This window comes from Numenius arquata, chromosome 2 (assembly GCF_964106895.1).
Source record: "Numenius arquata chromosome 2, bNumArq3.hap1.1, whole genome shotgun sequence".
Lineage (NCBI taxonomy): Eukaryota > Metazoa > Chordata > Aves > Charadriiformes > Scolopacidae > Numenius > Numenius arquata.
The window spans coordinates 53,094,347-53,164,424 of record NC_133577.1 but is presented as its reverse complement, the minus strand read 5'-3'; the positions used below and the strand labels follow the sequence as shown (position 1 = coordinate 53,164,424).

The window sequence follows — 70,078 nt, the reverse complement described above, 5'->3', positions numbered from 1 at the left end:
CAATTGAGGCGGTGAGCCCACAGGAGAGTAGTGGGCTAGCTAATAAGCTATGAAGTGATATGGCAATCCTTCTGAAAAGGAGGGCAAGGAACAGCATGAAGGGATCCCAGCACTAAAGATAAAGATGAAAGAGGGATTTGGCTCTTCTTGGATCTCTCTGATCACTCCTGCTTTGGAAAACAACGAGCACCAAGTGCTTCCTTCGGGGGAGAGCTCCATGCTGCCTGTTGCAGTGCAGAGATACACTTGATTTCACCTACAAACATTGGGGTTGGGATGGAGAGGGAAAGGGAAGGAAATCCACATGGGCCACAAGCACCACTTCATTAGCATCAGCCCTGGGAGCTGGTGAAATAGATTTCCTAACACCAGAGACACTCCTTTCTGGAGGACCAAGAGCATTGATGGGGACCTGACCTCCCTCTTGCTAACTATTCCAAGAAAAAGAGGTTAGGCAGGTATCCCCAAGACTGATCCCGATAAAATTGTCCTACAGGGGAATGATAATTCCAGTGTTTTTCTTTGACAGTCAGAGAAGAGGAACTTTGCCCATTCCTGAAGGAATGAGATTATCACGAAGCATGCAAAAGCACATAGAACACAAAAGATACAGCAGTGGACACCACACACACCATTCATGAGCATCGTATCTCAGCAGTTTCTGATCCCACATATGTTGGCTACGAGCTAGATGAACACAGTCACCCAAAGGAAAAATAAACAAAACATTAACACATAATTCCTACCCTGCCCCTCTTATACTGAGAGATAGTCTCAAAAGAAGCCCATACACTGAAATGTGGTGAATAACTACTAGTACTGATGCGCACTGCCTTTTAGTCATAGCACCCGTATAGGCACAGCACCTATAAGCGTTAGCGTTGAGGGAGCATTAGCACACCCTATCTCACACACAACATGAGGTTAAATTCCACTCACACAAAGAAAAAGTTCTCAGGCTGAAAATCTCTACTGTGACTCACTGAGAAGTCTTTTCTTGCTAAAAGATAGCATTTCCAGTGACAGTACAAGGAATATGAATAAATTCCTGCGCAATGGTAACATTAGGAAACCTTTCCTTCTATCAATCAAATTGTCTATACTTCCTCCTTGCAAGCCTAAGGAAATTCAAAAATATACAAGAAAGATTTTAAAAGACAGCTGGCTTGGACTGCTCAGAAACAAGATATCAACAGGTATTAAAATCCACCACCCCCCCTGCCACCACCCCCCAAACACAGGGGGTCTTGAACTTGGCACGCAAGTAGTTCGGCAACACTGATGGAGTGGCAGCATCACTCCGGCGCTTCAATATAGCGTACTGGTTCCTCGTTAAGTACAAGATGCACTTCAAGGTCACGGTGTTCATCCTGAAAGTTCTCAGTGGGTCAGACCCAGCTTACTGGATACCTCCTGTCTGGGTTACGCAGGGGAAGCACAACGACCACAGTCACGTCCACAAAACGCAAACTTGGACACCACAAGCAGTCAGGACACAATGGCAGGAGACTTCAAGCTACGAAGCTGCAGAAGACACGGCGACGCACACAGGAGTACGGCCTCCCACCCCACGGAAGGCACCGAGGGGAAAGTCTTTGGCCTCCCGCCTCAGAGCCAAGCGCCAAAGCGTTACCCCAAAACAACACCACGAAAACGCCTCCCTCCCCCAAAAAAGCCCTTACAAAACCGGTCGGCATGCCAGCATTGGGTTAAACGGGTGCCTAGTGATGGCCGGGAGGACGCTGGTCCCCTCGCCCCTGGGAGGAACCCACACCCCCCTGACAGGGCCCCGGCCCGGCCGCCCGTCACAAGGCCGCTGCCTGCCTTCGCACCTCAGCCCCCGCCCCGACGACACCGGGGACCGGGCGGGCGACGGAGCCACCTGGCAGCACCCGGCGGGGCCGTTCTCGCCTCGGCGGAGCCTGTCATGGCCCGGCGGGGCCGGGGCACACACCCCCCCTCCCACACCCCGCCCCAACCCCGCTCAGGCCGCCCGCCGCGCCCCGCACGACGCTGCCGTCGCCCGCTCCCCTGCGAGGCCACCGCCCGTCCCTCCCCCGGCGGGTACCCCCCCCCCCCCGCCCCGGGCCGAGCCCCGAGCCCCGGCACACGCCGGCCCGGGCAGGAGGCGGCAGGGAGGGGAAGCCGCCACTGCCGCCGCCGCCCCGGTTCCCCCCCGGTTCTGCCCCTCACCTCGGGCGGCCCCGCCTCCCCCCGCCGAGGAGGTGGCCGCGTCCGCCCCTGCACTGCAGCTGCCGGCACGCCGGCTCCCCCCCCACCTCGGCAGATGGTTCGCCCCACCCCGGCCCGCCTCCTCATTGGCCGCGCCCGCCCGTCACTCCGCTCCGAGCCCGCCCACCCCCGCGGGCGATGCTGGGAAACCGAGTCCTCCGCTCGGGACCCTTCCCCTTTTCCGGGCAGCACCGGGTGGAGCTGCGAACTACAGTTTCCACAGCGCCCCGCGAGCAGCCCCGGAGCGGAGCGGAGCGGCCCGGCTCGGCCCGGCCCGGCCCGCTGCGGCCCGCGGCCCCACACCTCCCCCGCCGCCAGCGGGCCGCCCCCCTCCCCCGCCAACGACGGCAACGGCCGGCGCGGCCCGGCCCGGCCCGACTCACCTGGCCCCGCCGGCGCCGGCGCCTCCCGCTGCGGCCGGCGTGGGCAGCGCATGCCCCGCGCCCCTCAGTGCTGTTCGCCGGGCTCGGTGCCGCCGGCCCGGCGCGCTGCGGCTGCGGCTGTGGGGCGGGCCGGTCCCCGGCGCATCCTCCCCCTCGGAGCCGCGGCGGGCGGCCGGGATTCGCCCACAATGCACCGCGCGCCGCACCGACAGCATCAGCCTGACATCACCCGCGGGCCGCCCCCGCCCGCCCGGACCCGCCCCGGGCCCGCCCTGCCGCCAGCGGCAACCGGCGTGGGGCTGGGCACCGCACCGGCACCGGGCACCGCACCTGCACCGGGCACCGCCGGCACGGTCAGGGACAGAGCCGGGACGGGGACCGGGGCAAGGCTCGTCTCTGCGCCGCTGGGATCAGCACTGGCATCACCAGTATGTGGCTGGGCTCTGCACTGCCTAGGGACTGGGACCAGCATCACCAGTATCACTGCCCAGGGACTGGGACCAGCACCACCAGTATGTGGCTGGGCACTGCACCGCCCAGGAACTGGGACCAGCATCACCAGTAACACTGCCCAGGGACTGGGACCAGCACCACCAGTATGTGGCTGGGCACTGCACCGCCCAGGAACTGGGACCAGCATCACCAGTATCACTGCCCAGGGACTGGGACCAGCACCACCAGTATGTGGCTGGGCTCTGCACCGCCCAGGGACTGGGACCAGCACCACCAGTATCACTGCCCAGGGACTGGGACCAGCACCACCAGTATGAGGCTGGGCACTGCACAGCCCAGGGACTGGGACCAGCACCGCCAGTATGCGGCTGGGCACTGCACTGCCCAGGAACTGGGACCAGCATCACCAGTATGTGGCTGGGCACTGCGCTGCCCAGGAACTGGGACCAGCATCACCAGTAACACTGCCCAGGGACTGGGACCAGCACCACCAGTATGTGGCTGGGCACTGCACCGCCCAGGAACTGGGACCGGCATCACCAGTATCACTGCCCAGGGATTGGGACCAGCACCACCAGTATGTGGCTGGGCTCTGCACTGCCCAGGGACTGGGACCAGCACCACCAGTATCACTGCCCAGGGACTGGGACCAGCACCACCAGTATGTGGCTGGGCACTGCACCGCCCAGGAACTGGGACCAGCATCACCAGTATCACTGCCCAGGGACTGGGACCAGCACCACCAGTATGAGGCTGGGCACTGCACAGCCCAGGAACTGGGACCAGCATCACCAGTATGTGGCTGGGCACTGCGCTGCCCAGGAACTGGGACCAGCACCACCAGTATGTGGCTGGACTCTGTGCTGCCCAGGAACTGGGACCAGCACCACCAGTATCACTGCCCAGGGACTGGGACCAGCACCACCAGTATGTGGCTGGGCACTGCACTGCCTAGGGACTGGGACCAGCACCACCAGTATGTGGCTGGGCTCTGCGCTGCCCAGGAACTGGGACCAGCACCACCAGTGTGTGGCTGGGCTCTGCACTGCCTAGGGACTGGGACCAGCACCACCAGTATGTGGCTGGACACTGCACTGCCTAGGGACTGGGACCAGCACCACCAGTATGTGGCTGGACACTGCACTGCCTAGGGACTGGGACCAGCACCACCAGTATGTGGCTGGGCTCTGCACTGCCTAGGGACTGGGACCAGCACTGGCATTGTCTGCACGGGGCCAGGTGCTGTGCTTTGACCAGGTCCAGCACACTGGTCCTGGGACGTTCTCACCAGGACTGTCCCACTGGGCCTGGGACTGTCACCAGCACCTTCAGCACGGGGCTGGGCACTGCACTGTGGGGACAAAGCACATCTGTGTCAGCACATCTGCCTGGGGCTGGGCGTTGCGTTGCACTGGGACTGGCAGTGTCACCAGCATGGGGCTGGCAGTGTCACCAGCATGGGGCTGGCACTGCCCTGAGCTGGCAGGGGTGTCATCCCCAGCAGTGCTGGCCCAGTTTCTTTTCACTCCAGTGCTCTGGGGTCAGGACCAGCAAGGGACTGGTGCATTACAGCGTGGCTGGACACCGCACTGGGACCAGGAGCAGCACCACCAGCACTGGCCAGACGCTGCACCGCCAGGACCAGTGTCATCCCCATTCGCGCTGGGCTGGGTCGTGCCCTGCCAGGGCTGGGAACAGACCCAGTAGCCCACAGCTGGGCACAGCACCAGGGCTACCAAAACTGCACCACAGACGGAAATGGCTCAGACAAGTGAGCTTCCCCCTGCACGCAGCTGAGCAGTGAGCCTGTCCCCAGGCGGTCCCCTGTTCCCTCACCCTGAGGTACACAGCTGTGACCCTGCCCCAGGGACATGCCGTTCTCTGCTCTCCAGCTCACCATAACTCATCCTGCACTTGGGGCACACAGAAACATGTGGCCTCTACAGATATGCTGCGCAGTACTGGTGCTCCGGGCTTGGTGTCCACGTGTGGCAGAGGCCCACTCATGGGCAGACAGTTGCCTGGTGGAAATAGCTGAGGAAGTTAGGAAGCCTTCAGCTCTCACTTGACTTCCACTTCAGCTCATCAAGTGGTACAGCCTTCTCCTTTCAGTTAAGGTCAAAGAGACAGAAGTTGTGACATAAATGTGATTGCATGAGAAACTGCTTTCCCAGGAGCAGGGGTGGAGGGACCCAGAGAGGCTGTGGTCTCTCTATCCCCGGAGATCTTCCAAACTGGCCCGGAGAGCAATTGGGAAACATAACTCATGTCAAATACCTGCTTTGATAAAAAAGAGAGAAAGGCAAAGCAAAGCGGTCAGAGGGCATTGGTGAGTGTGCTTGGGAGAGGGGTGGCACAGGACCGGTGGTCTCCAGGCTGTCACAGCAGAGAGATCAAGAGGTGGTTGGGGGGGGGGGGGCTAAATGCAAAATGAGCCCATGGAGAGTTACTGTGGCGTGGAGGCTGTGGCTGGGATTAGCCTGACTGGTGGAGTCCCAGCTCTAACCAGGACAGCTTCAGCTGAAGGCTGAGGCTTCAAACTGTCTCCAGCGATGTCTCCAGGCTTCAAACTGGCCAGAGGTGGATACGGAAAAGCCAGCCAGGCTTTCTAGGATGCCAGACGATCTTTAACACGGCAGGGATGAAAATCCTGTGCCTGGGTGCTTCCAGTTGAAGGTCCCCGTCCTGCAAACACCTCTGCCTGTGCTCAGCTTCATGCTGGCAGTTTCAGGGCTCGCACACCACATCGAGTAAATCTTGTCTATGTTGGCAGGAATCAAAGATGAGGCCAATAAATAGCTGCTGGCAGCAGTAAGAACAGTAGAAAAGAGTGGGAGGTTGGGTCTTTTGGTTTTGTTTTTGATTTTGTTGTGCTACAGCTCTGATCAACAGATATCCCCAGCCAAAGTCATCCCCTACTCAAGCCACTGCTGGCTTGGTTCATCAGTGCCTGCCATGGTATCAGCAGAGAAGACCCTTAACATATGCCAAGGGCTGCAGCTATTCAGCAGGTGAGCCTGTTGGCTGCTAAAATCTCTTGCAGGGCAGGGAGGTTGCCTGGCCAGGCCAGGAGGCCGTGGCAGGAGACTTGGCTGCAGCAAGGAATGTCTTCTTCTGCCCTGGCAGCCACAAGCCTTAGGGAGCTGCCATAGGAGAGGTGGAATTGTAGATCACAGTAACTGGACTTCGCCAGAGCTGGTAACGCCAGCATCACTGCTTGGACTCCGTGAAGCTGGGAGGATCTTCTGAGTGGAGACAGAGCAAATGCAGGAAGCAATTCCATAACCTGTATTTTATCCAGCACCAGCCTTTCCTGGCATTCTCAAGTGCTGAATTTAATAATTAGAATTGCTGTAACACCCCTTGGTTCTCAAAATTCAACAGCCTGATGCTAGCCTTCACCATCTGAAAGCCATAGCTAGGACAAGTAGGCATCGCGAAATCTCAGGGGCTCATCTCCTTTCTCCTCAGCTCTCTTGGAGGCAAGAAAGGAGGTTTGAGGTTGTGCTGGTCCTGCCCAGCAGCTCAGCTGAATGGGGCGATTGGGTGGCCTCCAGGCTGGATTACATCTGAGTTGTGTTGACGATGGTCACAGCTTTCATGGAGGAAAAAGACAGTCAAAACTTTGTGGGGTGGTCTGGTGAAGCACGAGAAAAATAAAACTCGGTGGTGGAAAAGAAAAATCAGCCTTATGTGGAAGGAAGCCAGAGAAGGGGCACCATTCCCAGAAGATTTCAAGGTCTGCAAATGGAGCAGCTAGCTTTTCAAGCCAAGGAATTTAAATTGTAGAATTTAAATTCATGCTTAGTTTGGGGGTTTTTGTTGTTTTTTTTTTTTTTTTTGACAACCCGTTTGCTTGTTTTGTGACAAGCACTCCTCTGAAATCCTGGGGGAGGGGATGGTGGTGGTGGTGGTGGTGGTGGTTGTGGGGTTCGCTTAGAAGTAATCTCTGACAGAAAACTTTTTGAGCTCTCCTTAAGGAAACCCAGCGAGAGCCGAAGAGCTCTGCATGCTCCCGCCTGGCACCAGGTGGCACAAGTGCTGCTGCTGGTAACTTAAAGCGCTTCACGAAGGCATAGGCATTCAAAAAACCACAAGGAATACTGAACTATGTCAGCACTGCGGCGATGCCAACCTTACAAGGCAGTTAAGGGTATATTTATTCTTGTACGTTACCTATAGAACACAGCTGAAAACACCAGAAGTGGCAGAAATCCTAAATCCTGGTAAAATCTGTATTATTTATGGAGATAAAGCATCTGGTGGTATTTCTAGGATGGGAAAAAATTTATGGAAAACACCACTTGTCTCTACCGCTGCCAGAACAGTCCTCAGCTCAGCATAAAGAGCTTCAAGCTCAAGCTTTTTGATCTTGAACATGAAATGTGCTTTCTGTACCCAGACCCTGGGAGTGAGCTGAGTTGGCGCGCAGGTAGTTTGGCACTTCTTAAGGATGCCCAGACCTTGCTGCTCTGATATGAGTTTTCAAACTGAACCACCTGAGAGAATTAGTTTCTTCTCGCCAGCAAAGAGGTCCCTGCTGCGCACAGGGAAGGGGCTCTGCGTTACCTGCTCTGAAATCTCGCTGCTCTTGGGACAACACTCGTTGTCGAGGGTTGGCGCTACAAAGTCAGGCTTAGATGTGGTCCAGAGGTTAAGATGGAGGAAGAAGTGCAGTGACACCAAAGCTGGGAGCTCCACGTTGTGGTAATCACAGAATCACAGAATGATATGGGGTTGGAAGGGACCTCTGGAGATCATCTAGTCCAACCCCCCTGCCAAAGCAGGTCCACCCAGAGCAGGTTGCACAGGAACGTGTCCAGGTGGGTTCTGAATGTCTCCAGAGAAGGAGGCTCCACCACCTCCCTGGGCAGCCCATTCCAGGGCTCTGCCACCCTCAAAGTGAAGAAGTTCCTCCTCATGTTTAGGTGGAACTTCTTATGTACAAATTTGTGCCCATTTCCTCTTGTCCTATCCCTGGGCACCACTGAAAAAAGACCTGCCCCATCCTCTTGATGCCCTCCCTTTAAGTATTTATAGGCATTGATCAGATCCCCCCTCAGCCTTCTCTTCTCCAGACTAAAAAGACCGAAGTCCCTCAGCCTCTCCTCCTCAGAGAGATGCTCCAGGCCCCAAATCGGAGAGAAGCACCATCTTCCCCCAATGACATGCCTGCTCACAGTGCAGGTGACACACTGACAGGCTTTAAATTCCATGCACAAGAGCTCTGCGGAGAGAGCCAGCTCTCCCCCCGTGCCAGCAGGAAAGGCGAGCAGGTAGAGCCTGGGTTGCACATAAATCCCCCCCCACCCCTCCCCTCCACCTTCGTAACAGCGAGCCCTTCACGTCGCTGCTTCGTGTCGTGACCTGCTGGAAAACCATCTCTCTTGTCAGCAGGCTGCTCCCGTTGTGTCCCTGCAGCCCCGGAGTGTGGTGCTGCTGCGGCGAGCAGCGTGTCACGAGCTTCGCAGAGACTCTGCAGGGTCTCAGCAGCGCCGCCTGCGATGCTCGCCCCGCCTGGGGTCTCCTTCACCTCCCTGAAGGGTTGTTTCGCTTGGTTTAGCTGCAACAGCAATTCTTTTATTTGACCAGGTAACCCTGGCGCTTTTTTTTTTTTCTTTTCTTTTTTTTTATGCTTCTTTATCTTTTTACGCTACAATCGTGGGTTTACAACCCTAGCGTAATGAGGTAGTATAAAGAAATACAGGCTCGGTGTGATAAGAGGCCTCGAGAAGGGGAGGCAGGGGACGTGGCGTGAAGGAGGACAGGCGTGGGACAGCAAGAGGTGGAGCACAGGCTGGCACTGGCGGCTGCGAACGACCAGTAAAAGGAATGGGGACCTGACGCTGGACAAAGCGGTAACCAAGAGGACCTCTTTCTTTCCTTTCCTATGATAATTACATCCTGACTAATAAGATGAGAATGTTGAGGGCTTCATTATACTAAGAATAAACTCTTGGCTCTCTCTGTATAAGCCGTGCTTCCTTCTTGCCCACAAACGAGACTTTGAGCATCAACACGGTTCTCTGCTACCGACCCATCAGCCTTGATGCAGGCATCTCCTCAGCTATCACAGCATCACTTCCAGGCACAAGACCTGCAAGGCTGTCCCCTCAGCAGAGCCAACAGATGGCCGTTCAGGCCAGCGCTTCTGTTTAATCGAACGGACTCGGTGCTTCTCCCCCTACCCCTTCACATCTCTGCTCAGAACCCACCAGACCCTAGCTCTCCCAGATAGAGCGGCGCGTGTGTTTCCAAAGCCCATCGCTCAACGTCTGGAGCAACGACTCCCGTAAAACCCATCACCGACACACGGCATTTCTCTGACGCATTTTAGGGATGCCGGGCAGAAATATTTTCCCAAGAAGTCTGATGCTGTCTTTCCCCGCGGTGAGACGGCCTGCAGCTTGCTAAACAAAGGCAGGCAGGTCTTTTTACATCCAAAAAAATAGCATCAAGACCTTCTCTGGGAAGCAGCCTCTCGCAAAGCATTTCTAGACATTTCCTTAATATATTCCTAAAATGATTAAGGGATTGGAGCATCTCCCTTACGAGGAAAGGCTGAGAGAGCTGGGGCTCTTTAGCCTGGAGAAGAGAAGGCTGAGGGGAGACCTTATCAATGGTTATAAGTATCTAAAGGGTGGGTTGAAGGATGATGGAGACTGACTCTTTTCAGTGGTTCCCAGTGACAGGACGAGGGGCAACGGGCACAAGCTGGAACATGGGAAGTTCCATTCAAATATGAGGAGAAACTTCTTTCCGGTGAGGGTGCCAGAGCCCTGGAACAGGCTGCCCAGGGAGGTGGTGGAGTCCCCTTCTCTGGAGATCTTCAAGCCCCACCTGGATGCAGCCCTGAGTGATGTGCTCTGGGAAATCCTGCTTTAGCAGGGGAGTTGGACTAGATGATCTCCAGAAGGTCCCTTCCAACTCTGACAATTCCGTGATTCCGTGATATTCAGTGCCGTATACGGGCTTTGACAGGGCCTGGTTAGGAGGTTCAGCACAAGCCATGTTCTCTGCTGTCTCAGCACTAGAGCTGGGTTGAGCATTTATGCAGCAACCAGTTTGTTGCCTGGAACCATAGCTTGGGTCAGGCTGAAACTATTTGACAATTCAGGTCAAATGCCCCCAGTGGTCAGGTCACAGGGACACCCCTGGGACTGGGTGTCAGAACTGGACACAGTGCTCCAGACTGGGCCTCACCAGGGCGGAGCAGAGGGGGAGAATGATGATGCTCACAGGGCGGCCAAGCAAAATGTGGGTAAGTAAGTGAGACTAACCCCCATTTCCAGCAAAGAGGGGACGGGGTATGACACGTGGCGGTGGGTGAGGGCGCAGCGTGTTTACCACCTCCCCACCTTCACAAGACCTGCCGGTGCGTGAGGGCTGGCTGCGCCGTTTGAGGACCCTGCCACTGCTGGAGTCGGCTTTTGGGTCGGTGTCCAGGTGTGTGGCCGATGGGCAGCTGCTGCTGGTGGGACACTGAGTGCTGCTGTGTGTGTCACAGTGCGTGCTGGCTGGGCCTGGGAACCTGTGGGTGCACCTCTGCCTCCACCTCGGTGCTGCTGATGTTCCCAGGGCGGTGGTACGTGCAGGGGGTATCTCTGCAGGTGACTCCGGGGGTTGCTCCCGGGGCTGTGTGGACACAGGGGGTGCAGCTGGGTAGGTGTCTTCTCTGGGGGGAGTGTACCTGCAGGCATGCTGTGGGTGTTCCCAAGGTTGTGAGGCTTGGCTGAGGCATCCCTCTGGGTGCGGGACAATCCCGGGGTGCCCTGTGGGGTGTCTCTGGGTGTGGGATGCTCCCAGGGGTGTCCCTGGCCATGGGGCGATCCCGGGGGCGCCCTGGGGGATGACTGGGTGTGGGATGCTTCCAGGGGTGTTCCTGGCTGAGGGGAAACCCTGGGGTGCCCTGTGGGGGTGTCTCTGGGTGTGGGATGCTCCCAGGGGTGTCCCTGGACATGGGGCTATCCCGGGGGCACCCTGTGGGGTGTCTCTGGGTGTGGGATGCTCCCAGGGGTGTCCCTGGACATGGGGCGATCCACGGGGCGCCCTGTGGGGTATCTCTGGGTGTGGGATGCTCCCAGGGGTGTCCCTGGCTGAGGGGCAACACTTGGATACCCTGTGGGGTTGTCTCTGGGTGTGGGATCCTCCTGGGGGTGTCACTGGCTGCGGGGAATCCCCGGGGTGCCCTGTGGGGGTGACTCTGGGTGTGGGATGCTCCCAGGGGTGTCCCTGGCTGAGGGGAAACCCTGGGGTGCCCTGTGGGGTGTCTCTGGGTGTGGGATGCTCCCAGGGGTGTCCCTGGACATGGGGCGATCCACGGGGCGCCCTGTGGGGTGTCTCTGGGTGTGGGATGCTCCCAGGGGTGTCCCCGGCCGCGGGGCGATCCCGGGGCGGTCGGAGTGCGTGGGACAACCGCTGCCGGGTGCCCGTGGGGGCGGCGGGGCGCTCCCGGTGCCGCCCCGCTGGGGGCAGCTCCTCCCCGCAGGCGGTCCCTCTCCCGGCGGGCGGGGGCGGCGCCGGGGCCGGGCGCGGCGCCGGGGCCCCGACGGCGGGCAGTTGCCCCATGGCGCTGGCGGCGGCCCGAGCGCGGGTGCTGCGGGCCCTCAGCCGCCCGCTGCCGGCGGGACGGCTACCGGTCGCCCCCAGGCTTTGCTGCGGCCGGGCGGGGGGTCCGGTTGAGCTTCCCCCCGGGGGTTACCGGGTCTGGAGGGAGAGGGCGGCCCGCGACCCCGCCGGTTTCTGGGCGGAGGTGGCGCGGGGGGCCCTGCGCTGGGACAGCCCCTTCCACACGGCCTGCCGGGCCGGGCCGGCCGCCGCCGACACCCGCTGGTTCCTGGGCGGCCGCCTCAACGTCTCCGGTAAGGCGTCCCCCGGGCCCCCGCATCCCCCGCCGCACCCCCCGGGGGTCGCCCCGCCGGTGCTGCCGGGCTCCTGCCGTCGGGCCGGTCGGGAGGTTTCCCGCCGGGGTCGTTTTCGCCCTTCTTTTTGGTGGGGGGTGTGGGGAAAAAAAACCCGAGGATTTGGGTCGGGTGGCGCTCGGAGAAAATCTGCCGGGCGTTGCTGGGAAGCGGGGAGAAGAATCCCAAGCCAGGGATGGCCCTGGCTGAGCCTCTCTCCCTGGTGCTGCTTCCCCGACAGCCACCCATCCCTTCGGATGAGAGCCGGCCCCAGCCCCAGCCCCGACGTGGTTCTCGGATCCGAGCGGGGTTGATAAGGACATAGAGCGTTACCATCAGTAAGTTTGCAGATGACACCAAGTTAAGCGGGAGTGTTGGTCTGCCTGAGGACAGGGAGGCTCTACAGAGAGACTTGGATAGATGGGATCGATGGGCCAACGATAACGGGATGAGTTTCAACAAGACCAAGTGCCAGGTTCTGCACTTGGGCCACAGCAACCCCACGCATCGGTACAGGCTTGAGGAAGTGTGGCTGGAAAGCTGCCTGGAAGAAAGAGACCTGGGGATTCTAATTAACAAGCAGCTGATTATGAGCCAGCAGTGTGCCCAGGTGGCCAAGAAAGCCAACGGCATCCTGGCTTGTATTAGAAATAGCGTGACCAGCAGAAGTAGGGAGGTGATTGTGCCCCTGTACTCAGCACTGGTGAGGCCACACCTGGAGTATTGTGTCCAGTTTTGGGCACCTCAATCCAAGAGAGATATCGAGGTGCTGGAGCGGGTGCAGAGGAGGGCAACGAAGCTGGTGAAGGGCCTGGAAAACAAATCCTATGAAGAGCAGTTGAAGGAGCTGGGACTGTTTAGTATGAGGAAGAGGAGGCTGAGGGGAGACCTCATCACTCTCTACAACTACTTGAAAGGACATTGTAGAGAGGTTGGTGCTGGTCTCTTCTCTCAGCTAATTAGGGATAGAACAAGAGGGAATGGGTTCAAGCTGCAACAGGGTAGGTTTAGACTGGACATTAGGAAGAAACTCTTCACAGTAAGAGTGATCAGACACTGGAACAGGCTGCCCAGGGAGGTGCTTGAGTCACCATCCTTGGATGAGTTTAAGAGTCACGTAGCTGTGGTGTTGGGGGATATGGTGTAGGGGAGAACTTTGTAGAGTAGGGTAGATGGTTGGACTCAATGATCCCAAGGGCCTTTTCCAACCTAGATGATTCTATGATCCCTGGTGCCGTGCCGGCAGGGATGCCTTGAACTCGGCTGTGGCACCCTCAACCCCGGCAGCCGGGTGCTGGTTTGTCCCGTGGTGGGCTCCGCAGCAATGACGAGAAGGTGAACCAAAGGTGGGGGATGTTGTGAATCCCAGTCTTTTATGGTGGAAGCCGCATCCTCTTTTCTGTCTTAAACGGTGAGCTGGGTCTTTTCCTCCAACGTCCCCACTTATGTGAAGGGAGAGAAAAATCTGCCCTGACAGTCCTGACTACCTCTGAGTTTCTCCCTGGACATATCTTGCCTCTTCTGTGCTGTGACCCTGCTTCATCCAGTGGGAGTAAGCCCCAGCCCCAGCTGCGGTACAACTCGGTGGTGAAGTCTTTTAACAGGGATGTACTTTTCTTACCTTCATTTCTGATCCCTGGGAGGGTGCTCGAATCACTGGTTCGGTAGTACAGGAACCGCAACATCTCTTGCCACCTTTTCGCACAGCAAAAGTGCACACCATCCCCAGGTCTGTGTTCAGAGAACACAGGGGAGCATCTCCTCCCCGGAGATGATTCCCAGCAGTGGATCCCAAGATGATGGAGGTGTGTGTACAGCCCTGCTTCCAGCACCCAGCAATCGGAAGGATTTTAGCCAGGCTTCTTTTTTCACTGATTCCTGTTGAAAGGAAGACCTTGTCTGAGCACAGAGACTTTTGGGGAGCTGTTTCTTTCCGCTGTAGAGTGGGATCAGCACCTTCTTCTGGATCCCATGGGGGTCAGGTGTCTGAAATCTAGATGTTGCTGGGCCTGAGTTTAGATCGTGTCTTGGGTCTGGTTCTTCAGCAGGCACTAAATGCCACTTGGTTATCTTTGCATAGGTAAAAAGAAATCATAGACCTTTGAAACACGGATGCACAGGATTAAACAGTTTTGCTATTGCTGGTTTTCATCTTTTAAAGCACGATGAAGATGGTACTCGGCCACAGCTGAGTGGCTTGTTTTCTGCTAGGAGGCTTTGATTTTGTCCCTTGATCTCTTGATTCGCACACTGGTTACAGAAACACGGCAACGGGTCAGGTCCCTCATCCAGAGCATCCTGTGTGCCCGTCTCCCAGCACATCTGGACCACAGGCAACTGAGTCATCTGCTGCTTTTTGCTCGGGGAGACCTTGCGGTAGGGTTTGGGGAAACTCTGAGCTTCAGTGCTTTGGGGTTTATTGCATCGTAGGAGAATAACCCAACAAACCGCTGCACTTCCAACCAGGGCATTGGGTTCTCAGGAAAATGTCCGACCAAAATGAATTGTTTCAAAGTGTGGAGGAGGAGGCAAGAAAACGTCTGGAGAAACCACTAAGGTGGAATAGTAAGGGGAAGGTCACTAAATTCTATTCTGTAAAATGAGCGAAAGGCTCTTGTAAAGAATAAGGTCAGGAAGGAAATAACAGCGTTTGGCCCTGGTTCACCTGCCCCTTCTTCAGCTCTGTGCAAAGAGCTAAAGCTACGGCTTGGCTCAGCTGGGGCTTGCTGCAGCAGAAATTCCCTCTGAAGGCCAGTATGGCTGCTCACGAGTAAGAAATGTGATTTACTGTAGTGTGGCACAATACCTGAGGGTGTTCCTGCAATGAGCTGGGAGTTGCTAAGGGTCACGGACCAAACCGCAGCAGATCCAGTTACCTATGGACGGACGGTGGAGGAAACCAGTGTTTAACTGCTTAAAGCATTCCCTGTTAGACCTTTTGTCTTTCCCTATCCTATTAGGATGGCCTAAGAAATGGCTCTTTATCTCCTTTAGTTTTATAGTATCGCTGCAGGAAGTTACATTAAAAAATAAAAGGCTTCAAACAGCTGAAGAGCGCTTTTTCATGTTTTTGAGATGGACAGTTGTTCTTATCATGAAATGCACCAAATTTTGAGGGATTTCTCTCTCTGTGCACCTTTAGGGGCTTGTTCCACCCTCCGTGTGGTGGCGGAAATCAGCTGTGATCACAGAATTCATCACAGAACACCCGGAGCTTACTCCTGGGCTGCCGTTCCCTTAAACCTCACAAATTGTGACAGCAATCGGCAGCTTTCGTTCCACTTCAAATTATCTGCAGAAATGAAATCCTTCCCCGCCAGTATTCATGTTTCCAGGAAATATGATCGGAAGCTCAGCAATTATTTTAAGGGCTTCCTCTGAGTTGTACAGCAGTCCGCCTGACTGGTTTTTAATGGTTGTCTGTTGGAATAAAGTGAGTGCCTTTGGAAGATTACAATGAAATAAGTAGGTGTAGTTTGGGCTTGGAATGAATACTTTACAAGGTTAATCTCTGCCCTTCAGGCAGGCTCCTGCCGAGCATGCAGGCAGGTTTCTTGGGTGGATTCTTCAGGGTGGGTGCTCTCCCTAAGTCCACTTGAGCAGCTCATGTAGGTGTTCAGGTTTCCTCCACCTCAGGTTACTGGGGGGAGAGATGCACCTTCAGGAGGTAATCTTATACCTTTTAAGTTTTAGGAGGTGTAGTACACAGCTTGAGACGTGTTCCTCTTTCCCCGATGTCTGTGCTCTGTGAGTTTGCCCTCGACCCTAAAGTTTTGGATGTTTTCAGTTAGCTGAGGCTCAGCTCTTCTGCTATACCCTGGGATAAAGATGTTTCACATGAGCTTTAATTAGAAAATTCCAACAATGCAGCGCTAAAAAAGCGAGCTGGGGAAGGCAGTCTTTCAGATTGATGTAGTGAAGTGCTCTGGGGAGCAAAAACATCAAAAGAGCGTCTTGTCTTTGTGTTGCTGGGAGCAGGGGAGAGATTTGGGCTGGTTTAAGCTTTGTCGGGGGAGCTAAGCTGAGCTGAATCAGCTGAGGCCTCTCATGGGGACGCCACCTCTAGGGCAGCTGGACCAATTAACTCTAGTATTTGTAGTATTTGCATCCTACAGAGATGGCAAAGGACAGCTTTACCAGTGCTACAAATGCTGTCGCTCCCCATGTTATAAATGAGTGTGTGGCTAGCTAGGTGACAAATTCATCTTACTCTAGCTTGCTCTTACACTCGACCATGCTAAGTTTACAGAGCACCTTGAATGTAGAATCACAGAATCGTCTAGGTTGGAAGGGACCTTTAAGATCATCTAGTCCAACCATCAACCTAACTCTGATAAAAAAAAAAACCCAAAAGAAAACCATACAAAAAAACCCCCACATCACTAAACTATGTCTCTAAGCGCTATGTCAACCCATCTTTTGAAAACCTCCAGGGACGCTGATATGATCAGGCTTCGTTTAAACCTCTGTTTTCTTACAGTAAATTGCTTGGATCGACACGTCGAAAAGTCTCCGAACAGAGTGGCTTTGATTTGGGAGAGAGATGAGCCCGGCACTGCAGTGTATGTCACCTACAGGTACGGTACCTTCTCACGAGGCTTTACGAGGCCGGGCAATGTGGTGGGGTGGGGAGAAAAGCTGCTGCTCTGAAATTGGTCCTCTGCGAAACTCCGCTTTCTTCCAAACTCTGCTTTTTTCTCCAGCTCATAGGACATGCAACCGCAGAGCTGCGGCTGGGTTGTGGTGTCTTGATGAGAGAGGTCCTGAAAAATGGAGGCATGTTGCCACCGGGGAATGATATACTTCCTTTGGGCTCTGCGTGGAGAGGGCTCCCTGATTTTAGGCACCTGTATAATAAACATACTACAGGGTGAGAGGTACCCTGGATGTAAATTAGTGACAGTTTTCAATCTGAAAACTTTAGATGGAGGTCTGGCATCATCTTCTGGTTATGGAGTTAACCAGGCCTGCCTGTAAATTCCCTCTTTCTAAGTGGGGGCTTTCAGAAGAGGAATGCTTGTTTTTTCTCCCTGGCTTATGTTCTCACCTGCCAGTTTGGTTTTTGCTCGTTAGAAGTGTTCATGGGAAAATATCTGTGTGCAGCGTTCAGTTTTAGCACAGCAGCAAGTGTCTTAGTGCACACGTCTTGTGTTGATGGTCAATGGCGTGATACCGAGTCCTGGCTGGAGGGGATTTGAAGTTCCCTGTGTTCCTCTTCCCTGTCCTCAGTGCAGTTCATGGAATCATGGAGTTGTCAGAGTTGGAAGGGACCTCTAGAGATCATCTAGTCCAACTCCCCTGCTAAAGCATGTTACAGAGCACGTTACTCAGGACTGCATCCAGGTGGGTCTTGAAGATCTCCAGAGAAGGGGACTCCACCACCTCCCTGGGCAGCCTGTTCCAGGGCTCTGGCACCCTCACCGGAAAGAAGTTTTTCCTCATGTTTGAATGGAACTTCCCATGTTCCATCTTGTGCCCGTTGCCCCTCGTCCTATCACTGGGAACCACTGAAAAGAGTCCGGCTCCATCATCATTCAACTTTGCGGCTGCTCTGAGTTTAGATTGTAGGGTTTGTTAGAATATGGCAGTTTTCAAGCATATTTCTCTTCTCCCCTTCTTTCTCTTCTCTTATCTGCTTGAGGGTCGGCAGGCTCTACAGAGGGACCTGGACAGGTTGGACCAATGGGCCAAGGCCAATGGGATGAGGTTTAATAAGGCCAAGTGCCGGGTTCTGCATTTCGGCCACAACAACCCCAGGCAATGCTACAGGCTTGGGGAAGAGTGGCTGGAAAGCTGCCTGGCAGAAAAGGACCTGGGAGTGTTAGTGGACAGCCGGCTTAACATGAGCCAGCAGTGTGCCCAGGCAGCCAAGAAGGCCAACGGCATCCTGGCCTGTATCAGGAATAGCGTGGCCAGCAGGAGCAGGGAAGTCATCGTGCCTCTGTACTCGGCACTGGTGAGGCCTCACCTCGAGTACTGTGTTCAGTTTTGGGCCCCTCACTACAGGAAAGACATTGAAGTGCTGGAGCGTGTCCAGAGGAGAGCCACCAAGCTGGTGAGGGGTCTGGAGAACAAGTCCTATGAGGAGAGGCTGAGGGAACTGGGCATGTTTAGTTTGGAGAAGAGGAGGCTGAGGGGAGACCTCATTGCCCTCTACAACTACCTGAAAGGAAACTGTAGAGAGGTGGGTGTTGGCCTCTTCTCCCAAGGGAATAACGACAGGACCAGAGGAAATGGTCTGAAGTTGCGGCAGGGGAGGTTTAGATTAGATATTAGGAAGAATTACTTTACTGAGAGAGTGGTCAAGCACTGGAACAGCCTGCCCAGGGAGGTGGTGGAGTCACCATCCCTGGAGGTATTTAAGAAACGTGTAGACGTGGCTCTTCAGGGCATGCTCTAGTGCCCGGGATTGTTGGTTTGTGGTGGGGTGTTGTGTGTGGGGTTTAGTTGATGGATGCTGCTTGCTTTTTTTTTTTTTTTTTTTTTTTTTTTTGGGGGGGTGTTGTTGTTTGTTTGGTTTTGTGTTGTGTTTTTTTGTTTGTTTGTGTGTTTTTGTGTTTTGTTTTTTTTTTTTTTTTTTTTTAATGTGGTTGGACTCGATGATCTCAAAGGTCCCTTCCAACCACTAAGATTCTGTGATTCTGTGATTCTGTAAAGAGTTAAAGGTTTCCCAGACTTTTGCTTTCCTCAGCGTGTGTTTTAGGGAGGCAGGCATTTGATCTGCTGGATCTCAGGGAGCCACAGGTTTTATCTGCTGGATCAGAAAGCAAAGGAGACTTAGGAAATCCTGGCATCTGACTCTTTTATAAAAGGTATTCTGTAGCTTGTTGATCCAGCTTGGGATGTCCTGGAGATCCTTGAGTCTAAATATGTTCTGGTGCTCTGGTTCACCTCCAGAATTTATTAAAGATCCTGAAGACATTATTCACTGGAGCGAGGAAGCTGTTCAGCGGGGAGGAGGGGATGTACAAATAGCTTTGAGAGCTTAGTGCCATGCAACAGAAATAAACACTGTCTGATATAAAATTGTGGAAGGAGCGGATTGGTTTTGATCTTGGTATTGTTATTTGACAGGCTGTGTAGGCACGTGATGACATAAATGTGGTGTAACCAACTGGGTAGCTTGGCTGAATGCTTCTGAGTTTTGCTTTTGCCATCCTGGTGGTAGAACAGGAGGTGGAATCAAAGGTTCCTGCCCGAGTTTGGGGTTGATGTGTTTACTTTTACCGCTCTCTTCATCTCCCAGGAATAAAACTGGGGTTAGGTCAGAGGTGGGAATTGTGCTGTGGTTTGCCTGAGAAGGAGGGCAGCCCATCAGAGAGCACAGCTTCATTCAAGGCATCTCTAGCCTCCCCCTTAGACTCTGCTACTTGAAATGTACCGAGCTGCTCCAGACCCTCAAACCATCGTCTCAGGATCTCTTGTTTCTTTAAAAAGAAACTTGTTTATTTTTCCTGGCCTTGCCAAAATGTATTTGGAAGGAAGGCATATTTTCAGCCTGTGGATCTGTGATTACTGTGGCTTGAAGACAAGTAACCCACATCTGAAAACCGCATCCCTCTTTGTGCAGCCTTACAAAGATACAGGAACCAGCAACCAGAGAGAAGAAAACCCAAATGAAAGAAAAGTTGGCAACCTCTTATGGTCGAACTTCTGCTTGTATTTGAGAGCCATGTTCCTCTTTCTGCCGGATACTCTTGGAGAGATGTGACTGCATTTGAGTGACACAGGTTCTCTAAAGACTTTGGTCCTACGACGTGATAAAACAGGTCACTTGATTCTCTGCTTATCTCATTAAGTCAAGGATAGCTTTGTTGAAAACGGTGATATTGTATGGGTGTGTATGCAAGGAGAGAATCAAAAGTTTTGCCTTTTCCGTGATCTTTGGGCTGCATTTTGAAAGGTTTTAAATGGGTTTTCCAAGGTGTTTTGGCACTGACCTCCCTGTGAGACTGAGCTTTGTTGAAATCTTTTTGCAGTTGCGCCGTGTTTTAGCTCGAAGTTTTGTGAGGGAAAGCATATCAGAAAAAGAGTTGGGCCAGATGCTGTGATGCTGGTTGAATAGTCCTCCGAGAGCCTTCTGTAGCCGGGTGGTCTCTGCACCCCAGCCTCAGTGCGGGGACAGCCCTGGCGTAAAGAGGGAATGAGAGGGATGCTGGATATCAGGAGGACCCAAACTCTGGTGTCTGTGCCGGAGGAGACGTGCCCCTTTCCTTAGGTTCTGGATGTGCTGTTAAGGGGGTAGCAGCCTCCAAGTCGTGTGCTAGGAAGGTAAAGACTTTAATTTGGCCGGTGCCTTACGGACCAGCCTTGAGGACGGTCCTGGAATCTCAGCTGAGAGGTGTGTCCAGGGCTTACGTGCAGAGAAGTACAAGGCACCAGTTTATTATATCATCTTCTGTGCGAAGCTTGCTGCTGTGAGCGTCTTCTCCTTGTAGATAAGCCCTGGGTGGCACAAGGAAAGACGTGACTGCTGGCATGGGTGCTCTCCCTTCTCCTCTGGGGAGCTGTCAGGGGCAAGAAACCAGCTGAGCGCTGGCCCCGTGCCCATCACAGCCTACCAAGGAAGCAGGTGGCCCTGCAGGAAAAGGGCTGGAACAGGCGTCCTGCTCCCTGAGAAAGGGGAAGGTCTCCATCAGTGGGACCTCCTTCATGCAGTGGCAAGAAATGCAGCTGCATTGGAAAGTGCTGTCCCAGCTCGCTCATCCTTGGGCGACCTAAGAGCCTCCGTGGGCTTCTGCTGCCCCACTCACCACAGCGGGCAAAGATCCGGGGGGGCCATACCATGGGTCAGCCCACATCCATCCCTCTGCATCCCTCTGCACGCCGGCCGGCAAGGTGGGTTCTGCTTGGGCAGCCGAGTTCACGTGCTCCGTGCTAGGAGAGGAATCCAAACGTCTCCTTACTGACGAAGATGTACAAAGCCATGGGTGGAACGTTGCAGTTTTGCTTGAACAATGGCTGCTGCCCTTAGGGAGCTCAGTTGTGATGGTCTTTTTCCCTGCTGAGTTTTGTCCTGTCCCTTCAGCTGATGCAACTCAGCCTTTCAGAAAAAAAAAAAAGTTCCCTCTTGTGCTTTTTCCCCTTCTGGGTTTCATTTTTATCAAGTAGAAATTCAGCTAAGTTTCAAATTATCTCCAGTTTTGAATGGGAAAGAAGGAAGGCAGGAGACTTCTTTTTTTTTTTTTTTTTTTTTTTTTTTGTTTGTTTTCTTTAACTGCTTCGTGACAACAGGGCATGCCACCCTTGTGGCTGCAGTCAGCAAAGCGGGGAGGACAGACCATGCCAATCTGTTATCAAGAGGTCTGGCTCGTCTGGAGGCTCTAAACCACCATAAACTCCTTGGTAGGGCAGTGGCAAGGTAGCAGTTAACCCACAGGAGTGTGCTGCTGTGAGCAGGCAGCTGAATTTATTGGCAGAAGGGTCCAACCCCAGCTGGGAGGGTTTTTGTCCTGCTCTGGGGAGGTTGTCAGGGCCCAGGAGCTTTGAAACCTCGCAGAGGGATTCCCCAATGCCTTGCTGAGCCTGGGTTTTAAAGGGCAAGAGAAAATACCAGTGCCTGGTATAAGCAGGCAGAGTTGGTGGCTGGAGATGTTGGGTTGCAGCCTCTGTAAGCTCAGCAGCAGAGAACGGTAAAGAGGGCAACTAAAGTTATGCCAGACCTTCCCCTGTCTGACAGGGGGTTATTGATGCTCTCTCTGGTGTTCCCTCGTTTAGGCACCTGTGAGCCAGCGTTTCCTAGCACTGCAGAATCCTATGGCTACTGCCAAAGGGAGCTAAGCAGAGCAGCGGGCAGCAGTACGTGTCAGCTAACCTGTTTTTTTTTTTTTTTTGGCAAAGGGTGGAAAGGGCCGGGTCTCAGCAGAAGGCTTTTAGTTTACGAAGGACCTCGCTCCGGTGCAGAAAATGTTGCAGGCAGCGGGAACGCCCAAAATGTGAAAAATACAAAGCAGGAAGAGAAAAGCAGAAGCTGAGGGGCCAGAAATTACGTAGCTTTGCGTAGGGTCCTAGCTGGGTGGGAGAGAAGTGGTTGGACATCTTTGTTAGCCACATCATAGCTATGCCTTCAACAGGCCAACGGATGGTGGTTCCTCAGCCCAAGCTGAAATAGTTGAAGTTGTGTTAGAGATCACAGTGACAACTGCAGCTAGAAGCCACGTGGGTTCTTACTGGGCTGTGCAGTGCAGAAAGTGCTTCTCCTTGACAGCAAACTCTTTTCCTTCTTTTCCAGCCTTGGCTTCCTAAGTTGAAGTTGCACGTAAATCTTGCCCAGGCTTTCGGCTTTCCCTATCCAAGGACTTTTCCCTTTCTTTGCTGTAAAAGGTCACAAGGGGTTTTCCTTGCCTTGGGTTCAGGATGTTTTCAGGAAGGCTGGACAATTGTCCTCGGCTTAGCAATTGAACCTACAGCCAAAAAGCCTCTTGTCAAGCTTTATATTCTTCAGTTATTCTCACTAAAATGGAAAAAGATGTTACGTTTTCCTTTTTGGTGAAAAAAAAAAGGAAACACATTTTCTCTATTTAGCAAAAAGTGAGGGTTAAGCTGAGGCACTGTCACAGAAGCTGCAGCGAGGGGTGAATAGGTTTGTGCATTATCCTCGGGGCCGGATCACAGACCCGGGAGGGAGGGATGGGTGTGAGGACCCACCGTGTCCCAGGGGACGTGAACCCACCCGAGGGGCTGTGAGCGTTAGGTGTGGAGGCAGGCTTTGAACTCGGCTGCTCCACAGTAGCTCACGTGGAGCAACAGACGGGAGGTGAGATAAGAGGGTGTTGGGCTGAAAGATCCGGGGTTTGGGTGATTTTTTTTTTTTTTTTTTGTTTACACTAACCAGTTTGGGGGCATTTGACCTGAATTGTCAAATAGTTTCAGCCTGAACCAAGCTATGGTTCCAGGCAATAAACTGGTTGCTGCAAGAAATGCTCAACCCAGCTCTAGTGCTGAGACAGCAGAGAACATGGCTTGTGCTGAACCTCCTAACCAGGCCCTGTCAAAGCCCGTATACGGCACTGAATATCACGGAATCACGGAATTGTCAGAGTTGGAAGGGACCTTCTGGAGATCATCTAGTCCAACTCCCCTGCTAAAGCAGGATTTCCCAGAGCACATCACTCAGGACTGCATCCAGGCGGGTCTTGAAGATCTCCAGAGAAGGGGACTCCACCACCTCCCTGGGCAGCCTGTTCCAGGGCTCTGGCACCCTCACCGGAAAGAAGTTCTTCCTCATATTTGAATGGAACTTCCCATGTTCCAGCTTGTGCCCGTTGCCCCTCGTCCTGTCACTGGGAACCACTGAAAAGAGTCCGGCTCCATCCTCCTTCAACCCACCCTTTAGATACTTATAAGCATTGATAAGGTCTCCCTTCAGCCTTCTCTTCTCCAGGCTAAAGAGCCCCAGCTCTCTCAGCCTTTCCTTGTAAGGGAGATGCTCCAATCCCTTAATCATTTTAGGAATATATTAAGGAAATGTCTAGAAATGCTTTGCGAGAGGCTGCTTCCCAGAGAAGGTCTTGATGCTATTTTTTTGGATGTAAAAAGACCTGCCTGCCTTTGTTTAGCAAGCTGCAGGCCGTCTCGCTGCGGGGAAAGACAGCATCAGACTTCTTGGGAAAATATTTCTGCCCGGCATCCCTAAAATGCGTCAGAGAAATGCTGTGTGTCGGTGATGGGTCTTACGGGAGTCGTTGCTCCAGACGTTGAGCGATGGGCTTTGGAAACACACGCGCCGCTGTATCTGGGAGAGCTAGGGTCTGGTGGGTTCTGAGCAGAGATGTGAAGGGGTAGGGGGAGAAGCACCGAGTCCGTTCAATTAAACAGAAGCGCTGGCCTGAACGGCGATCTGCTGGCTCTGCTGAGGGGACAGCCTTGCAGGTCTTGTGCCTGGAAGTGATGCTGTGATAGCTGAGGAGATGCCTGCATCAAGGCTGATGGGTCGGTAGCAGAGAACCGTGTTGATGCTCAAAGTCTCGTTTGTGGGCAAGAAGGAAGCACGGCTTATACAGAGAGAGCCAAGAGTTTATTCTTAGTATAATGAAGCCCTCAACATTCTCATCTTATTAGTCAGGATGTAATTATCATAGGAAAGGAAAGAAAGAGGTCCTCTTGGTTACCGCTTTGTCCAGCGTCAGGTCCCCATTCCTTTTACTGGTCGTTCGCAGCCGCCAGTGCCAGCCTGTGCTCCACCTCTTGCTGTCCCACGCCTGTCCTCCTTCACGCCACGTCCCCTGCCTCCCCTTCTCGAGGCCTCTTATCACACCGAGCCTGTATTTCTTTATACTACCTCATTACGCTAGGGTTGTAAACCCACGATTGTAGCGTAAAAAGATAAAGAAGCATAAAAAAAAGAAAAGAAAAAAAAAAAAGCGCCAGGGTTACCTGGTCAAATAAAAGAATTGCTGTTGCAGCTAAACCAAGCGAAACAACCCTTCAGGGAGGTGAAGGAGACCCCAGGCGGGGCGAGCATCGCAGGCGGCGCTGCTGAGACCCTGCAGAGTCTCTGCGAAGCTCGTGACACGCTGCTCGCCGCAGCAGCACCACGCTCCGGGGCTGCAGGGACACAACGGGAGCAGCCTGCTGACAAGAGAGATGGTTTTCCAGCAGGTCGCGACACGAAGCAGCGACGTGAAGGGCTCGCTGTTACGAAGGTGGAGGGGAGGGGTGGGGGGGGATTTATGTGCAACCCAGGCTCTACCTGCTCGCCTTTCCTGCCGGCACGGGGAGAGAGCCAGCTCTCTCCGCAGAGCTCTTGTGCATGGAATTTAAAGCCTGTCAGTGTGTCACCTGCACTGTGAGCAGGCATGTCATTGGGGGAAGATGGTGCTTCTCTCCAATTTGGGGCCTGGAGCATCTCTCTTATGAGGAGAGGCTGAGGGACTTGGACTTAGGTCTTTTTAGCCTGGAGAAGAGAAGGCTGAGGGGGGATCTGATCGATGCTTATAAATACTTAAAGGGAGGGTGTCAAGAGGATGGGACCAGTCTTTTTTCAGTGGTGCCCAGGGATATGGAGGAAATGGGCACAAACTTGAACATAAGAAGTTCCACCTAAACATGAGGAGGAACTTCTTTCCTGTGAGGGTGGCAGAGCCCTGGAAGAGGCTGCCCAGGGAGGTGGTGGAGTCTCCTTCTCTGGAGACATTCAGAACCCACCCGGACACGTTCCTGTGCAACCTGCTCTAGGTGGAATTGCTTTGGCAGGGGGGTTGGACTAGATGATCTCCAGAGGTCCCTTCCAGCCCCATGTGATTCTGCAATTTTGGAGGTGCAGGGTTGGGATGGGTAAATTCAGGGTAAATCCGTCTTCAGCAGCTGTCGACCCTCACACCTGCAGTACCGTATAACGTTTTCTGAAAGCAAGTCCAGAATCTCCTCCATGTGTCATAGTTTTTCACCTTCCCCGCTCGCGCTCGTTAATGCGCCTGCCGTCTCCCTGCCTTGCTTTATTTTAAAAGCACAGATACTGCTGTAGATACTGTTCTTTCTCCTGTGCCAACAGCCTCACCGCCTGGCTCCAAGTGGTTGCTGCTTCCCCGTTTCTCAGCCTGGTACTTTACCCACTGGAGTGGTGTCTTGCTGCCTGGTTTGCTCTCTTACTTGCCCTCAGCTCTCAGGATCTGCTCTTAGAATCATAGAATCATCTGGGCCAGAAGGGACCTTCAAAGGTCATCTAGTCCGACCTTCCCGCAGTCAGCAGGGACACCCCCAACTAGACCAGGTTGCCCAGGGCCTTGTCGAGCTTCACCTTGAATATCTCAAGGGAAGGGGCCTCAACCACCTCCCTGCGCAACCTATTCCAGTGTTCCACCACCCTCATGGTAAAGAACTTATTCCTAATGTCTAATCTAAATCTGCTTTTTTTCCAGTTTAAAGCCATTACCCCTTGTTCTGTTTTTGCCGGCCTTTGTAAACAGACCCTCCCCAGCCTTCCTGTAGGTCCCCCTCAGGTACTGGAAGGCCGCTATGAGGTCTCCCCGGAGCCTCCTCTTCTCCAGGCTGAACAACCCCAGCTCCCTCAGCCTGTCCTCGTAGCAGAGGTGCTCCAGCCCCCTGATCATTTTCGTGGCCCTCCTCTGGAACCGCTCCATCAGGTCCATGTCCTTTCTATATTGAGGGCTCCAGACCCGCACACAGTACTCCAGGTGAGGTCTACACCAGAGCAAAGTGGCAGAATCACCTCTCTGGATCTGCTTTTTCACTGCTCAGGATCTGCTCTTGTGGAGGTGCTGCAGACTGTTGCTCCATGGGCTGGCTTTGCAATTTCTGGGCTGTCTCTGTCCAGAGGGGCTGGGCACTTCCTTTCGTTGCAGCAATTTCCTTCTCCTCCAGCAGCTCTGCCGAGATCCTCCTGTTGTCTGCCCGGCTTAGGTGCGGGGGACCGGAGAAGCTAAATGAGGGTGCCTTCTTTTGCACTGTCTCATCAGCTCCAGGGTGACAGCGGCAGGCTGTGATGCTCAAGTTGCACCAGGGGAGGTTTAGGTTGAGTATTAGGAAAAATTTCTTCACCAAAAGGGTTATCAAGCATTGGAAGGGGCTGCCCAGGGAAGTGGTGGAGTCACCATTGCTGGAGGTATTTAAAAGACGGGTAGATGTGGCGCTGAGGGACATGGTTTAGTGGTGGTTTTTGGCAGTGTTAGGTTGATGGTTGGACCCGATGATCTGAAAGGTCCCTTCCAACCTAGACGATTCTGTGATTGATTCGATGATGAGTGTTGATCTGCTTGAGGGTAGGAAGGCTCTACAGAGGGACCTGGACAGGTTGGATCAATGGGCCAAGGCCAATGGGATGAGGTTCAACAAGGCCAAGTGCCGGGTCCTGCATTTCGGTCACAACAACCCCAGGCAACGCTACAGGCTTGGGGAAGAGTGGCTGGAAAACTGCCCGGCAGAAAAGGACCTGGGGGTGTTGGTGGACAGCCGGCTTAACATGAGCCAGTAGTGTGCCCAGGTGGCCAAGAAGGCCAACGGCATCCTGGCTTGTATCAGGAACAGCATGGCCAGCAGGAATAGGGCAGTGATGGTGCCTCTGGACTGGGCACTGGTGAGGCCTCACCTCAAGTGCTGTGTTCAGTTCTGGGCCCCTCACTACAGGAAGGACATGGAGCTGCTGGAGCGTGTCCAGAGGAGAGCCACCAAGCTGGTGAGGGGTCTGGAGAACAAGTCATATGAGGAGAGGCTGAGGGAACGTGGCACGTTTAGTTTGGAGAAGAGGAGGCTGAGGGGAGACCTCATTGCCCTCTACAACTCCCTGAAAGGAGGGTGTAGAGAGGTGGGTGTTGGCCTCTTCTCCCAAGGGAATAATGACAGGAGCAGAGGAAGTGGTGTGAAGTTGGGACAGGGGAAGTTTAGACTAGATATTAGGAAGAATTACTTTTCTGAGAGAGTGGTCAGGCACAGGAACAGCCTGCCCAGGGAGGTGGTGGAGTCGCCATCCCTGGAGGTATTTAAGGAACGTGTAGACGTGGCACTTCAGGGCATGCTCTAGTGCCCGAGATTGTTGGGTTGTGTCTGTTTGTGGGTGGGGTGGTGTGTGGTTGTGGTGGGTGTTTGTTTTGTTTTCGTGTTTGGTGTTCTGGGATTTTGGGGTGGGTTTTTTTTGGTTTTGGTGGTTGGTTCTTTTTTTTTTTTTTTTTTTTTTTGTTGGTTGGACTCGACGATCTCAAAGGTCCCATCCAACCAAAAATATTCTCTGATTCTGTGATTCTGTTTTCAGTAGATGTGCCTTGCTACCAACACACCTCCTGGGTGTGGACGGGAGGCAGATCCTTCCTTGTGCACAGCCTACCAGCGTTGGGTGGCATTGCTGCTGTGCCAAGGGTGGAGCAGTGCTGGGCTTGAGGCCAGAATTGCTCTTGGCTCTTGTAACCTTGTGCGATGGAGGGACCACAGAGCCAGGCTTGGCAGCGGTAGCAGGTGGGGAGGGTAATGGCCATGGTTTCCTACTGCCCGGTTCAGTTAGGTCTGTCCCACTCAGTTCTGCAGGGCAGTGACCCTGCAGGGTGCTTGTTCCTCCCCGAGATGTGTCTAGGTTAAGTACTGGAAATGTGAACCTGCTGGCAGGTACTAATTATAACTAATTACAGGAAGAGTGTGACCAGCAGGTCAAGGGAGGTCATCCTGCCCCTCTGCTCTAGTGAGGCCACATCTGGAGCACTGGATCCAGTTCTGGGCTCCCCAGTTCAAGAAGGACAGGCAACTGCTGGAAATGGTGCAGCAGAGGACTACAAAGATGATGAGGGGCCTGGAGCATCTCTCTTAGGAGGAGAGGCTGAGGGACTTGGGTCTTTTTAGTCTGGAGAAGAGAAGGCTGAGGGGGGATCTGATTGATGCTTATAAATTCTTAAAGGGAGGGTGTCAAGAGGATGGGGCAGGTCTTTTTTCAGTGGTGCCCAGGGACAGGACAAGAGGAAATGGGCACAAACTTGAATATAAGAAGTTCCACCTAAACATGAGGAGGAACTTCTTCACTTTGAGGGTGGCAGAGCCCTGGAAGAGGCTGCCCAGGGAGGTGGTGGAGTCTCCTTCTCTGGAGACATTCAAAACCCGCCTGGACACATTCCTGTGCGACCTGCTCTAGGTGGACCTGTTTTGGCAGGGAGGTTGGACTAGATGATCTCCAGAGGTCCCTTCCAACCCCATATCATTTTGTGATTCTGTGATTGCCTTCCTGTTAGCAAAAAAAAGTCTGTGAAGAGCGAAGGAGTCAAGGGAAGGATGCCCGACACAGCATTTCTGCTAACTCCCTTTCTTGAACTGGAGGGGAAGCCGGAGTTGCTGCTGCTGCAGGAGCCAGAAGACACACCTGATGCTCAGGGATTTGTGGATTTCCTTGTTGGGGTTCTTGGCTTCATCTTCTCTTTGCCTTTGCGTCCATTGCCCCAAGTGCTGCACCGCCGAGGGACCTCCCAAGAGCCTTCCTTATCTCGCCCTTTCAGAGCACGAGGTAGAAAGCAAAGCGAATAGATCCGAGGTTGAAGACTTGGCCCTTATTGTCTATCAGCTTGCTCACTCACTCTCATTAAGCAAATGTTAAGTCGGGGTTAATCGTGGAAAAAAAAAAAAAAAAAAGAACGACGACGAGAGCTTCTGCCATCGCGGTCACCGAGTCCCGAATAAGCAAGTGAACCAGGGAGCTGTGCAGAAAGGACGCCCTAGACAGAGGTCTCCTGGCATTCCTGTTCAGGAGGAGGAGGCTGCAGCTCTGAAAGCACTTGGGTATTTTCCATCGCGGATAAGTGGTTTTTATTTTGCTTTCTCACAACTGCCTCTCTGGGGCTTATTTCCCTTCCTGTGCTCCGCTGTTGAGCAGCTCAGTTTTGTTTTGGCTCTTTAACGTTCATCCGCATGGACGTTTTTCTCTAATGGAGCGTCGGATGAATTCTGGACCAGAGAATGTGACCTTTTAGGACAAGGCATAAAAACAAACGTTGGGTGGGAATTCATTACTGCATGGAAGTCGTTCAGTTCATGAACTTAGTAAAAGTAAGCAAAACCATACATCTACCAGACTGTGCACTTATGGAGATAGCAGGAACGTGCGTGGCCATAAAGTGCTTGGGAAAAGGTATTGGATGTTGTGCTTCAGAGTTTAGGCTGATCTCTAGCTTTAAGGGATTAGGAGGAAATGAAGTCTGGGGTAAAGCCACTCCATATCTGCTTTCTGCAGGGTTGTGGGTGTCTCTGGGGTGGCAGCTCCTGCCAGCGAGCAGGCGCTGAGCACATCTGGCCACCTCTCTGAGCCCCTGTGCTTCAGGAGTGCTCTATTCTCTTGATGCTACAGGAATAGTCTTAAAACGAATAACATTAAAGTGCTGTGGCTGGGATTCGAGGCTCGTTTTTTTATTTTCCATCCAGAGATGGCAGGGAAATGGTATCCCTCCAGCCATCTCTGGGTCTGTCTTCATGCTCTCTCTGTGGCTGCGGTGCCTCACTGCCCTCACGCTGCAGATGGAGTTTTATCCTAAAGAAGTAAGATGCCAAGTTATTCTCAGCCCCTGGTTTTGTTATGACATTTCCAAAGTGGAGCACTTGGGCTTTGCCTATTTCCAGCTTGCATTGGTTTAAAAAAAGAAACTAAATGCTTTTTGATGGACCAGGAATAGCATTTCATTTTATCTGCAGCTTAGCCACTGGCTGAAAACTGGTTTTGTTTGTTTGTTTTCTATTTTCACAGCAATTCCCAGTTCTGGGAGATAAGGATACATTGGTAGATTCATGCTTTACAGCTTTTTATGGAATGCAGACCCCTGAAATTCATTTGTTTGTTAGCAGTTTTTGGAGCCCCTGGTGACGTAGCTTACAGACCCCTAAGGGTTCACAGGTGACAGGTTGGAGATGTGTATGCTAGGAAACAGGAGATATCAGTCTCCTCTGATACTTAGCTTGGTACTTAGGGAGTTCCTGAACCCAGAGGACAATTTTATGCCTGGCGGACTTGTGAGATCCCACCTGGAGTACTGTGTCCGGCTTTGGAGTCCTTAACATAGAAAGGACATGGACCTGTTGGAACGGGTCCAGTGGAGGGCCACAAAGATGATCAGAGGGATGGAGCACCTCCCCTATGAAGACAGGCTGAGAGAGATGGGGTTGTTCAGCCTGGAGAAGAGAAGGCTCCGGGGAGACCTCATAGCAGCCTTCCAATATCTGAAGGGAGCCTACAGGAGAGCCGGAGAGGCACTCTTTGTCAGGAAGTGTAGTGACAGGACAAGGGGTAATGGTTTTAAATTGGAAGAGGGGAGATTTAGATTAGATATTAGGAGGAAATTCTTTCCTGTGAGGGTGGTGAGACCCTGGAACAGGTTGCCCGGGGAAGTTGTGGATGCCCCATCCCTGGAAGTGTTTAAGGCCAGGCTGGATGGGGCTTTGAGCAACCTGCTCTAGTGGAGGTGTCCCTGCCCATGGCAGGGGGGTTGGAACTCGATGATCTTTAAGGTCCCTTCCACCTCTAACCATTCTGTGATTCTATGATTCTATGACTCTGCGAGTCTTTTCCTCTGAGCTGATGATTGGCACCAGTAAGGGGTGCTCTGCTGCTCCTCGTGAGGGTCACCTCCCTCCTCGACGTGAGACCACTCCTCACCCGGCACAGTTACCTGTCTTCTTCTCCAAGCCCTTCCACTGCTGGCATAGAGAGAGCTGTTCAGGTCATGGCGGCGTCTTGGTCCCAGGCATGCCTGCCATCGCGTTGTCCCCGGTGCAGGCATCAGAGTAAGTCTACATGCAAGTCCTTGCCCCACAAACTGCCTTTTCATTCCTTAGAGAAACGTTTCTGCTATTGAAGTCAGCACGTCGCAGCGGCGGGCCCTGTGAAAAGAGCTTTTGTTCCTGTCCTCCGTGTCCCTGAGTTTCTCGAGGCAGGAGGGGCCGCAGTTTGAACTCGGTGCAGCGTCTCCCTTCTGCGAGGCTGTTGCGCTCTGCAGTGAAGTGACAGCGAAGGGATTCAGAATCTGCCACTCAAGCGTCTGGGGGACTTCTCCTTTGCTTCCTTCTGCGCGCAAACGCCTTCTTTGCGCTCGCAATTTAAAGAGAAGCTCTTTGCTGTGAAGCGCTTCCAGCAGTTCCCCGACATAAACGCTGCTGGGGGGGTCTTGGGACAAGGGCTTCCATTTCATCTCGTGTTTATCCCACGCGTGTTCCCCGTAGCTTCTGTCTGAACCTCGTGGATGAAGAAGGCATCAAGGGTGGCTAAAATGGACACGGACTTCTGGAGGCAGCAGGGCGGCCGCTGGCTGCTCTACCCTTCTTCTCCCAAAGAAATAACGACAGGACCAGAGGAAATGGTCTGAAGTTGGGGCAGGGGAGGTTTAGATTAGATATTAGGCAGAATGACTTTACTGAGAGGGTGGTCAGGCACTGGAACAGCCTGCCCAGGGAGGTGGTGGAGTCGCCATCCCTGGAGGTACTTAAGAAACATGTAGACTTGGCACTTCAGGGCATGTGCTCTAGTGCCCGAGATTGTTGGATTGTGTCTGTTTGTGGGTAGGTGTGGTGTGTGGTGGGTTTTTTTGTGGTGGTTTTTTTTTTTTTCTTTCTTTTTTTTTTTTTTGTTGGTTGGACTCAATGATCTTAAAGGTCTCTTCCAACCATGAAAATTCTGTGTGATTCTGTACCCACGCCAGAGCCCAGCAGCTCCGGGCAGAGCTCTTTCTCATCCTTCTTCTCTCCCCAGTGGCAGGAGCAGTCTGCCTTTCACCACACCCCAGGCCACCGTTTTTTAAGATGCAGAAGCTGGTCGTGCCCTCTGCTGCTGAGATGACAAGGTCCAAAGGTGGTCACGATGGTTCAAGTTCATCCTTTCTCGGTTCAAGTTCATCCTTTTTTTGGCTCCCCTGCCTAAAACAGGTTGTGTGGTCGCATGACAACGTTGCTTCTGTGCCGCAGGGAACTTCTGGATCTGACTTGCCGTCTTGCCAACACCCTGAAGAAGTATGGGATACAGAAAGGAGACAAGGTGGCCATCTACATGTCTGTGTCTCCCTTGTCCGTGGCGGCCATGCTGGCCTGCGCCAGGATTGGTGCCGTTCACACTGTGGTCTTCGCTGGATTCAGCGCCGAGTCCTTGGCTGGGAGGATCACGGACTGTAAGTAGAGCCAGCAATGTGCCCTTGTTGCCAAGGGGGCCAATGGGATCCTGGGCTGCGTAGGGAAGAGTGTGGCCAGTAAGTCGAGGGAGGTCATTCTCCCCCTCTACTCTGCACTGGTGAGGCCACAACTGGAATACCGTGTCCAGTTCTGGGCTCCCCAGTTCAAGAGAGACAGGGAACTACTGGAAAGAATCCAGCGTAGGGCAACTGAGATGATTAAGGGATTGGAGCATCTCCCTTACAAGGAAAGGCTGAGAGAGCTGGGACTCTTTAGCCCGGAGAAGAGAAGGCTGAGGGGAGACCTTATTAATGCTTATAAGTATCCAAAGGGTGGGTTGAAGGAGGATGGAGCCGGACTCTTTTCAGTGGTTCCCAGTGACAGAACGAGGGGCAAGGGGCACAAGCTGGAACATGGGAAGTTCCATTCAAATATGAGGAAGAACTTCTTTCTGGTGAGGGTGCCAGAGCCCTGGAACAGGCTGCCCAGGGAGGTGGTGGAGTCCCCTTCTCTGGAGATCTTCAAGCCCCACCTGGATGCAGTCCTGAGTGATGTGCTCTGGGAAATCCTGCTTTAGCAGGGGAGTTGGACTAGATGATCTCTAGAGGTCCCTTCCAACTCTATCAATTCCGTGATCCATGATTAGATGCAGACTGGGGAACAAACCCCTGGGGACAGTGCCCCGAAGTGTATCCCAATTCTGTATTTTCTTGGCCGAAAAAGGTTCGCTCTCAGCTGGCAGGATAATTCACTCCTTTGCAACGTACTGTGAAGAGCCTTTTCCTTAGTGGCAGACGCGGTATCCTCTGGCCTTAAAACACTTTTATAAATCGCTTAACATTCAGGCTGGGCTGGGTTGCTGCCAGACAGCAGTGGAGCCGGAGGGAAAGCCAGAGCTTAGGCGCGGGGCCCGATTTCTTCTTTCGCAGTGTAGTCGCGGTGTTCCTTTGATGCTCCTGCACGGTGCTAATTCGGCGGTCTCCATTGCGGTGCTGTGATTGATGCGTAGCGCTGGGAAGTGCTGGCAGCCCGCCCCCCGGCTCTGTTAGCTGCTCTACCCACAGACAGAGATGTTCTCAGCCCGCAGCACTGGTAGCGTTGATTCGGTAAAAAGTAATGATAAAAATACTAGCAGAAGAATAAAATAGCAAGTGGCTCCCGTCCTAGCGGTCACATCAGTTTCTTTATGGCTAGTGCGAGGGAATGTCTTACAGCCAGCAATTTTCGTGCTTTTTTTTTTTTTTCCTGTTTTAGTAGAGTTAATCTATGGAGAGCAAGTACATTTTAGTTATCCCTCACTTTTGGCCCCTTGCGATGGGCTAAAGAGCCAGTTCTCTGCAGCCACAGCTCTGTAAGTACCGCAGCGTGGCGCAGTTTGAAGTGCTCTGCCAGGGGGCTGCTATCTGCTGCGGCTTCCAGGAGGCTTCCCCCCCAGGCAGGGGTGAGTTTCAGAAGGCTGCAGGTATCTCGAAGCAGGGTAACGTGGTTTTGGCCGGATTGATCAATCAGAAAGACAGATGCCTCCCCCCCCACCCCTTCCCCCTCTTCTTCTTAGAGAGGAGAGGAAGAGATAAAAGATTTACGAGTTTAGAAAGAACTGAACTACTTTAATGAAAATATTAATAAATAATGAAATAATAAATAATAATAAGAAAAGGGAGAAAAAGGAAAAAGAACGAAGTATACAGTATATACAAAACCGTATCAAGCTCCCAGGATGATGATCAAGTCACCAGCAGGCACAGGGAAAAGTCCCAGGCTGGACTCGGTGATGGACAGGAGCTGGATTCTGGATCTGGAGTCAGAAATGCTCGGATCAGGATCAAAGGCAGAGGAACAGACAGGGTCCTCCTCGGACGTCGGCCACTGAAGAAAGAAAAGTGACCCTTTGATCCCTCAGCTTTTACATTGAGCATGATGCAGATGGGATGGAATACCCTGTTGGTCAGGTTTGGGTCACCTGTCCTGTCCGCTCCTCCCTACAGGTGTGACCCCTCTACGCTTTTCCACTTCCGACCCTCCAACGGGGCAAATAACGAATTTACCTGACCTTGGTTGTTATAGCAATAAGTATAAGCAAGGGCCTCCCTGCTCACCATTCCTTGGTATAATCAGGTCTTATCACTGTGAGAGTGAACAGTTTCTGAACAATATGCTGTTAATTTCAGAGTTTAGTTAGTTAGAAGAGGCCCAGCTAAAAAAAGTAAAATTACTCAACAGGAAATCAGTTCCGTTTTACCTCAAACCAGGACGCCCCTGTCCTGGGTTGAGAGACACAGGACTAGCTTTTCTTCTAATGCTGGGGAAAATTGCACTTTTAGAAGACTCTAGTGTCTGAATTTGTGAAAATCTTTACTTTATAGCCAGCCAGGCTCTGTGGGATTCAAGGTTAGTGTTTTCGAGCCTTGCCAGGTGCAGGGACAAGGAGGAGCAAGGCCTGGGCATTTGACCCAGGCTGGCCAACAGGAGTATTTCATACCATGAACGTCACACCCAATATAAATTAGAAAAGTTTGCTGAGATGGCTCTCTCCCTGATGGCGGCGGGTCCAGAGAACTCCTTGCCCCAGTGCCGGAGCCCTGAGCCCTTCCCTTCCTCCTGAAGCCATTGCGCTCCCAGTGTCCGATATTTGCTGTCCCTGCTGGGAGTGCACAGCTTCCTGCTGATATAGATGGCTGAGTATAATTCCTGTATATCTTATATCAGTATCGGGATTAATATTGGTTCTTTAGTGTTATTGTTAATTATTGAGTCTTAGTCTATTAAATCTATTTATACTTCAAGCCTTGTGTTTCTTTGTGTTCCCCGATTCCCCTTTCCGGGTGGGGAGGTGTCATCGGGTGATAGAATAATTGTCTAACGACAATAGATTGTTATGGGTTCTCTCAAACCATAACAGCCCCAAAAGGCTGCAGAGTTTGGTGCTGTTCCCGTGGGTTTGCCGCGGGCGGTTGTTATATGCAGTCCCGGAGGGAGGATGAGAAAGGGTAGAGAAGGGGCTTGTTCACTAAGGTTGTAAGAAGCCTTGCTCTGGTCTCGGCGCGTGAGCTGTTAGGGCAGAGCAGCGCCATTTGCTCTAACACAGAAAACTGGGAAGAAAGTCCCGCGCGTGGGCTTTGCTAGGCAGGAACGGGGGCATTTAGATTGCAGCGAGTGATGCATAGGCGAGACACGGTTCCTCACAACATCCTGCTTGCCAAATTGGAGGGATACGGATTTGATGGGTGGACGGTTCGGTGGATAAGGAATTGGCTGAATGGTCGCACCCAGAGGGTGGTACTCGATGACTTTAAGTCCAGATGGAGAGCAGTGACAAGTGGTGTCCCTCAAGGGTCCGTGCTGGGACCAGTACTGTTTAACATTTTTATCAAAGACATAGAGGGATTGAGAGCACCATCAGCGAGTTTGCAGATGACACCAAGCCGTGTGGTGTTGTCGATACACCAGAGGGATGGGATGTCATTCAGAGGGACCTGGACAGGCTGGAGAGGTGGGCCCAGTTGAACCTCATGAGGTTCAACAAAAGCAAGTGCAGGATTCTGCACCTGGGAAGAAACAATCCTCAGTATAAATACAGACTGGGGGATGAGATATTAGAAAGCAGCCCTGAGGAAAGGGACTTGGGGGTGCTGATGGACGAGAAGCTGGACATGAGCAGGCAATGTGCTCTCGCAGCCCAGAAGGCCAATCCCATCCTGGGCTGCATCAAAAGAAGTGTTGCCAGCAGATCCAGAGAGGTGATTCTGCCACTTTGCTCTGGTGAGACCTCACCTGGAGTACTGTGTGCAGGTCTGGAGCCCTCAATAGAGAAAGGACATGGACCTGATGGAGCGGGTCCAGAGGAGGGCCACCAAAATGATCAGGGGGCTGGAGCACCTCTCCTATGAGGACAGACTGAGGGAGCTGGGGTTGTTCAGCTTGGAGAAGAGGAGGCTCCAGGGAGACCTCATAGCGGCCTTCCAGTACCTGAGGGGGGCCTACAGGAAAGCTGGGGAGAGTCTGTTTACAAAGGCCTGCGGTGACAGGACGAGGGGCAATGGTTTTAAGTTGGAGAAGGGGAGATTTAGATTGGATATTAGGAACAAGTTCTTTACTGTGAGGGTGGTGGAACACTGGAACAGGTTGCCCAGGGAGGTGGTTGAGGCCCCTTCCCTTGAGATATTCAAGGTGAAGCTCGACGAGGCCCTGGGCAACCTGGTCTAGTTGGGGGTGTCCCTGCTGACTGCGGGGAGGTCGGACTAGATGACCTTTGGAGGTCCCTTCCAGCCTGGACCAATCTATGAATCTATGAATTGGGAAGGACTTTCTCATCTTCATGACGGGCATTGGAGCGGGCTGATGGGAAAGGGGAGAATTGCTACCGTTGGAGTGTTTTAGGAAGATTGGACTGACAGCTGTCAGAAAGGGTTTGGCCGGAGCGGACCCTGGCTTGGGAGGAGATGGCCTAGATAACCTACGGAGGTTCCTGCTACCCCTAATCTCTGTGGGTGTCAGGTTTTAAAGTGTTTTCCTCAGTGATGCTGACTGGTTTTGATTGATAGGAGTTCTGTGTACTCGTCACACATGTTGTACTGTACATCATCCCCCAAAGTAATGAAAGCAGAGCGCACATACCAGCCTGTTTTTCAGGCTACTATGTCTGCTAATTTTTTCTCTTTTTAGCTGGATGCAAAGCAGTTATCACCTACAACCAGGGAGTCAGGGGAGGCCGAATCGTTGAGCTGAAGACAACTGTGGATGAAGCTGTGAAGAACTGTCCAAGCATCAAACACGTCTTCGTGGCTCAGAGGACAGATAACAAAGTCCAGATGGGTGACCGTGATATTTCCCTTGAGGAGGTATGTTAGTGGTGTTAAACCTTGCTTGTTTCTCCTGATGTTTCTTGAGGTATGTGACGTTCGCGGTGCTGGGGGAGAGAAATACGCATGCTCATAAATCATAGAATCATAGAATGGTTAGAGGTGGAAGGGACCTTAAAGATCATCGAGTTCCAACCCCCCTGCCATGGGCAGGGACACCTCCCACCAGACCAGGTTGCTCAAAGCCCCATCCAGCCTGGCCTTAAACACTTCCAGGGATGGGGCATCCACAACTTCCCTGGGCAACCTGTTCCAGTGCTTCACCACCCTCACAGGAAAGAATTTCTGTTATCTAATCTAAATCTCCCCTCTTCCAATTTAAAACCATTACCCCTTGTCCTGTCACTACACTTCCTGACAAAGAAGAGCCTCTCCGGCTCTCCTGTAGGCTCCCTTCAGATATTGGAAGGCTGCTGTGAGGTCTCCCCGGAGCCTTCTCTTCTCCAGGCTGAACAACCCCAGCTCTCTCAGCCTGCAGGGACCAGCTCACTCATCTCTGAGAGACCCACTGCAGGGCCGTGCAGAACATACGTGTGAGAGTCTTGCTGAACGTGTAGTTCATACACACTCTGATATTTGGCTGTGGTCTTTGATCTGCTGTGGGCTACACTGGGAGTTGGCAGCCAAGGAGGACCAGGCAGTCTCCATACTTCCCTTGCATATGTGAGCTGAGCTAAAAACCGCGAAGCAGCCGCTTGCGCTGCCTCTTGGCACCCTAGTGGAGCCACACCAGCAATGACTGGCCTTTACACCTCCTCTGGAGCAGGTTTTTGGTGTGAGCTGCTCTTCCCCTGCTGCCACAGTACCCCGGTGGGCTGATGGGATACAGCCTTGTTGCAGTGACAGCATCTGTATGTCCCCGCAGACACCCACTGTCACTCCGGATAACTCTTTAGAGGTCTGAGGGTTGGCTAGGTCACCTTTCTCCCCCTCTGCGCCTTTTGGACCCGAGTTCTGCAAGTTAAATGGAGGTGCCTCTTACCGGCATCTGGATCTTCATCCTCAAATGGATTGCCTGTATTTACAGTCTGCTGGGACTGTTGAGTCGAAGCAGCTCGGGCAGTCTCCGACGCATCTCAGCGCGGGCAGGGGCTACGCTGCTCCGTTTTCGTAGTCTTGCAAGCAGCGCTGAGATTTAAGGATCGGGTGTTTCCCGGGACCCGGAGTGCACTGACACCGCTACCGCTGCCGTTGCACTGCCTTCACACACTCTGTTCTGGTTTGTCCTGTGCGCTCTCAGACTGGATGCTGCTGAAAGGCAGTGCAGAAGTAATCAAGTTCCCGGAGAGACTTAATACAGCCTACGGACAGTGTCCTGGTTACCCCGCGATGGGAGGACAGCCATGGCTTGGGAATATTTAGAACCTGTGCTTCCTGGGGAAGAAAACAACAGTCGTTTTAATGTGTTTAGCTGGTACACATGGGAGGGAAGCCTAATGCAGAAGTAGTTTTATCAGTTTGCCGGCAGCAGTAAACAGAAAGTACTCATCGCAATAATGCCTGGAAATCCCCCATCTGGAGCCAAGATAATTACTGAGGAGTCCCTGTGCTGGTCACATGAGATAGGAGCAACTACTAGGGTAACTTAAACAGAGAAGGCAGGTTTTATACAGAAATTGTCTCACTTCTTACTCCACGAAGCACATCCTGATGATTTTCCTTAGTCTGCAAACAGCCTGAGGGGCTTTGGTGATGGAGAGCTGAGCTCAGCCCGTTGCCAGTTGTAGGGTCTGAAACAACAAGAATTAAACCATTAATGCTGTTAACTCTGTCGTTACTGATCTTTATGGCAGTTGTGCTTTCCAGCTCTTGTGCAATGGCTTAGTGCAAAATTCAAGCTCGCATTGCGATGGAGCGTATGAGAACTCCTTCTTAGTTTCAAAAACTGGCAAGTCAGTCTGAATTGTCCCAATAAATACCTGAGATGAGCAGGAGTGCTGTAGCTCGGAAGCTAGGAATTGCACCTGACTCTGTCAGCTCTTCGTATTTTACTAAGCTTTGTTTGTCAGACACTTATAAACAATTGGACCTGCTGTTGGTAGTATTCACTTGTAAATATAGCACGTTTACAGTGTATACTGGTAAGAAGGCAGTACCTAGAAATGCCTTCAAATAGCCACCTAATATTCATTATTCATCTAGGACAGTACAGAGCCTGAGAGAAGCAAGCCGGCTGTGCTTTTTTTACAGCCATATGTTGAGCATCTGGAACACATGGTGATTACTGTGTGTAATTAAGTTTGTACGCACATAAGAAAAATGATCAGCCTCTTCCTGAAAAATCTACAGTCCGGGCAAACAAGCCCTCTACTGCTACAAGGTGCAGTGACCACAAGCATCTCTTTCAAAGCATATTATTCCTCTTCCTCTGCTGGTCTGGGCACACAAGCTGGACCAAAAGTTTGCTCTGACCTAGTAGGACTTTGCATCCTTCCCTCCCGTGGTTCTGAGCGTAGGGGTGAGGAGAGGGTCTCCCTTACCTGGCCAAACAGTGGAGTACGCGGAGAGTGACAGAGGCAGGAGAGTACTCTCCTTCTCATGGGTAGAAGCAATTAGAATTTGAGGGTCAAATGGACAGGACAGTCATCCACTGCTGGGGCCAGGAAAGGGAGATGAATGCACAGTTTGACTGTAGGGCTGCAGTTTTAAAATGAAAAGGAAGGCCCTAAACAGTATCCAGCCAGTCTTGCTGCTGCTGTCAAGTGTGGTTCATGTTTGCGGTCCTGATTTGGTTTTTCTACCAGCAGCTTGCAAAAGCTGGAAATGTAAGCTTGTGATCTACCTTTTTTTTTTCCTGAAATGTTATTTTATCTGGCCGACTCCTGTGCTGAGCGTGGGTGTTGGCAGAGGGGCTTGGTGCTATGTGTCCACAGGAACCTTTCGACTAGGTGAGCACATATAACCTATGATACATCCACAGACGTTTGTGAGGGGACAACAGCGGTTCTTGTCTCTGGACACAGAATCACAGAATGATATGGGGTTGGAAGGGACCTCTGGAGATCATCTAGTCCAAGCCCCCTGCCAAAGCAGGTCCACCCAGAGCAGGTTGCACAGGAACCTGTCCAGGCGGGGTTTGAATGTCTCCAGAGGAGGAGACTCCACCACCTCCCTGGGCAGCCTCTTCCAGGGCTCTGCCACCCTCAAAGTGAAGAAGTTCCTCCTCATGTTTAGGTGGAACTTCTTATGTTCAAGTTTGTGCCCATTTCCTCTTGTCCTATCCCTGGCAACCACTGAAAAAAGACTGGTCCCATCCTCTTGACACCCTCCCTTTAAGTATTTATAAGCATTGATCAGATCCCCCCTCAGCCTTCTCTTCTCCAGGCTAAAAAGACCCAAGTCCCTCAGCCTCTCCTCCTAAGAGAGATGCTCCAGGCCCCTCATCATCTTTGTAGCCCTCTGCTGTACCCTCTCCAGCAGTTCCCTGTCCTTCTTGAACTGGGGAGCCCAGAACTGGACCCAGTGCTCCAGATGGGGCCTCCCCAGGGCAGAGTAGAGGGGCAGGATGACTTCTCTTGACCTGCTGGTCACACTCTTCCTGATGCACCCCAGGATGCCATTGGCCTTCTTGGCCACAAGGGCACATTGTTGGCTCACTGCAGACATGCTTACAGATGGAGTGTTGGTTGGTCCATACAGCCAAAGTCTTTCTGTCGTTACCTCCTTTTTTTTATCCCTTAGGAGATGGCCAAGGCAGCTTCTGTGTGCGCTCCAGAAAGCATGGACAGCGAGGACATGCTTTTCATGCTGTATACCTCGGGCAGCACTGGGAAGCCCAAAGGAATCGTTCACACCCAGGCTGGATACCTGCTCTACGCTGCTGTCACGCACAAGGTAACTCCGCTGCATCCCCTGGAAAAGGTTCACTCACTTTCCGGCAGTACTAACGAGAGGTCCCCCGGACTGGTGGGGGTTTGCTGTGTTCTGTGTCCACTGCCCAGTTGGCTCACTGGGTGTAAACAAACTGAAAAATGTCCGAGAACGTGTAATTAATCCTCAGGCTTTGTTCCTGAGGAATACAGTGCTATGCAAACCAGAGCCTAGAGTTATGAAAGGAAGGAAACCGCGCTGCTGTTGCTTTTGCATTTAAAATGTGCTGGTGTTGCCGGCCAAAATTTGTGGACATTAAAGTGAAGCAGCTGGGGAGATTCTGGTAAGTATCTTATTGGCATTGGTAATGTGAATATTACTGTATGTCGTGGTTTGGTTTTTTTTATTTCAGAAGGGATCCGGACTCTTTGCATAGCACTTGTCTAGAGATCAAAAATTATATTCACGCTCTGTGGTTGCACCTGTGCACTGCGTTTCCGTGTGATCTAGGCTAAATGTTATAACCCCCTTTCTCATTAAAAAATAAAAAATAAAAAAAAGTCAAGGCACTGCTTCTTGAAGCTTTTGGTCTCAGCTCTGCATATGAAAAGGTAAGGGTGATATGTGGAGAGGACCGCAGTGAAAGATCTCCATCTGGCTTTAGTGGTACCACCCTGTTCGTAATCACACACAATTCAGGCAGGGGTTTTCTTTCTTTAGGCTGACGCAGTTGAATTTTTAGAAGATTTGAATGTGCGAGTGTCAAGACTTCTTTTGCGTGAAGGGTATTTGTTGCGCCAGCTTTTCTAAGTGACAGCGTAATTGCCAAGGCATCTCTCTCTTTCTTAGTCCAGAAGGTAGATCCTGCACCCTGGTGCAGAAGCGGAGGTGGCACTGTGCAGCTGCGGTCCCTTTAGTGGTATTTCAGAGCCTGACAGGGAAAGGCACGTGCAAAGGAAAGGTGAGAACTGGCTCTCCTAGGTAGAGGGATTAGCTGACCTGTGTGGCCTCTGTGATCTTTGCAGACTCACGTGTGACGCTCTTGTCCCACGTCATGGGGTTTTCTTTTAGTTCTTATCCCATTTCTTTCATTTAAAACATAAAATTGACTCTGCCTTATGAGTCAGGACCTCTTCACTGTATGATTGAGGAATTAGATTTACAGTGGGAAGCATTTTCCATAACCAAGACAAGATAATGAGTTCTCCAAGATATTTACATTGAATTTGATGAGCAGGGAGAGGGGAGCGTCTGGAAGGTGATACGCTGATAGAGAAGCCGAGCAGCTAAGAACATTTTGCAGAAAACGTTTCATGGGCACATATCAGTTTCTCCAGCTTTCTCGTGGAAACCTGTTGATATCAGTGAGGGGTCTGAGCCTCTTAGGCCTGCAGCTTCCCTGCAGCTCAGGGTCCACTCTGCCATGTGGACTGCCTGGGGGTAGGCAACCTTAGCTATCATAGAATCATAGAATGGTTTGGGTTGGAAGGGACCTTGAAGATCATTGAGTTCCAACCCCCCTGCCCTGGGCAGGGACACCTCCCACTAGAGCAGGTTGCTCAAAGCCCCATCCAGCCTGGCCTTGAACACCTCCAGGGATGGGACATCTACAGTTTCTCTGGGCAACCTGTTCCAGCGTCTCATCACCCTCACAGGAAAGAATTTCTTCCTGATATCTAATCTAAATTCTCCCCTCTTTCAGTTTAAAACCATTGCCCCTCATCCTGTCACTTCACTCCCTGCTAAAGAGTCCCTCCCTATCTCTCCTGTAGCCCCCTTCAGGTACTGGAAGGCTGCTGTAAGGTCTCCCTGGAGCCTTCTCTTCTCCAGGCTGAACAACCCCATCTCTCTCAGCCTGTCCTCGTAGGAGAGGTGCTCCAGCCCTCTGATCATCTTTGTGGCCCTCCTCTGGACCCGTTCCAACAGGTCCATGTCCTTCCTGTGCTGAGGACTTCAAAGCTGGATGCAGTACTCCAGGTGGGATCTCACCAGAGCGGAGTAGAGGGGGAGAATCACCTCCCTGGACCTGCTGGCCATACTTCTTCTGATGCAGCCCAGGTTGTGGTTGGCTTTCTGGGCTGCGAGCTTTCTAGGCTTTGGTTGGAGTTTTGTTGCTCCAATCTGAGCTGTACAGCCTGGTACAGCCACGCTCCCTGTATGTTTGCAGAAGCAGTCAGGAGCCTGGAAGCCCTGGTACCGGTCCCTCTGATTTGCTTCCTCACCTTGGGGTGGCCTTTTTACTGCTGTGTCTTGCGTGCCTGGGTCTGCTCACCCTCTGCGCTCTCTTGCCCCAAATTGGATGCTGGGTCCATCACCTTACCTTTAAGCTCCGAGCCTGCCAACGGAAAGTCAGCTGGCCTTACATTTATCTTTGCAGTATGTATTTGACTACCAGCAAGGCGACGTTTTTGGCTGTGTGGCTGATATTGGCTGGATCACGGGACATAGCTATGTTGTGTATGGACCACTCTGCAATGGAGCCACCTCTGTCCTCTTTGAAAGCACTCCAGTGTACCCTGACCCAGGTGAGGAACTGGTGGGCAAAGGTTTGACTAGACAAAAAGTGTGACGGAGGAGATTTAGAAACCTGTCTGGTGTGATCTGCCTACTCAGGGGAGGTAAGCTCCATTTCTTTGGACCACGTATCTACAACATCCAGGAACATCTGTGCATCCAGGGTGGAAAAAAAAAGAAAGTTGCCATTGGTTTTGCTGTGTACTCACAGTAGTCACAGCTTTAGTTTTGGCTGTTAACCTTCCCGCTGCACGTTTGTGGAGGTCTGTCGCTGCTAGACAGATAAAAAGCCTGTTTGTGATCTTGCAGGTCGTTACTGGGAAGTGGTACAAAGGTTGAAAATTAATCAGTTTTATGGAGCACCTACAGCTATCCGTTTGCTGCTGAATTATGGAGAAGAGTGGGTGAAGAAATATGACAGATCTTCCTTGAAGACCTTGGGGTCAGGTAAGGGGCGTGAAATCTTCTTCTGAAAAAGTCAAGGGGTTCTAGCTGGTGAAATGAAGGTACCAGAGGAGCTCAGCTGACCAGCTGGGATGTGGTTAAAAATAGATAACAAAGCAGGCTCCCTGTTTGGCTTTTCAGATATTTTCTCAGCAGAAGGAGAAACAAACTGAAGTTGGGGCCATTGAACCTCAGTGTGATTGCCTGTTTCCTGGCTTATTTTTGAAGGATCACATTCTTTGCTAGAAATATTTATCCAGCGGTAAATGACATCACTTTGAATTTTACTGGCATAGGTGACCTAAGCTGCATTTTCCTGCATTATTTAAGATTCTAGAGGTTCTTGTACATGACCTGCATTGATTAGTTACTTTCAGTGATATTTATTGCTTGCCTTTTGATCTTTCTGGAAAAAAAAATATCAGCCCTCAGTTCCATGAGTGCATTGCAGTCCTTTGCACGTCCCAGCAAAAATGCTGTGAGAGCGTCGTGCTTATCGATCGAACTGCCTACAACCCCTCCATACCCCCCCGAGTCTCAGGCTCCTTCCTTTCTTGTGTCGGTCTAGTGGGAGAGCCCATCAACAATGAAGCGTGGCAGTGGTTCTACAACGTGGTGGGAGAAGGGCGCTGCACCCTCGTGGACACGTGGTGGCAGACAGGTAAAAGGCGTCCTCAGGGAACACGGGCGGGATGCTGGTGGGTAGAGAAGGCTTAATACATTTCAATTCGATCCAATGAGTCTGTCAAAAAAAAAAAACCCCTCCTGGCATTTTGATCAGCTTTTCAAAGTCACTGGGGAGTTTCAGCACATAATAGCAATGTAACTGAATATTGCTTTTAAGCAATAACGGTGTTGTTGGTTTTTGTTGTTTGGTTTTTTTTTTCTTTTCCCCTCTAAATGTTCTTTGATATTTTGGATGCTGGAAAATCTCAATTGGTTCTAGAAACGGGAGGCAGAGATCGAATTTCTGGGCGAAGCTGGGAGTAGGTAGCTTGAATTGGAAACCTCATTTTCAATTATTTATCTAACTGTACTGTCCTTGATATGGTCTTATCATGGAAAGGCATTTATAGCACCATATAACTGTAGTCTGTACTTAGGTGTGCTTTGTTTCCCTTCCTGGGAAAGGCCAGAGGAGGATGGAAAACTAAACTGTGTAGTCAAAGGTGGAGTCCTGCAACTCCTTCCCAGCTCCTTCCTCACAGAATGATATGGGGTTGGAAGGGACCTCTGGAGATCATCTAGTCCAACCCCCCTGCCAGAGCAGGTCCACCTAGAGCAGGTTGCACAGGAACGTGTCCAGGAGTGTTTTGAATGTCTCCAGAGGAGGAGACTCCACCACCTCCCTGGGCAGCCTCTTCCAGGGCTCTGCCACCCTCAAAGTGAAGAAGTTCCTCCTCCTATTTAGGTGGAACTTCCTACGTTCAAGTTTGTGCCCATTTCCTCTTGTCCTGTCACTGGGCACCACTGAGAAAAGACCGGCCCCATCCTCTTGACACCCTCCCTTTAAGTATTTATAGGCATTCATCAGATCCCCCCTCAGTCTTCTCTCCTCCAGACTAAAAAGACCCAAGTCTTTCCTCATAAGAGAGGTGTTCTAGTCCCCTAACCATCTTTGCAGCCCTTTGTACCCTCTCCAGCAGTTCCCTGTCCTTCTTGAACTGGGGGCCCCAGAACTGGTCACCGTACTCCAGATGCAGCCTCGCCAGGGCAGAGTAAAGGGGGAGGATGACCTCTCTCCACCTGCTGGCCATAATACTCAGCACCTGGTCCTCTCTTCTGGGCACCAACGTTCAAGAGTTGCTAAAGGTGTCTTGCAATATGTCCTTCTGAAGTCATGAAGCAGTTTGCCACGGAGCCATGGACTTCAAGGATGCAGCACAGCTGCTGGCATTCTGCCTCTGCTGAAAAAAAAAAAAAAAAAAAAAAAGACCAACCCTACTTTTAAATTTCTAGCTGCCATTGGGCACAACATTCATTCTCTTTCCAGACAAGCTGCTCCTGATTTCATCCTTATTCCTGCTAGCGGGTGGTCTCTTCAGGATCCCTGTGGCCCATCTCAATGGGATGAATTAGCTTCTGGCGCGCATCCAAGTTCCATTTAATCCAGACCGGCCTTGCAGGCTCTTTTTATTTTCAGATTTGAAATAAAACAACCTCAGAATTTAGAGCAGCAATTTTAACTACCGTCTACTTCAATTACCGATCTCTTAAACCATCTGGGTTCTCACATGCCGAGCAGAAGGAAGGAGCTGACTGGTTAGGAGCTATATGCTTCCCTCCTCGCTGCTCTGGAATAAAACACTGTGCAGAAGCAGTTGATTACTGTACAGCGAGGGAGTTGAGAAGAATCTTTTTTCTGCCCTAAGATTTTTGTTTTGTTGTTTTGTTTTGTTGCCCTAACATGTTTGCTTCTCTTCAGTTAACTGGTGCATGCAGTGTGCGTACAGTGTCTCCTATTTCCTCCAAAATACAGGGTTAGGTCTTACATTAAACTTTATTTCTCCTGGGTTATTGGAGCAACGACTGTCAGGTGAGAGGTTAAAGAACATTTGTTGGACAGTCTGTAAGTGCAGAGTGCTTTATCTTACCTTGAACTAGGCGTAGTTTTGCAGGTAAACATTTACCAGCTGCTGGAAGCATAATATAATGATAAATATTCATGAAATTGATTTTGTTAGAAAGTAGAATCAATCTTTCTCCACAGATGATGAGGAAGCCAAATTAATCTTGGAAACATTATATATTCCATTTGAATGTAAAGGGAGTGTGGCAAGAGATCAGAGAAACAGTTTGATGGATGCTGGTTGTGGTCCTGCAGTGTCACCCCTCGTTAGACAATTTCAATATAGCTTGTTAATTGTACTGTTGTATGCAGTGTCCTCTACGGTATGTTGCTCGCTGAAGCAGCGACGTGTTGCCAGCTAATAAAGCCTGGTAGGCGTGAAGAGCAGCAAATGGTGATTTAAAAATCCACTTGAAAGTCTTTGGATGAGCAAATGAGCGAGACAGCAATTATGAGAAGCAATTTAAGTGGTGCGGTATGTGCAGATGAGAGAGATGGAAAATTCCTCTGGGTCTTGCTGCTAAAATATTAGGTAGTGCTGTGCTGTGATTGACGGCAGTAGAATCAAAGCTGCGTTTGAGTTTCAGGTGTAGTTCTTCACAGTGCAGAAGAGACCCGAGGTAGTTTTACTTTTGTCGTTGGCTTTATATAGTAAGTGGAGCTGTTGTATGCAGCTGGGAACAAAAGCTGGTTTTGAAAGACATCTCTGAATAGGCACTGGAAGCTTTTGCTCTTGGCATCATCTTACAACGATTTAGACTGGACCGGCGTTTCCGAGATGGATTCCCCCCAAAGCAGTCAGTCCAATCTGCCTGTGGTGGTGAAGACCCCGGTGGCAGAGAGTAGGTGCTCCAGCCTTCTGCCAGAGGTGAATCACCCACGGCAGAGGGGAGCCTGTTTCCATGCGTCACCCTCCCTGCCCAGGATCTGCTGTCCTTGCCTAAAGTCTGGATGGATTTGGACTGCGGTGACAGCCGGGGCACAGGTCACGTGGAAGCACGGCTTTTCTTCTGCCAGCTCTGCATCTGAAGATACAGACTTCATAAAGGCAGGGCAGAGCCTAGAATTCTTGCTAGCTGTCATCTCTCAGTGGCTAAAATCGGTGCTTTGAAACCAGTTTAAAATAGGTCTTTACCATTCAAATAATTTGCAGCTCCCTCTGGAGTGTGACTTGACTGCCTTATGGGCAGCTGGCTGCAGGATGCGTAGGATGTGGCAAACCCCATGTTGAAACATAGCTTGCAGTGCTGTATTCAGAGTGAGTACTGGGATAGGAAGAGCAACCATCAGTTTAATCAGCGCACAGAATCACAGAATGATATGGGGTTGGAAGGGACCTCTGGAGATCATCTAGTCCAACCCCCCTGCCAAAGCAGGTCCACCTAGAGCAGGTTGCACAGGAATGTGTCCAGGTGGGTTTTGAATGTCTCCAGAGAAGGAGACTCCACTACCGCCCTGGGCAGCCTCTTCCAGGGCTCTGCCACCCTCAAAGTAAAGAAGTTCCTCCTCATGTTTAGGTGGAACTTCTTGTATTCAAGTTTGTACCCATTTCTTCTTGTCCTGTCCCTGGGCACTACTGAAAAGACTGGTCCCATCCTCTTGACACCCTCCCTTTAAGTATTTATAAGCATTGATCAGATCCCCCCTCAGCCTTCTCCAGAATAAAAAGACCCAAGTCCCTCAGCCTCTCCTCGTAAAAGAGATGCTCCAGGCCCCTAATCATCTTTGTAGCCCTCTGCTGCACCCTCTCCAGCAGTTGCCTGTCCTTCTTGAACTGGGGAGCCCAGAACTGGACCCAGTGCTCCAGATGGGGCCTCCCCAGGGCAGAGTAGAGGGGCAGGATGACTTCTCTTGACCTGCTGGCCACACTCTTCCTGATGCACCCCAGGATGCCATTGGCCTTCTTGGCCACATTGTTGGCTCATGGTCATCCTATTGTCCACCAAGACTCCTAAGTCTTTCTCCTCAGAGCTGGTCTCCAGCAGGTCAGCCCCCAACCTGTACTGATGCAGGTTCCCTGCTCTGATGCAGATTTTGTCTGTGCAAACAGAACAGCAGGTGTCTGGGGTGCTTTTTTTCTTTTTTTTCCAAAAAAATTCAAGATGACCCTTTCAAAATAAACAGAAACATGTGAGGTGGACGCATGCCTATCAATGAAGTGTGAAATAATTTTATCTGTAAGCCACACGTGAAACTATTTTCTGCAGGTTTGAAACTTAGGGTTCCTCAAAGAGACCCTTCCTTACAGCTACATCAGGGCAGCTGGATGCAAATACAGGGTCAAATTCAGCCTTTCCAACCCCTGGTTTCAGTTTTCACAACCTCAGCAAAGCCGGTAGAGGAATGCGCTCTCCAAGAGGCAAAACGTACCTTTATTTATAGAGCTGTATTTCTAAAAGCCCAATGCTCCTTTGCTTTTGTTTCTCTCTTGTGATTCTGAATTAGTTTTAGAATAGAAAAGATCTGATTAAGGTTGGAATCTGATTTAATGCTCATCCCAGCAGGAATGAAAAAGGATGATTAAAAGGTTCAATTTTGAATAGAAGATAAGCTCAACCTACCTGTAAGGGGTGGGTTAATCTCATACTCTGCAATAATAGTAATTCAACCTCCTGAAGTGCTTTTCATGCTAACCTTAGCTGGTAAAACAGCGCTGGGAGATAAATCCCCTGATATGCTTATCCTTTCCCTGGAAAATCACTTCTGGGGTAGGAAATGGGGCTGGTGAGTTTTGCCCCCGCCACCAGGCAGCGCGAGAAGGACCTGCGAGGGTGTAAACGTGGGTTAGAGCTGCCCGTATTCCTTGCTGTTCGGTAGCCGAAGGGATGGGTTTATCTGACGTAGGGCGAGATGTAGGGAACGGAGCATGTGGGCTGCATCAATGGGGTCTTCATTGAGCCTGGTTCATTTGCCGTGGATTGACTGTGGGAAAGATGTTGAAGGCAGACATCGTGGCTGCAGGGTCCCCAGGCTGTCTGGTGCAAAGCCGGCCGCCGTAGAACCGTGTGCTGCTCTCCTCTGAGCCTTTGAAGAGCTAAGCTGGACGCCAGCCATTCCTGATGCTCTGGGGCATGGCGAGCTGCTCTTCCCCCTGTGGCGGCTGCTTGGCCACACTCTGTGGTTTGTCACCGGGGAGGGGGGTGAGCAGTGATTTTTGCAGCCAGCACTGAATGAGGGAGGCACCGAGCAAACGGGGAGGAGGAGTAGCTCTCAGTCCGAGCTCACCAAGGGGAGACCTGCCTGCAGCTCTCCCTGGCTCTCCACCTGCTGCAACGTCCCCTTGTAGACAGAATAGGCCTTGGTGGCGTCATCCTGGCCTGTCAGACGTTTTTCTAGGGTGGTTTTAAGCTTTTCTTGTACTCACAAAGAGCTCTTGGTTTATCAGGTCTGTGCTGCTTTGAGATGGCTGTGCCACGTGGTGTTGGGCATGTTTAGTTTGGAGAAGAGGAGGCTGAGGGGAGACCTCATCGCCCTCTACAACTCCCTGAAAGGAGGGTGTAGAGAGGAGGGTGTTGGCCTCTTCTCCCAAGGGAATAATGACAGGAGCAGAGGAAACTGTCTAAAGTTGGGGCAGGGGAGGTTTAGATTAGATATCGGAAAGAATTACTTTCCTGAGAGGGTGGTCAGGCACTGGAACAGCCTGCCCAGGGAGGTGGTGGAGTCGCCATCCCTGGAGGTATTTAAGGAACGTGTAGACATGGCACTTCAGGGCATGCTCTAGTGCCCGAGATTGTTGGGTTGTGTCTGTTTGTGGGTGGGGTGGTGTGTGGTTGTGGGTGGTTGTTTTGTGTGGTTGTTCTGTGGGTTCGTTTTTTTTTGGTTTGGTTTTTTTGTGGTTGAACTCGATGATCTCAAAGGTCCCTTCCAACCAAGAAGATTCTGTTGCATGACTCCTTCCCAGTCACCTTTCCTTGCAAGGTGGCTTCACTATTCTCTTCTTTAACTTAGAGGAGCTGGCATTTGCTTTCATCCAGCATGATGGATGGTCCCTACATATTTTGGTTTTCATTATTCTTCCAGAGACTGGTGGCATCTGCATTGCCCCACGGCCTTCCGAGGAGAAAGCTGAGATCGTTCCGGCTATGGCTATGAGACCTTTCGTTGGGATTGTGCCCGTGCTGATGGATGATAACGTGAGTTGAGGGGCTGTGCTGGGTCCCCAAAAGAGAAGCTGGTGTGTGTTTCTGCCTTAGTCACCTTTCTGATGGCAGAGGAGCAGGATCCGGAAAGATGTTTGTTCCTCCATTAAAATGGTAGAGTAGATGAGCAGCTTATACGTTGAGCGTATCTCAGATGTCCGAGCAGATTGCCGACTGGGCATTGCAAGCTGTCTGCAAATCTCTAGAGGAGCGTTTGCGTTTCCAGCACCACTTTTTATGGTCTTACGCTGCTTCTGATTAAGAGCTGCCGCCTCCGTTTATGAAGGGAGTCAGAAGTCACGCAGCTCCTGGGAACCAGGGGGCTGAACAGTTGGATACAACGTCCAGCGACGTGACAAGACCGGAGCAGCCGACGGGACTGGTGGAGTTTTCCAAGGGAAATGCAAGGCATGAGGCCCTGCAAATGTGCGTGTCTGTGAGAAAACCGGTGCTGGTCTGTGAAGCTGTGCGAGCGATCTCCCATCTGCGCTCCGGTGCTCTGTTAAACAGTAAAGCGTGTAATCTCCTCCATATACAGTTTGGTAAAGGAACGTGGCAGCTAACAAAAGGGAAAGTGGCAGGCGGGGGGGGCCAGGCGTTTTCCTGCTAGCCACATCCCTGGCATCCTCTGGCTGCTTGGCACATCTCTGGTGTTGTCTTTGCTGGCATGGCCCTCTGGAGAATCACTGGACTCGCTTTTCTTTTAGTCTTACCTGCTGTGCTGCTGGCCTCAAGGGGTGAGGAAGGCAGGACACTGAGAGTGGATGAGTGGCTTCATTTTCTCCACCTGTGGCAGCGAGCAGCAGGGTGACTCTTGCCGCATCAATGACACAGAAGCTCTTACTATTCCTATTTTGTTCACCTGATCGTCCTTCCTGTGCTTGAACCCGCAGGGGAAGGTAATAGAGGGCAATGATGTGTCCGGTGCGCTCTGCATTGCCCAGCCGTGGCCTGGCATGGCAAGAACAATCTATGGAGATCACCAGCGATTTGTTGATGCCTATTTCAAAGCCTACCCAGGTAAGGGAAGTGCCAAGGGAAGGCAGTTCGCACTGCAGTATAAGACAACTGAGTATTTTCAGCAGCGCTTTGTGTTATTTCTGTACCAGCCAGATCTTGGTTGCTTGGGGTTGTGGGTGACGTGTTGCAAGGATACACTAACGGTCTTAGATAGCGTTGATCTTTCTAGCTGTCAAAAGGGAATGTATTTTTGAAGTCCCAAATACCTTTTCTTTGGGGCCATTTGTGTCTCACTTGGAAATAGGCACATTGGATGGGATAAAGACCTCCTGCATCACTGAATCTCACCCCTGCTGTCACAGGCTGTGTTACATCCTTCCTTTTTAAAACATGGTCAGGTTGTATCTGGCAAGTAATCAGAAGTGGCAGGGAAGCGTTTTTAGTAGGAGATTGGACAAGACCACTGTCTTCGCTCAGGGGAGCAACTGAAGAGGGTTTGAAAGCTACAAGGTAGACAAGAATTACGAGAGACGGTCCTGCAAATTGTACAAAATGGGTTGGAAAATAAGAATGGGAAACTGGTAGAAGTTGAATGAGTGCATAGTCCCTTATTACTCACTACGTGTTCCCATCTGAAATCTTGTTGATATTTAGTTGGTGGTTGTTTAGTTGATTTGGAAGGGCAGGAGGGATGACTGCAAGTCTATGAATTGGCCAATAATGGGTCCTGGCAAGAACCACCTTCGTATTTCGCAGCACTAGCTGCCTGCTGCTGCTTAGAAGTGCCACAGGAACAATTCAGATGCAGATATGGCTTTGATGAAGAGCCAACACAGTCTGTGTCACCAGATGTGTCCTCAGTGACACTGGAGTTTCCTGGAACTACTGGGTTTGTGGGTTTTTTTCAGTTTCTATCAAATGTTTTAGATCCTCCAAACACCACACTTATCATGGAGGGTTTTTTGGGTTTTTTTTCCAGCTAATCTGATAGCAGTATTTCTGCCATGCTTATGTGCTGGAGAGGGACTGTTATCTGGGATCTGAATCTTTGTTAGCCAGGAAGGAAAATGGCTTTTCATCCATCCCAGTGTAAGTGATTAGAAAAACTGGCAGTGTACCCATGTACAAAATGTAACAGAACTGCTCCCTTTCAGCTGCACAGTTGTAGTTTTCCATGAGGGCTGAGGTGTAGCTAGCTAGCATGATGGCAAATGGTGTTTGAAGTGGTTTTATCTTAGCGCTGTCTGCACCAGACCTGAGCACGCAGTTGCTGTGCAGCTGTGGGCATGTAAAGCCTTGGGAGATCAGAGAAACACACACCCCACCCCACCCCCCCTGCCCCTTGGTTTTGTAAACCCAACAGAGCATCGCTGTGTTGTTGTTGCTGGACTTGGTTTTACTACAGGGAGGCACCAGCCGCCGGTTGCTGCTGGTTGCCTGCAGTGATTCTGCCCACCTGGGCAGAGGTCTGAGCTCCGCTGTCTTGGTGCTGCTCCGGTGCTTACTGGGAGCCAGCACCGCCCAGGCAGAGCAGACGGAGGCTGGGGATGGCGGAGGGAAGTGGGAAATGCTGTGTGGCAGGTCACGCAGTTGTCCGCTTAGGAGGTCCCTGCGAGCTGCCTGATGCTCCGTACCCTACTTGCCGTTCCTGGAGCCGCATCCAAGCCCAAAGCAATAGGGGCTGGCATGGTTCCTGCTGCTGACCACCCACCTGTCTTTGCTGTAGGTTACTACTTCACGGGGGACGGTGCTTACAGGACAAAGAAAGGCTATTACCAGATAACAGGGCGTATGGATGATGTCATTAACATCAGCGGACACAGGCTCGGGACGGCAGAGATAGAAGATGCAATGGTAAGTTCCAAACAGGTAGAGGTCCCTTGACAGGGTTTATCCGTGGGGGTAGGCTGGCCCTTCCGAAGAAGTTTTATGAATTTAAACAAGCGCTGGGTTGCTTACCTTCAAAGCCCTGCCTACACCCAGCTTGCTGGGTAATGAATAGCAAATGTGCAAAAGGAAACAGCTCCCTTATTAGGGAGACAATGAAGAGGCAAGTGAGAGAGGAATCACGGTGCGGGTGGTTCCTGCAGCCGAACTGTCGGAGCTGTGTTTCCGCTCAGTGACGTTCTACTGCCCAGGGGGGTGGTTGAGTCACCATCCTTGGATGAGTTTAAGAGTCGCTTAAATGTGGTGTTGGGGGATATGGTGTAGGGGAGAACTTTGTAAAGTAGGGTAGATGGTTGGACTTGATGATCCCAAGGGTCTTTTCCAACCTAGATGATTCTATGATTCTGCTGTTGCAGTTGTCATTTTGGATGCCGGTGGAGTCTCCGTAAGGGATTGTCTCTCCTGTTTGTTCCTTCCCCTCTGCTAACACCTAACCTCTCCTTCCCAAACCTGTGGTTCTTGCTCGTCTGAACTAGCTGGGGTATGCCTGAGAGTTCATCGGTGTTAAATATGAAGCCACCTTGATGCATGTCAGCAGCAAATCTAAAAATATGAAGCCACCTTGATGTATGTCAGCAGCAAATCTAGCCTGTCATTTTGAGAGAAAATAATATTAGCTCAGGGAATTGAAAACAGAAAGTCCTCAGAGCGTTTATCCCCCTAGCTTGACCTGAATATTTATTTCTGTATTGTGTGCCTTGCCTGTAAATGGCACTTAAATGTAACATTTGATAAACCTGAGCTGTGTTCCTTGGCACACGGGATCCCGCTTTCTCCTCTGTGAGTGATTTTTTAATATGTGTGAGTTTATGATTGTAGATACAGGTTCCGGTTCCTCTCCCGCTCTATGTACGTGTATATATGTGTTTATGCAAATATATTTATATGGTTAGATTACTCTGTGATATTTTCTTTCATATTTTAATCTAATTTAAAATAGCATAATCCAGTCTTTGGTGCGGGATTCAGATACGGGATTTCTTCCGGTCTGTATAGCCAAATTGTCTTCTTACTGCAGAAGGATGCTAAATTAAACTCTGAAATGTGACAGGATAAATCACTGTTGTGCCGCATAATAATAATAATGAAAAAAGCATTCGGCAAAACAACCCTTTTCCTCTTCTGGGAAGATGAAGAAGCCTGATCTTTCTGGCTTCTGGTGTGATTTAGGCACTTATTAACACCAGTCAGATGTGGACTGTGATGTTCGCAACAGTTCCCCGCGGCACAGAGCAACGCAGGACTGGTTTCGCTTGTGATTTGGCCGTGGCCAGTCAATACTTGGGACCGTGGTGCACACACAAGGGCACAGAGAAAGAAAGAGAAAGCGGGTTGCCAGCTGGTGCAAATTCAGCTTGGTGTGCAGTGGGCTTAGCAGTAAAAGTACTTATTTGTATGCTTAAAAGCAGGGCCAATGCAGTAAGTAAATGCTACTCCCCGAGAACCGGCGATGCCTGTGGCCACCGGCTGACCGTGCAGTAGGAGGGTGGCATTCGGCTTTCCGGTTGTGCTTTCAGCAGGATCTGCCAAGGGGAGGGTGAGATATGGCAAGGTGCTTTGTTCCTAGATGCAACTGGCACCAACTCTGCAGGGCTCCAAGCGGTTGTTATTCTCTGTGTATTTTTGTTTCACTTTTTTGCGAAGGCTGATCACCCTGAGGTCCCGGAGACCGCTGTGATTGGGTACCCACACAAGATCAAAGGAGAAGGTATGTGAAAAGCAGTGTCCTGACATGACACCTACGTGCACTTTCCTTAATTTCTAACCTGGGCTCTGTGGCAGGAGGTAGCAAGGGAATGGCGGGGGTGGAGGGGGGCAGTTATCCTTAGGTTGACTTGGCGTTGCAGCCCCAAAGAGGCGAAGGCAGCCATGGTCTCTTCACACAGGTAATTAATGACAGAACGAGAGGGAATGGCTTCAAGCTCCAGCAGGGTAGGTTTAGACTGAACATTAGGAAAGAATTTTTCACAGAAAGAGTGGTCGGGCATTGGAATAGGCTGCCCAGGGAGGTGGTTGAGTCACCATCCCTGGATGTGTTTAAGAGCCGTTTAGATGTGGTGTTGGGGGATATGGTGTAGGGGAGAACTTTGTAGAGTAGGGTAGATGGTTGGACTCGATGATCCCAAGGGTCTCTTCCAACCTGGACGATTCTATGATTCTATGAAAATAACTGCATGTTCCTAAGCTGGGAGCAGGTATTACTCCCCTAAACTGGTTTGACACATAGTGCTGACGTATGCGGTAGAGCTTCCTTGGAAAGGACTGGGCTCAGAGATGTCCTTTGAACGGAATGGGAGTAGCTGATTTGCGTTGGCCAGCTTTTGATCCCAGTGACGCTTGGGTTAATTTACGTTGAGTTGTCATTGTCACTGAGATCAGTCTGGCCCCTTACCACAAAAAAAGACATTGAGGTGGTGGAGCGGGTCCAGAGAAGGGCAACGGAGCTGGTGAGGGGTCTGGAGAATAAGTCTTATGAGGAGAGGCTGAGGGAGCTGGGGGTGTTCAGCCTGGAGAAGAGGAGGCTGAGGGGAGACCTTCTCGCTCTCTAAAACTACCCGAAAGAAGGGTGTAGCCATGGGGGGTCGATCTCTTCTCCCAAGTCACAGGTGATGGGACAAGAGGAAACGGCCTCAAGTTGCACCAGGGGTGGTTCAGATTGGATATTAGGAAAAATCTTTACACTGAAAGGGTTAAGCATTGGAATGGGCTGCCCAGGGAAGGCACCATCCCTGGAGGTATTTGAAAGACGGGTTGGCATAGTGCTTAGTGACGTGTTTTAGTGATGTTTTTTTTTATCAGAGTTAGGTTGATGGTTGGACTAGATGATCTTAAAGGTCCCTTCCAACCTAGACAATTCTATAATTCTATGATAGATGCCAAGACAGGGCTGGACCATTTGAGGGCTGGAGTCTGACTCCAATTTGTAAACAAGATCTGTGGTTTTCTCGACAGTCCCTAGATTGCACGTAGGAATGACTTGAAACCTGCCCTGGCGTTTGAATGGGCACTCCTGGTCTTGCCAGCCAGGAGCTAATATGAGGTATGTGGCTTCTGCTCGTTTGTCTTCCAGGTGCCTTTGCTTTCATAGTGCTAAAGGAGCAGACAGCTCATACAGACCGTGTCAAAGAAGAGCTCAAAACCATAGTGGCTTCCAAGATAGCAAAATATGCTGTGCCTGACCACATTCTGGTAAGTGGGAGACACTAACTGGGACCAGGAGCAGGAATGGTCACATCAAGCAAGCCTCACCTTCCTGCCTGCAGTGTTGCTGTTGTCCTTCTCTGGCAGGACAAAGAAGCAGGAAACCAAAACTATCCGGAGGGATCCCTAGGTAGGAGGGCAGGTGCGATGGTCTGCGTGTGCTCCTTCTCCATGCCTGAGGACCAGCAGTGACCCAGGAGGTCACTGGGATATTACAGCTGCTCCAGTCTGCAGAGCAGCTTCTCAGTGGGGCTGCTATAGAGCGTGTTTTGGAGCTACCCTGAGGTTGCTCTATTTGGGCCAAGCACTGATCAATCCTTTAAACGGGATGCGCAGAGAGTGTTGAGAGCACCGTGCTTGGCAGGAGCTCTGGGGAACCACAGCCTGATCCTGTGCCTCAAGATGCACTTGATGTCCATGCAGCTCCAGAAAGCTGTGTGTCCTGCAGCACCCAGCCTGGAGATACAAAGCAAAGTAAATGGGGAACAAAGTTCCCCTAAATCAGAATAAAATTTATAGCCCAAGGAATTGATGCTCGTAACACTCCTTTTCCTTGGACATAAACTTTTGTGCTTGATGGTCTAGTATTTCCCAGGAGCCTCAAAGGAGCTGTGGCCATGAGACAGTGTGCCAGGCTTAGGACAGTTCAGCCAAATTTCCTTGTGGTTCCCAGCAGGACCCAGGTTCTAACATAGGTGTGTCTTTCCCTTCTCTGCAGGTGGTGAAACGTCTTCCTAAAACCCGATCGGGGAAGATCATGAGAAGGCTGCTGAGGAAAGTAGTCACTGAACAAGCAAGCAACATGGGAGATGTCACCACACTCGATGATCCAAGTGTTGTCAAGGAGATACTGGATGCTTACCAGAAATACAAGGAGAAGAGTTCCTCATAACAGGCAGCTCTGGAATCTCTCTCCTCTGGAAATGTGGAAGGTCTCAAATAGTCAGGCAAACGCCACAGTTCTCTCTCTTCTCCCTTTCTAGGGGAAGAAGATTTTTCCACTCCACAACGTATTTTGAGATACACAGAGCTAGAAGCAATCTGCAGTTTTGCACAGTCCATGAGCTCCCTTTCATTGCTTCTAGGGCTGTTGTAGAGCAGCCATTGGTGGTTTCCACTGGCTATGATGAAGTTTAATAGTAGCTCAAGCAAGATGCAGATGTTAATGTTTCTCATTTTAATGCTACTATACAGGGAGATGTTTTTATACGATACTTTTGCTGTTTCAAAAGAAGCCCTGGAATACACTTTTTCAATTTTCCTTTCAGCTTGGATATCCGAGTTCAAGTAGCTGTATTTCACTGCAACTCTGGTGCCTTTTCAGCATTGCTGGGTATTCTTGTAGATGTCTCACATGCGTTATTAGTGAAATGAGAAGGACGTGGCTAGTCTGATAATTCCTTCTTGTGTTTACCCAGTTGTTCTAATACCTCCTTCAGCTTTCCTCGTAAGGATTTGTTCCTACCACTATATGTTATGGAACTTGCCAGAGGTGGTCAACCCTTGTCCTTTCATGTCCCACCTAAGCAACCCAACACTAGCACTTCCAGCCACAAAAGTGAGCCACAGAACCTACCGCTGGGCTTCCTACATGTCCTCAATGTGTTACCAGTTGTGTAAGAGGGGTCTGGTCCCATGTGTTTTTATTCTGCCTTGAGAAACTGAGATCACCAACTGGGTTTTTAAAGTAGCTGTCGTCTTCTTCATCGGTGATGACATCTGGATCAGTGCTGTCCATTGTGATTCACTTCTGCGTATTATGAACAGTGGTCTACAACTGGTAGATCTTTGTTGGCAGTTGGTGATTTGTGTAAGTGCCTTTGTTTCTTGAAGATGCTATGAAAAGGGACGATGCTTGCTTGCTGTCTGTCAGAGAACCATTTGGAAACAAAATCCTCAAGAGCTCAAGAGAGGTTTGAAGCTGAGAGAGATGTGCTTGGAGGGTTCATTGTGACTTGCCGGGCTGTGTTATTTCTGACCAAGGAGTGGTTATTTTAGCCCACTCCCAAATGGCCTGTAATCTTTCTTGCTCCAACGAAGACAGGCACCCAGTTTGGAGATAGGTTGGTCCTCCTGTCAGAAGTTATGACTTAATCCTTATCATTTGAAGTTGGGCCCTACCACGTCTGCCCCTTCCACGTGCTGCCATGCTGATCTTCCAAAGAGTTAAATGACAGGTGGGTGCCCGCAAATTGCACAGTCTACAAAGAAGAAGAAAGTGCCTCTTAGATGCCTTCTGGAAAGCGACGGTAGCATTCCAGACCAGCAACCTCAGAATAGCAGGGAACAATAGCCTTTGTCTTTCATACGCTTTCAAAATTGCAACTAATATATTCAGTGTTTTATTTCTGGACTTGTTTTATCAATAACACATTTTGATTGAAGCGCTCCTTTCTTTTGGGCTGTTCAGAAGAATTTTCTAGTAAGTCTCCTGTCCTCCGCTATGCCACTGAAGGGCATGGAGAAGCCTGTAGGTGCCGAATGCCTTTGAGAGTTCTGCCACTGCTAAATTTGGTTTAAGCTGGCTGAGGGGTTCCGAGGGGTTGGAGGGGCCAGAGAGCATGCCAGGAAGGAATGGTGGAGGACTCCTCCCCTCTCCTTGGGTGCAAAAGCTGAAGGTATACACCAGTGTAGCATGCACAGTTCTCATCCTGGGAGTGTGTGCCACAAGGGCTGAGGCAGAGCTTCTCCATCGTAACCGGCCTAAGCCGAGTGAGTGCTAACCCCCATTCCAGCGCCGCGGCTGGGGTCACTCCGTCAAACCTTGCAGTCCTGCCTCTGTCTTTCTCAGATGACTGTCGGCTTAGTTTCACGGAGCTGTGTGTTTTGGCCCGCCAAACCCCTGAGTAATTGGCGGGATTGAAAATTTTTGCTGTACTTTTACAGGGGTTACTTACTGCTGAATTTAAGGGGAGCAGGACTGGAAAGACAATCTGCACCTCACTGGAGACAGGAAAGGCAGGAAGGAACCTCATGAGGTTCAACAGGGAAAAGTGTAAGGTGCTACACCTGGGCAAGAAGAATGTCAGGCACCAGTACAGGTTAGGCGTGGACCTGCTGGAGCCAAGCTCCGAAGAGAAAGATCTGGGAGTCCTGGTAGACAGCAAAATGACAATGAGCAAGCAGTGTGCTCTTGTGGCCAGGAAGGCCAACGGAATCCTGGGCTGCATAGGGAAGAGTGTGGCCAGTAGGGCGAGGGAAGTCATTCTCCCCCTCTACTCTGCACTGGTGAGGCCACAATTGGAATATTGCGTCCAGTTCTGGGCTCCCCAATTCAAGAGGGATAGGGAACTACTGGAAAGAATCCAGCGAAGGGCAACAAAGATGATTAAGGGATTGGAGCATCTCCCTTATGAAGAAAGGCTGAGAGAGCTGGGACTCTTTAGTCTGGAGAAGAGAAGGCTGAGGGGAGACCTTATTAATGCCTATAAGTATCTGAAGGGTGGGTTGAAGGAGGAGGGAGCCAGACTCTTTTCAGTGGTTTCCAGTGACAGGACGAGGGGCAACAGGCACAAGTTGGAACATAGGAGGTTCCACTCGAATATGAGAAAGAATTTCTTCACGGTGAGGGTGCCAGAGCCCTGGAACAGGCTGCCCAGGGAGGTTGTGGAGTCCCCTTCTTTGGAGATTTTCAAGCCCCGCCTGGATGCAGTCCTGAGTAGCATTCTCTAAGCAATCCTGCTTCAGCAGGGGAGTTGGACTAGATGATCTCTATGGTCCCTTCCAACTCTAAAAAAAATTCAGTGAAATTCAGTGAAGGAAACGGCGAGGTGATCCTGTTAGGAGTGGGAGAGGAGTGGTGTGTTCTTTGGCCAGCAGAGATTCTGGTACCAAATGGGCCAGCAGGCTACTTGCAGTGAAATGTGTCCTCAAAGACAGGCGTGTTGTCTTAAGTAAGTCCCAGAGTTCCTCTGAGTACACTAGCTGCAGTTGCTGCTGTTTTTTGTTTTTAAAGTTTATTTTAAACATCTCTGGGGACTGGGTAATACAGTGGGGAATATCACGCTTCATTACAATTTCCGTTCTTCTGACTGCAATCCATTTTTGCTTAAGGTAAGTAGATACCCTCTGGACTTTGAGCGAAGTCAAAGATCAGAAGGTTTGATAGAGTTGACGGGATGTTAATGTTTTAGGAGATGGCTACTACATATATCTTCTATCGCCATTGCAAAGGAGAAAAAAAAAACAAAACACTTCCTTAAGGGATTTTCAGGTGGGAAGCAGCCAGTAGTTAATGCTTTTCACAGAAAACGTAGATTCCCTTCTTCAAATAAGTTGTCTCCACGCAGTCTGAAATACAGCGTGGAGGAAGAGGAATGACTTTTTAACAAGATTACACACTTTCCATTTAATCAAGAAAGCATTTCCTATATTAGGGGTATAGAATTTCCTTGTCCTGTTGACCTAAAATTTCTGTGGTCACAGCCACATGGTCTAATTCGTCCGAACTGTCTCACAAAGACTAGCTATGTGAGGAGCAGCGTACATTGAGATGTTCATCATACTGTTCCTTTGCTCGGGGAAAACGAGAGATAGGTGCGTTCCCTCTCCTGCATCCCTGTCTTCTCAACTTGCGTGGGCTTAAGGACCACGGCTGCCGGGGAGGTTACAGACTGACCAGGTAGCTGCAGCACCCCAATAGATGGATTCACAGCCATGCCAGCTACGCAGTAGACAGACTGTAGATACAAACAAGCCTCATACTGTGAACTTCTGAAGCCTTACAAGCACCTTTGCTGAAACCACATCACCAGCAGGTGCAAGGTTAGAGTGCCACACGCCTGCGGTCCGGTACCGCAACGGCCGCTCTGTTCCTTCCCTGCGCATTTCCACACCTGAGCTTGGGATGTCCTTCTGCTCGGAGACCCCCTCGGGGCGTTCAAAGAGAGGAGGTGGTGCTGTTGTGGTGCCCGTGTGGTGTTCTGCAGTGGACACAACTCAGCCCCCACCTCTCCTGGTAGAACTGCAAGCATAGCAGCATCGGCTCCTGGAGCTGACGCCCCGTGCTCACTTCATCTCACACCACCCTGAGAAACGGAGCTAGGCAGGGCTTGGAAGTGGTACTTCTTACAAAAAGAATATCGTGCTTTACTGGGTAAGCTCCTCATAGAAAGTGTCGTGGTTTCGGCCGAATTTACCGAAACCAGACCGACAGATGGCCCTTCCTCTCCCCTCTCCCCCCCCCCCCCCCCCAAAAGAGAGAGAGAGGAGAGAAAGAGATAAGGAGATTCAGAAGTTTAGAATGAACTAAACTACTTTAATGAAGAATTAATATTAAAATAAAAATAAAGAAGAAAATAATGAAATAGATACAGTATATACAAAACCGTGTCAAGCTCCCAGGATGACAGTCACGTCACCGGCAGGCACTGGGGAAGTCCCAGACTGGACTCAGCGACGGATGGGAACTGGGTTCCAGCTCTGGAGTCAGGAACACACGGATCGGGATCAAAGGCAGACGAACAGACAGAGTCTTCTCTGGACGTCGGCCATTGCAGGAAGGGGCTGACCCTTTGATCCCTCAGCTTTTATACTGAGCGTGGGGCAGATGGGATGGAATACCCCAGTTGGTCAGGTTTGGGTCACCTCTCCTGTCCACTCCTCCCCACCGATGTGACCCCTCTACGTTTTTTCCGTTTCCGACCCCCTAAGGGGGCAAATAACGAAATTGGCTGCCCTTGGTTGTTACAGCAGTAAGTACAAGCAAGGGCCTCTCTGCTCACCATCCCTTGGCATGGAGCACAAACATTGGGCTTATCGCTCTGAGAACGAGCAGTTTTCTCCACAATATGCCGTTAATTTCAGAGAGTTAGAGGAGGCCTGGCTAGGATGTAAAGTTACAGAACAGAAAATCGGTTCGGTTTTACTTCAAACCGGGACAGAAAGCTTTGCCAAGCAGTTGAAATCTTCCAGCCAGAGAAGTCCCCCTTCCTTCTTTTTCCCCGGGATCACTGCTAACTGCGGCGGTTGTATCTTCAGGGCCAGCCTGAGTCGTTATTTTCGTTATTCCCTGGATGTGTCATGAACATCAGCCCTGGTGCAGGGCAACGGTGCCCTCTGCTTCCCGTGCAGCAATTTCACACACACACACACACACGCACACACGTAGCCCACCCCAGGCTTGCGGTTCACTGTGGGGTTCCACAGAACTGGCACTGATGTCTTCAGTTCCTGAAATGCCAGGAAGGAGGCAGCTTCTGAAAGACCCCGGGCCTGCAGTCTTAAGAAGAGCTGATCTTCACTCACCAGTGAAGAAGGTGAATGGAATACTTTACAGTGGGATCTTGGGACAAACTTGGGTACAATTGCTTCGTTTAGAAAAGCAGAACCGTTGAATTCTTCTAAACCTTTGTGTGTCTCTGAGCGACCTGCGGGTTACTTGCCTGTTATGGTTTGAGAGAACCCATAACGATCTATTGTCGTTAGACAATTATTCTATCACCCGATGACACCTCCCCACCCGGAAAGGGGAATCGGGGAACACAAAGAAACACAAGGCTTGAAGTATAAATAGATTTAATAGACTAAGACTCAATAATTAACAATAATACTAAAGAACCAGTATTAATCCCGATACTGATATAAGATATACAGGAATTATACTCAGCCATCTATATCAGTAGGAAGCTGTGCACTCCCAGCAGGAACAGCAAACGTCGGACACTGGGAGCGCAATGGCTTCAGGAGGAAGGGAAGGGCTCAGGGCTCCGGCACCGGGGCAAGGAGTTCTCTGGACCCGCCGCCATCAGGGAGAGAGCCCGCTACGCAGCAAACTTTTCTAATTTATATTGGATGTGACGTTCATGGTATGAAATAGTCCTGTTGGCCAGCCTGGGTCAAATGCCCAGGCCTTGCTCCTCCTTGTCCCTGCACCTGGCAAGGCTCGAAAACACTAACCTTGAATCCCACAGAGCCTGGCTGGCTATAAAGTAAAGATTTTCACAAATTCAGACACTAGAGTCTTCTAAAAGTGTAATTTTCCCCAGCATTAGAAGAAAAGTTAGTCCTGTGTCTCTCAACCCAGGACGTTGCCAGATTGCCTTTGTAGCTTCATCAAAAGAGATCCAGAGTCAGTTTTGCCGCTTGCAGTTTGTACTTGATTTTTTTTCCCCACTCAGTTTTGCCAGTGAGACCCGGTCGTGGTGCCTTTTCCCCCCACTGGAGACACAGGCCATGATTGCCTTAATTTTGGGAAGGGAAAGTCCCTCTTTCTAAGAGATGCGGCGCGTATTGTATAGTCTGATGTTAAGCTTTTAATTTCATTTTGTATTCTTGTAATCATGCTTTACACACATTTATTGCCCTTGACCGAAACCAGTTTGGGTTTGTTTTTGTTTTTGTTTTTTTTTTTTCCAATGATCTCTGTGTTCATATTTTCATTAAAGGAAGTATCTTTTCCTGTGTGATGGGTTGGCTTTGCATCCTAGGGGTCCAGCCCTCCATCCCCTAAAGGCTCTGGGATTTTTTTTCAGTTCTTTCCATCTGCTTCTGCCCGTCCCGATTCTTTTAATCTGCCAGCACAGAGCGAAGAAAGGGAAAGGAGTTCGAAATCAGGATGAGTCATCTTGTGGTCCAAATTGCTGTTTCGCTTTGCTGCTTTTCTCTTTAAGCAGTAACTCGCAGGAAATGAGCTGCTGCCAGAAAACTGCCGCTGCAAAACAACTCAAAAAGTTGGAAGAACGAGCATTTGCATGTCAGTAAGCTGCGTGCCTCCTGTAAATCCCGAGGTCCCAGTGCTCTACGCTCATTTTCCTGGGTGATGCAAGCGGAGAACGAGAATGGGAACAAATAATTACCATTAGTTGATAACAGGCGTTTCAGCTACTAATTTCTTTCTGGTTTGCACATAGAAAAGGAGTGAAAGCGGGATGTGTGTAGAAAGTGAGTGTGTAGCTGCTCCAGAGCCGAGCAGGTAAGAAATTTGTTCCCAGGTGCCATGGAGAGTTGGTAAATGCCAGGAACGCATCCTCTGCAGGGCACCTTGTCCATTTAAGAAGAGAGGAAGATTGTGTTTCACCCTCTGCAGCCCACCACATGGATAACACTACAGCTGTAACGCAGGGATGGACACTGAACATCCTCGTTAGCCGCATTAGAGGCCAGCGAAGGGCGACGAGGATGATTCAAGGATTGGAGCATCTCCCTCATGAGGAAAGGCTGAGAGAGCTGGGGCTCTTTAGCCTGGAGAAGAGAAGGCTGAGGGGAGACCTTATCAATGCTTATAAGTATCTAAAGGGTGGGTTGAAGGAGGATGGAGCCAGACTCTTTTCAGTGGTTTCCAGTGAGAGGACGAGGGGCAACGGGCACAAGCTGAAACAGAGGAGGTTCCACTCAAATATGAGAAGAAACTTCTTTCCGGTGAGGGTACCAGAGCCCTGGAACAGGCTCCCCAGGGAGGTGGTGGAGTCCCCTTCTTTGGAGATTTTCAAGCCCCGCCTGGATGCAGTCCTGAGTAACATGCTCTGACATGCTCTGGGCAATCCTGCTTCGGCAGGGGAGTTGGACTAGATGATCTTTATGGTCCCTTCCAACTCTAAAAATTCAGTGAAATTCTCCTGTTACCTCCAGAGGCTGCTTCTGGAAAGCTTCCAACGCCACTCTTAGCTCTCGCAACCCTCTGGCAAGTGTCTCCGACGAGTCACGGAATGGGCTAGATAGAAAGGCAGGTGCCCGTCTCCTCACTTTGATGTTTTGCTACTGCAGCTGCCCTGATTTATTTTCCGAGAATCTATTGGTAAAATGGAGACTTGTGTTTTCCAGCCTAACACAATTATATCCAGGGGCTGTCTCTGTGGCCGGTTAAAGCCACAGAAATGGATCTCAGCAACAAGTTCCTGTTTCTGAACTAAGCAGGAATAGATTATTCTTTTTCGGCTTGGAAAAAGACTATTTTAGACAGGGAATTTTCTTCTGGCTGAGTTGAGAGGCGCAGCGTGTTTTTCATGGCAGTGAGCCCAGCCCTGCTTTGTTCTGGATAGAAGGATTTGGGGTTGTATCCACCTTTTGGGGTGGAAATGGTCACGGCTATGCAAAATTACCAGCCTGCAAACACTGGTAGTGAATGACCTGCTGCAGCAGCTTCTTCGCTTTTGCTTCTTTTCCTTTGTAGCTGGTATGTATGTGCCTGGGCTCCCGCTGTCTGTAGTGGCAAAGCTGAATTTGGCTTTTCGGTCTGTTGAGGCTGGGAAAGAGGAAACAACAGTGCTGTTTAGCGCTCATCCTGCGCCTGGGATGCAGAGGACTCGATTCAGTTTCTTTCTCTACCCGTCGAGCGTCAGGGATGCCATTTTACTCCTCTGCGCCCCAACCCTCTGCTCCCCCAGGAGCAGCAGCAGCCTGACAGCGGAGCTGGGGGGAGAGGCTGTGTGATACCGCCCGCAAGGGCCTGGGGCGAGATGGTTGTTCGGGAAAGAGGGTGCCTTTAGGGAACGGTTCTGCTAAGCGTTCTTACGGCTGCTGGGCCTGTTGCCCAGGTTCAACTTGAAGAGAGAAAAGCACACACACACACGCACACACACACACCCCCCATCCCCCCCGCCCCACGCACACCCCCCCCCACACACACACACCCCCACACACCCCACACCCACATCCACACACACACCCCCACACATACACCCCACCATACCCACCCACACCCCTCCACACCCCCACACACCCCCCCACACCCACACCCCCCCACACCCACCCCCCCACACACCCCCCCACACACACATACCCCCACACACACCCACACCACCCACACCCCCCACACACACATACCCCCACACCCCACACCCACACCCCCCCACACACATACCCCCACACACCCCCACACACACCCCTCCCCATACACCCATACACACACACACCCACACACACCCACACACACCCCCCACCCACACACACCCCCACACACCCCCACACCCACACACACCCACACACACCTATACCCCCCCCACCCCCACCTCCCACCCGCCTCCCCACGCCCCCCTTTCTTGGCTGCGGCCCCTCTCTGTGGAAAACCCACACGTTTTTGTTACCAGGCGCCGTGCCAAATAGCCCTTCCTGTTCCTCGGCGCCACGCAGCCGGGGTGGTCTCCTGCTCCATCCAACCCTTGTCCGTCGAGGCGGCGGCGGCGGCAAGGCCTGAGGTGAGCCCGAGGTGAGGGTTCGATGGCGCTGTACAGAGGGGGCCCTCACAGAGGGTGGCCTGTGACGGGTGAGCGCGAGGGGAGGAACAAGGGGAGTCCATCAAAGCAAACCGACCAAACCGCCCTCCCGGGGCCTGTCCCGCAGCTGCCCGTGGGGGACGCTGGCTGAAATGGAGCCATCACGGCAGGCCAGGCTTAGCATCACCCTGAGGCCCGTAAACGCATGGACTGGTGAGGCTCAGGCAAGTTTGCCCGTGGTGGCAAGAGGCCACCAAGCTCTAATTTCAGCAACAAATGGAAAAAAAAAAGAGCCCAGGTGCAGGCCAAAGCAGCAAATACTTAAAGGAAGGGTGTCAAGAGGATGGGGCCGGACCTTTTTCAGTGGTGCCCAGGGATAGGACCAGAGGAAATGGGCACAAACATGAATACAAGAAGTTCCACCTAAACATGAGGAGGAACTTCTTCACTTTGAGGGTGGCAGAGCCCTGGAAGAGGCTGCCCAGAGAGGTGGTGGAGTCTCCTTCTCTGGAGACATTCAAACCCACCCGGACACGTTCCTGTGCAACCTGCTCTGGGTGGACCTGCTTTGGCAGGGAAGTTGAACTAGATGATCTCCAGAGGTCCCTTCCAACCCCATATCATTCTGTGATTCTGTGAACTCTCCTTTCAGGAGAGGGGCGGCGAGACGGCAGCACTGGCGGCAAGGCCTGTGAGCCCGAGGGGAGGGTTCAATGGCGTTCCATAAGAGGTAGAGGATCTCCTGCCCTCTTGTCACCGGGCAAAGGAGGGGAACTAGGAGAGGATGGGGGGCAATGGAAGCAGGTACCTGCTCGGGGCAGCAGGAGAGTCCCCTCCAGGCCTCCCTGGCCTTCCCAGGTGCCCGTACAGAACAGACAGGGGCCTCTGGAGACAGATGATGAGGGAATGGAGGATGCTGATAAAGCCCCCTCCAGGGAGTTGCCAAAACAGCCAGCTCCATGTATCAAGACTGCTTCTGTGAGGAGCAAGAGGAGAGGGCGATAGTTCTAGGTGGTTCCATTCTGAGGGGAACTGAGGGTCCCATGTGCAGGCCGGACCCTTCCCACAGGGAGCTCTGCTGCCTCCCTGGGGCCCATGTTAGGGCTGTAACCGGGAAGCTTCCTGGCCTGATATGGCCCTCAGATTATTGCCCTCTTTTGGTCTCACAGGTAGAGAGTGATGAGTTAGAGAGAAGAAGCCTGAGGGCAATGAGGAAAGATTTCAGGGCCTTGGGGACAACTTGTCAAGGGTTTGGGAGCACAAATCGTGTTCTCCTGTGTCCCTCCAGTTTTCGGGGCTGATGAATGTGTTAAGAAGACGACCAGACAGATCAGTGCCTGGCTCCAAAACTGGTGCTACCAGCAGGGCTTTGGGTTCTCTGATCACAGTTTGATTTACAGGACACCGAGCCTGCTGGCAAAGGATGGGAAAACCCTGTCCCGAAAGGAGAAAAGGGTACTAGGCCAAGAGTTAGCAAGGCTCATGGCCAGGGCTTTAAACTAGAATCAAAGGGGGAAGGGGATAAAACCAGGCCCACTGGTAATGAGCCTAGGGGTAAAGGGCCAAGGATGGCAACTACAGAAGGGTCTGAGCATGGTCAGGTGGGAATTAGGGTTCGTCCCCCCCAAGAAATGGCAGGACAATTAGCCCAGCTGAAGTGCATCTACATGAATGCATGCAGCATGGGCAACAAACAGGAGGAGTTGGAGGCCATTGCACAGCAGGAAAACTACGATATAGTTGCCATCACAGAACCGTGGTGGGACGACTCACGCAACTGGAGTGTTGCCATCGATGGCTACCAACTTTTCAGAGGAGATAAGCAAGGAAGGAGAGGCGGTGGGGTGGCCCTCTATGTTAGGGACAGATTTGAATGCCTAGAACTTTACAATGTGAACGACAGTGTTGAGTGTTTATGGGTAAGAATCAAGGGGAAGGCCAATAAGGCAGACTTCATGGTGGGAGTTTGTTACAGACCCCCCAGCCAGGATGTAGAGGTTGATGAAATATTCTATAAGCAGCTGGCAGAGGTCTCATGATCACTCGCCCTTGTTCTCATGGGGGACTCGAACTTCCCAGATGTCTGCTGGAAATATAACACAGCAGAGAGGGAACAGTCCCGGAGGTTCCTGGAGTGTGTGGAAGACAACTTCCCAACACAGCTGGTAATAGAGCCAACCAGGGAAAGAGCCCTGCTTGACCTGCTGCTTGTTAACAGAGAAGGTCTGGTGGGGGATGTAAAGGTTGAAGGTCATCTTGGGCAGAGTGATCATGAAATCATAGTTTTCAATTCTTGGAGAAGCAAGGCGGGGAGCCAGCAGAACTGCCACCTTGGACTTCTGAAGGGCAGACTTTGGCCTGTTTAGGAGCATGGTTGAGAGTGTCCCTTGGGAGACAGTCCTGAAGGGCAAAGGTGCCCAGGAAGGCTGGTCATACTTCAAGGAGGAACTCTTAAAAGCACAGGAGAAGGCCATCCCCAGGTCCCAAAAAACAAGCTGATAGGGAAGAAGACCAGCCTGGCTAAACAGAGAGCTTTGGCTGGACCTCAGGAATAAAAGGAAAGCTCACGATCTTTGGAAAAGGGAGTTGGTAACTTATGAGCAATACCAAGACGTAGTGAAGCTATGCAGGGGGAAAAATTAGAAGGACCAAAGCTCAAGCAGAACTTAACTTGGCCACTACAGTTAAAGATAACAAGAAGAGGTTCTTTCAGTGTATCAATAGAAAAAGGAAGACTAGGGAAAATATAGGCCCCCTGAAGAATGCGGTGGGCGCCTTAGCAGTGGAAGACACAGAGAAGGCGGAGTTACTGAATGCCTTCTTCGCTTCGGTCTTCACTGCTAAAACTGTCTCTCATGAATCCCAGACCCTGGAGACAAGGGGGAAGGTCTGGAGAGAGGAAGATTTTCCCTCTATAGAGGAGGACTGGTTAGAGACCACTT

General features: G+C 51.3%; 1 protein-coding gene across 2 annotated transcripts; it reads left to right on the top strand.

The window, feature by feature from the left end:
• The first annotated feature begins 11,602 nt into the window (after positions 1-11,602).
• On the top strand, positions 11,603-64,378 carry ACSS1 (acyl-CoA synthetase short chain family member 1). Of its 2 annotated transcripts, none has more exons than XM_074166114.1 (14): positions 11,603-11,929; positions 16,449-16,545; positions 32,342-32,541; positions 37,205-37,380; positions 41,083-41,235; positions 43,589-43,736; positions 44,035-44,172; positions 44,738-44,830; positions 50,759-50,871; positions 51,771-51,897; positions 53,564-53,691; positions 55,429-55,492; positions 56,855-56,973; positions 57,704-64,378. In XM_074166114.1, the coding sequence occupies exons 1-14, from the start codon at positions 11,635-11,637 to the stop codon at positions 57,875-57,877; spliced, it is 2,025 nt and encodes a 674-aa protein (XP_074022215.1). In that variant the 5' UTR covers positions 11,603-11,634; the 3' UTR covers positions 57,878-64,378. The 2 variants fall into 2 exon arrangements, with proteins under 2 accessions (XP_074022215.1, XP_074022207.1); XM_074166106.1 differs by having other exon boundaries at positions 11,635-11,929; positions 56,855-56,977; positions 57,681-64,378.
• The last annotated feature ends 5,700 nt before the right edge of the window (positions 64,379-70,078 follow it).

Coding starts and splice junctions, on each gene's coding strand:
- ACSS1 (XM_074166106.1), top strand. CDS start 11,635: ATGGCGCTGGCGGCGGCCCGAGCGCGGGTGCTGCGGGCCCTCAGCCGC. Junction 11,930..16,448: donor CGGCCGCCTCAACGTCTCCG/GTAAGGCGTCCC, acceptor GTTTTCTTACAG/TAAATTGCTTGGATCGACAC. Junction 50,872..51,770: donor CCGTGCTGATGGATGATAAC/GTGAGTTGAGGG, acceptor TTGAACCCGCAG/GGGAAGGTAATAGAGGGCAA.